This window comes from Helianthus annuus, chromosome 4, assembly GCF_002127325.2.
Source record: "Helianthus annuus cultivar XRQ/B chromosome 4, HanXRQr2.0-SUNRISE, whole genome shotgun sequence".
In the NCBI taxonomy this organism is placed as follows: Eukaryota; Viridiplantae; Streptophyta; class Magnoliopsida; order Asterales; family Asteraceae; genus Helianthus; species Helianthus annuus.
In genome coordinates, this window is record NC_035436.2 from 199,340,934 (window position 1) to 199,413,022 (window position 72,089).

General features: G+C 35.7%; 2 protein-coding genes and 2 long non-coding RNA genes across 9 annotated transcripts; 1 reads left to right on the forward strand and 3 right to left on the reverse strand.

The window, feature by feature from the left end:
• Window positions 1-3,440: 3,440 nt before the first annotated feature.
• On the reverse strand, window positions 3,441-5,807 carry LOC110934159. The gene is made up of 3 exons (XM_022177347.1): window positions 4,779-5,807; window positions 3,960-4,691; window positions 3,441-3,878 (listed from the first exon to the last, which is right to left on the reverse strand). The coding sequence occupies exons 1-3, from the start codon at window positions 5,805-5,807 to the stop codon at window positions 3,441-3,443; spliced, it is 2,199 nt and encodes a 732-aa protein (XP_022033039.1).
• Window positions 5,808-14,813: 9,006 nt separating this feature from the next.
• Window positions 14,814-16,281, reverse strand: LOC110935257. Its single transcript, XR_002588991.1, has 3 exons — window positions 16,256-16,281; window positions 15,674-15,740; window positions 14,814-14,867 (listed from the first exon to the last, which is right to left on the reverse strand). It is a non-coding gene; the product is annotated as an uncharacterized LOC110935257 (long non-coding RNA).
• A 16,212-nt stretch (window positions 16,282-32,493) lies between these two features.
• On the reverse strand, window positions 32,494-39,833 carry LOC110937865 (protein GID8 homolog). Of its 6 annotated transcripts, none has more exons than XM_035988768.1 (7): window positions 39,679-39,833; window positions 38,235-38,394; window positions 38,040-38,143; window positions 36,726-36,857; window positions 35,953-36,109; window positions 34,227-34,365; window positions 32,494-32,749 (listed from the first exon to the last, which is right to left on the reverse strand). In XM_035988768.1, the coding sequence occupies exons 1-6, from the start codon at window positions 39,727-39,729 to the stop codon at window positions 34,244-34,246; spliced, it is 726 nt and encodes a 241-aa protein (XP_035844661.1). In that variant the 5' UTR covers window positions 39,730-39,833; the 3' UTR covers window positions 32,494-32,749; window positions 34,227-34,243. The 6 variants fall into 6 exon arrangements, with proteins under 6 accessions (XP_035844661.1, XP_035844660.1, XP_022036007.1 ...); XM_035988767.1 differs by having other exon boundaries at window positions 32,494-32,745; window positions 34,203-34,365; XM_022180315.2 differs by having other exon boundaries at window positions 34,203-34,365.
• A 6,777-nt stretch (window positions 39,834-46,610) lies between these two features.
• On the forward strand, window positions 46,611-48,367 carry LOC110937864. Its single transcript, XR_002591093.2, has 3 exons — window positions 46,611-46,801; window positions 47,063-47,874; window positions 48,085-48,367. It is a non-coding gene; the product is annotated as an uncharacterized LOC110937864 (long non-coding RNA).
• The last annotated feature ends 23,722 nt before the right edge of the window (window positions 48,368-72,089 follow it).

Consider the following 72,089-nt stretch of genomic DNA (forward strand, 5'->3'; position numbering starts at 1 on the left):
CAATACATTTTATAAGCTGTTTAAAATTTTCAACTTATATATTTAAAAAAACTGTTTAAATTATATATTTATATACTAAAAAAAATCAAGTTATAAAATAAAGTAGACACTGTTTAAAGTTAACCGTTACAAACGGCATTAATTTATAAAAAATATAAATACATAGTTTAAAATTTTATATAAACTGTTTAAATTTTATATTTAAGAAATTACAATATTTAATACAATACATTTTATAAACTGTTTAAAATTTTCAACTTATATATTTAATACAATACATTTTGTAAAATATTTCTTTTTCAACATGTTAGATATCTGAATATAAACCCCTAATGGCTATACTACCAACTATGTTCGAGGCCGAGACTGAGTGGTATAGTTCAAGCTCGGATTATTTGGAACTTGAACGTCAAGTTTTCAATCCTGCTATGGCGACTGAATTACCGCCTCAAATTCATAATCCAATCGGCCTGAGTCAAAACTACGGCCAACCACATAAGGACTTCCTTGACAGCTTGTTCGGCGAGGATGAAGTTCAGGTGCCTGTAACGCACGGATTTTCACCGGAAATCCCGGCTCATACAGATCATGTTCCGTTAAAGACGGCTGAGTATGAACATGATGTTGGTCCCGGTCAGTTTTCATCGGGATTTTATTCTGAAGAGCAGCTTGTCTCTAGATTTCAGTCAATGATGTTATCAAACAACAGGGCATTGACTGACATGATCAACTCGGAGTGGTCGCAGAAGATGTACTCAAACAACCGCGCCTTAACTGACATGTTGAAGTCCGAGTTGTTGCAAAGTTTTCGTATGGCTCCGGTATCAACTCCAAGCCACATACGAACACCGATGGACCAATCGCCAAAAGTATATGATAATGTACACCCATTTATTTTTTATTTTCTTAAAAAAGTCTAAAAAATAAATTTTATTTATAAAATTTTCTAACTTTTTTTATTAATTTTTAGACGGAAGCTGATTCCTTTTTGAATGCCAATAATGACGTGTATCATGTGTCTGCAAATCCAGAAAATGTTACCGAAGAAGCCGTAAGTATTGCAAGAGTATATAATTTTTATAATCCATGTATGTTTTGTTAATTTAGTTATTAAATAATGTAATTGTAGGATGAGGAGGTGGAGATGATTAAACTGAGGCGGTCCGAAAGGCTTGTGAAGCCCGCCAAGGCTACGCTTTCACCATTTGTAGTTTACAAAAATCTCCGGCGGAAGCAAAATAATATTTCAAATAATGAAGATCAATTAATTGAAAAGATAAAAAAATGGGCACCAAGTAGCGGAGTTAGACAACTAACACTGACAGCAGGCGGCTATGTTGGTCCTGATTTCTGGGGGTCTTTGCTAGGCACTGAGGGGAATGGCTGGTTAAGCGATGAGGTACACTTGTTAATACTTAATTTACTATAGTTTGGTATAAACTTTCGCTAAAATTGTCCAAACTTGTAACAGCATATTTTTGCATGGATGCTACACATGTATAATTCAAGAGATCCAACCGCTCGTTGGTCCATTTTACCCCCATATGTTCAGATGCATTTGCAAACTCTGGATCAGGAATTCGCCTGTTATTTCAACGGGAAAGTAGACCCTTTTCCTCCGATATCTAGCGTTGACGAGGTTTATGTACCGTTATATATACCATCAATTCATTGGTTTTTAGGAGTTTTCAACCTCGTTAACGAGACCCTCACTATTTATGACAGGTAAAAATTTAATTTTAAAGAGTGTTTATTTTATACTTTTAATCTCAACAGTTATGACTTTTAAAATTAATGTTTGTTTTTTATTTTTTTTTAGCTTGATGGGTGTGCGAGATTTGGATAAAGGAAGAACCGAAGTGGTTTGCCACATCAATTTTGTTTTTGACCATTGGCTTCGTTTGCATGGTTACTATGACAACAAACCTTTACCGTTCAAATTTCCGTTTAAAACAGAATATGCAAATGATGTGCCACAACAGTCAGGACCATTAGGGGACTGTGGGGTTTGGGTTTGTATATTTCTAGACCGGTTGATTAACAAAAAACCCCTAAATGATGGTGAAAAAACAAGCATAACGGCTACAAGGATGAGGCGCCATATGTTGACACTTTTCTACGACTCGCTTATTCCTATAGAATTAGTCAGGGAGCTAGAACAGGACGACCTCCAATTTATTCAATGATTATTAACTTAAATTATAAACATAACTATTTGTATTAAACTTATATTTTATATTATTTATTTTTTTTTACTGTGAAAATGTGTATATATATATATGTGTGCCCTCACTATCTCAATAATGCCACACCAAATGTCTTACTCAAACATTCCACATTCTGTGCAACGCACCATTTGGATAAACCAAAACGATGGGTTTGAACATTGGTCGCCAAATATTCTAGAGTTTTATTATGACGGCGATAATCCAACTTGCTACTCAACCTACATGGGTAAAACACCTCTAGGAAAAGAATGGTGGGGCGGTTTACTTGGATTTTGTGGAAACGGATTTATTCAGGAAACGGTAACTTCGAAATAACTTTCATTAACATGATACGTTTATTATAGTATTTTTTTGTCAAACATTTACCATATTTTTCTTAGCATATCAATGCCTGGTGCAACAAGCTTATGTATCAACGGGCGATGTCGTCAAATGATGATCGGTGGACAGTTCTCCCGCCTACTTTTTTTAACATGATAGTAGAACAAAATAGAGAGGCCTACGGATATGGAGACGGTACAAAAGAATTTTTTCCTCCCATTTGGGAGGTTGATACGGTACATTGTCAAATATGATTATTCGGAATTTACACTTTTTTAAAAAAAAATTCCATTAAAATAATACCTTCTCCAATACTTATTTTTGTTTTAAATTTTTCCAGATTTACATGCCCGTACCGCACAACGAAAACCACTGGTTACTTCTAAAAATAAATATGCGTTCGTTTAAAATGTATGCTTATTTTCCCGTTAACTGTAACGTAAGTAACTGCGGAGAAGGATTTTGCATACACAGGAAAATACATCAAATTCTTTTAGAATTTCAAACTCCATTTGTATGGTTTCTGGGACGTATATCATACTGGCAACAATCAAGGAAAGATAGTGTACAGGACTTGGAGTATTGGGGGGATGTTGTGTGGCCAGACAACGAAGCTCATATTGGTCGAAACTCAGGGGCTATCATATGTATGCTATTGGAAAATCTAGTTAACAACCGTTCATTAACATGGAACGAAGTAAACATGCAGGATGCTTGTGTCAGATATAGACGGTACATGGCTGATGAACTATACGCCGGGCGCTACACACCAAGTAATTTTTGATGGCTTGACGTACGGATTGTAAAATTTAATTCTTGTATTAATTAAAAGTAGAATTTGTTACATGATTTTCATAAAATAAAAACATAAAAAAATATATATATATATTACTAAAATTCTGCTAAATTATAAGATGGAAAAATGTCATCCGTTGAACTCTGGGTTTCTGTCTCTTTCTCTTTTCCTTTTGCTGATGATTTTCGTGAACGAATCTGTGATTTCATTGGATCTAAACAAACGTCACGAACATGTCCGTATGTTCGGCAACGCGAACAATATACCGGAACAGGTTCTTCCCCACGAGACAAGATTCTGTTGTTTTCTTTTGGACGACCTGATTGACGTTTTGTAATATTCGGCGGTAAAACACTGCCAAGGCCTTCTGGTATTACCCATTCAGACCTATGAGGCAGAGGATTAATCGATTCTTCATACGTTTTTTTGTATACTTCGTTTGAGTAACACGAGAAAGCATAATGACTACAGTCAGGTTCACCCAAAAATCTTGAAACAGCAATCACATGCCCACAAGGTAAACCCGAAACTTGCTAGACACGACAGCTACACGAACGATTCGAAAGATCAACTACACCCCTTTTCCCACCATCATCAACAACAAAGCTGTTTACCCGGATGCCTGCAACAGTCCAGGTTCTAGACCCTTCAATTTTCTTTAAAATTTTCTTCTGTGCCCACTGAGTAAGTGAATGGCTCTCCTGCATGCCCTGCAATCGACGGTCATAAAACCATTTTTGTACAGACTCGCGGAAAAATTCGATAAGTTGCGTTATCGGCATCTTACGCGAGAATCTAGACAAAGAGTTTATAGACTCCGCACTATTAGATGTCATATAGTGGTATCGATTGCCGGGACAATGAGCTCTTGCCCATCTACCAAACCCAATATTTGTTAAAACCTGGCGTATTCGAGGAACAGCAAGACACAAGGCATTAAATGACTCGGTAAAGTCAGACATCCGATAAGATTTACACGTCTTCCACCATAGTGCCTCGTACTCTTTTTTTTTAGACGACGGCAAACGTAAATTCATCATTAAATGACGACAACACAGGCCGTGGTACACACGTGGAAACACATTCCTAACACCCACATGTATCGAATTCGCCCTATCCGAAATGATCGCCATATCTGCTATTTCACCAACACAATCTCTAAGCTTTGAGAGAAACCATGTCCAAGATTCACCATCCTCTGATTTTCCAATGCCATAAGCAAGCGGTAAAATCTGATTATTTCCATCCATGCCCACTGCTAAAAACAACGTCCCTTTAAATTCACCCTTTAGGTGTGCCGCGTCAATGATAACAACAGGTCTTAGATTTAACATAAAGCTACGAATCTGAAAATTAATGAAAATGAAATGAGACAAAAACCCATGTTACTTTAAAAAAATAAAAGAATCTATAGTATATAATGTATAATTTACCGCCGCCCCTAAAGCAACAAAAACCATTTCAAAACGACTCTGCTCATCAACCAAGATGTGTGTAACGCTTCCAGGATTTGCAAGTTTTAAATTGTAACAATATATTGGTAGTTCCGCAAAAGAGTCTCGTGTAGTTCCTTGTAGTAGTTCAAGTGCATAGCTTTTACCACGCCAAGCTTGAAGGTTTGTTATCTCAACCTCGAACCTTTGTCTAAAATCTTTGACAATCTCTTTCGCTCGATATATCCTACCACTGTCTTTTAGTTGTTCCTTCAAAAAGTGACCCAAAACCTTTGGGTTAGCCTGACGAAAATGTGGGTGTGTTTGCGTCTTCGAACAGGTGTGACTATCGTTCATATGTTTAACAAACCATAAATTGCCACAAGGAATAGCATGAGCCTTAAATCGCCATTCACAACCATCACCTAGGCATGAAACTTCATACCGCGTCTTAGATGATCTATCAACTTTAAACTCGAAATGCTCTAACAAAGATTTCTTTCCCAACTCGAGCTTCATCTCTTCTTTGTTATTGAATATATGACCGGCATCGAACACTATAGATGAAGAACCTGATTGGTTGTGAGACGTTAAAGATTTTTCATAATTTTTTTCTAAATTTGGACACTCATCGTTTAAAATATCAAAACTTTCTTTTAATGGAATATTTAGATCTGGAGCTTTTAAATTGTTTAAACAAGACAAACCAGATGAACCAACATCAGACTCTTGAATAACATATAATTTATATAATTCAAAAGGATTCTGCATCGCCTGATCAAAAAAAAATCTAACATCTCGATCATTAATAATATCGATGGGATCAGTAAACGTAGACATCCGGTATGACAACCGTGTAATGTTTGGAGTATCACACATCTTAGAAACATAGTTTAAAAAACTATTATATGAATGATCTGTTTCAATTTCTAAACCACGTCTCCTTGAATCGACACCGGTAACATACTCAATGTTTCCGTTAATCAAATCCCACTTCCCCCCAGTATAAACAACAAACTTGACCTTCATATTGTGAGATAATCAGCAAAAACAAATTTTCTCTTAAAGTTCGTTTTTAAAATTAAGTGATCTATATAAATTCAAAAACAAGGCGTCTTGAAATTCATATAAAACGTCTTGAAATGGTACAAGGCGTCTCAAAAAAATAAATGAAAAAAAACAAAAAATACACAAAAAAAATAGGGAAAAGAATGGCTCAAGCCGACTAAAGAGACAAAAATGGCTCAAGACGCCCAGACACGGCTCAAGCCGAGGGGAAACGTCTCGAGCCGTATTGATTAGCAGCTAGCCACTTTCAAACGTCTTAAGCCGTCTCAAACGTCTTAGCCAAGACGTCTAAGCCGTTCAGGTAAAATGGCATGTTTGTCGGACACGTGGCACGATGTGGTTGGACAGCCGTCAAGACGTCTAAGCTACTTCAGACGTCTCCACGAGACGGTTGACCAGGCTATTTTCGATGGTTTGACCAAAACCTTGACATTTTGGCGATTTCACTAAAAATACAATCTTTCTGAATAATAAAATAAATCGTGTTCGGTGTGCGGACAGGTTTAGGAAGTGACTAATCATCTTTTGTTCAACTTCCAAATGGCTAAGATCATCTGTAGTGAGGGGTTTTTAAGCGTTTTTTTCTTAAAAAAAACTCCTTACAACGCAGTGGCAGACCCATGAATTTTTTTATGTGGGTGCGAATTTTTTTTTTTAAATTTTAGGCGTCTAGATATATACATAAAAATACCGGTTCGGGTCGGGTCATGTAAAAAAAGAACATCAAACTTAAATTTATATAATCATCAAAAACACGTTAAACATTGTTACAAACATATTTAAAAAGTCGCCATACGGGTTTTCATTCTTTAAAATCTATCCAAAACATTATCTCGAGGTACTTTCTTAAAGATTTTATTTAATCAACAATCGGAAGATGATCCAAAATAAACATTTTATTATTAAATATTAAATTTAACATTTAATAATGAAATCAAGTTGAACATATAAATAAACAGCAACCTTTTTCTAATATTTAATCAACAATCCAGTAACTTCTTTATAATATTTAATAATAAAATGAACCCTATAAATCTATTTTCCTAATTTCCTATAATTGCCATTTGCCGTAACTTTACAACAGCAACCTATCAACATTCAACAACCCTATCAAAAACCTTATCAAAACTCTTGAAGAATAAAATCAAGGAGTGGTACCTGGTCGGCTAGTTGCACTCTGTCTACGGCGACTCGGCGAGATTTGTGGCTGATCGATCGAAGCCTGTCTGCACGTTGATCCTTCTTCTGTTTCTTGGTCGCTGCAGCAGAGAGGGGAGGGCGGGAAGATGAAAGGTCAATTGGCCGATTGGGTTTATTTGGGTAATTGGGTTATGTTTTGTTAATTGATTTTGTTATTTGGGTTGGGTTTTACCATAAACTTATTCAATTGGGCTTGATATTGGGTTATAGGAATACAAGTTTTATTTAAAGTGATTAGTGGGCTAACTTGTTTACATAATTGAGTTGGGTTTAAATCCGTGTTCACAATTTTTTTTATATAAATTCCTAACATTTTTTTCTAAGGGGTGCGGTCAGAATTTCCAAGGGGTGCGGTCGGGATTTTTCGCGAAAAATAACACTAATTTTTTTTTTTCAAGGGGTCCGGCCGCCCACCCACGGGCTAAGGTAGGTCCGCCCCTGCTACAACGCCATTTTAACCGTCCCCTGGGTGTTTTTCACAAAAAATGTAAGAGGCGTCCTTTTTTCCACGCTGAGGTTCCAATTCTTTGGCCAATTACCTGTATCCCTTTTTGGTTGGCCAATATAAATTTTTGATGGTTTTTTTTTTTTTTACTAAAATTCTTGGGTTAATGGATTTAAACACCCCCAACTATTGTTATTTGGCCGATGACACTCTCAACTTTGACTTTGGCTCAGACCACTCCCAATTTAACACATTGTTTGTCATGGCACCCCCTCGTTAAATAATCACTAACCAGGTTAGTAAAATTAGCCTATGTGTCAATTTTATCTGATGTGGCATGTCCTACGGATCAATTATACTCATTCATCTTCTTTAAAACCCCCAATCCCTAACAAGAACTCATTTGAAAAACCCTAATCCTAAATCATAACAAAATCAGACGCACCTTGGAGCAAATCCATCATCAACATACGATCCGGCCGATTTCCCTGAAGAACAAGCCCTAATCTTGAATCAAAATGAGCTCCTCTTCTACGTCTTCATCCACAGTTCGAGCCACAGATGACAACAAACTATCAGCAGCCGCAATATCAAAACATTCAAGGTGGTGTCGGGCAAGTTAAGTTGGAGCCACAGATGACAACAAACTATCAGCAGCCGCAATATCAAAACATTCAAGGTGGTGTCGGGCAAGTTAAGTTGGAGCCACAGATGACAACAAACTATCAGCAAGTACAAACGACTCAACAATTGCAAGCTTTACGAAATCTCGGGCCAGTGAAAATGGAACTGCAACATACTCAGTCGATGAGTAACTTATCACCGGTAAAACTGGAGCCCCAACACTCCGACCCGTCATTATTTCTGCAGCAGCAACAGCAGCAGCAATTCCTTAACGTATCCAGGCAGTCTCCACAGGCACAAATGAATCTTTTGCAGCAACAGAGATTGTTACAGCTACATTAGCAACAACAGCTATTGGAAAACATGCCTCAACAAAGGCCTCCGATGCAACCACAGTTTCAACATCAAAATCTGGCACTAAGATCTCCGGCAAAACCTGTGTATGAACCAGGAACGTGTGCAAGACGGCTAACACATTATATGTATCAGCAACAACATAGGCCTGAAGTAAGAATGTTACAGAATCGAGAGAGCAGAGGGGGTTTGGGGTTGTTGGAATCCGGATTGTGTGCATTTAAGAGTGTTGGATTTTGGTGATTTAAATCTGTAGATAAATGGGTTGCTGAATCTGTGTGTGGGTATGGTATTTTAAATACAGTGCCACATCAGCAAAAAGAACTAACCCAGTTAGTGTTTATTTAACGATGGGGTGACACAGCAACCCAAGTGTTAAGTTGGGAGTGGTGTGAGCCAAAGTCAAAGTTGAGAGTGCCAGCGGCCAAATGGTAATAGTTGGGGGTGTTAAAATCCATTAACCCTAAATTCTTTTACACCCCTTTTAACATAACGTCCCACAATGCTTATATCCCCACTACACCCATTTTAGAAAAACGCCCCATAATATCCCATTACTGACTAGAATAACACATATCATACAATGTCCATAGATAGGGACATTATTCATGCTCTCCACTATTCATGGTCTAAGGAGGTTTGGCTACAAGTCTCTTTATGATGTAATCTACCAAATACCGATACGGTAGTGAAAGAATGTCCAAAGGGTTTAACCATAGGGTTTTAAATAAGTCAAGATCAATGGAGGCAATAATGTTATTATGTCTTGACTATTATTAGTTAATTTATATTTTTTATTTCTATATAAAAGGTGAAGAATATGATTTAGCTTTATGACACCAAATTGATCCCCAATATCTTCTTAGAAAAGAAGCAAACACACTGTGACAAAATAATATGCAATATTATATCTAAGGAATTTTTTGCAAAAAGTGATAGAAGTTTGGGGTAAATGTTTCAGAGAATATTTGTACAGGTATGGAGGAAACATTTCAACTTTCAAGTGAAAGTAAAAGTAGAAAAAAATTAATTGCCAACAATGAACCTTTTTCTGCACTAGAAACAAGGGATAAAAACCCCACTTTAAGGCCATGTGTAGTCATAAAGCCCTTTGTGGGGCGTTATGCGACACGTGTCGTGCCACGTCAGCAAGGGGCTTTATGGGGCGTCATGCAATTTGAGGCCGTAGTCATAAAGCCCCTACCCATCATTACCTATTTAATAATTTTAAGTTTTATTAAGTAATATAAAAAACTCTTCTATTTTTTGATTGGCCAAATGATTAACCAAACAAAAAATAACGCCGCGAAAAATCTGGCGCCCTCCCCCAATTTTTGAAACATAGCGCCCAGGGGGGTGGTGTGCCCGGCGCCATAGCGGCGCTATGGTGGGCTATACCGCCCCACTACGTTCAACCTAATGCATACATGTATATAAAAACGTATCATAATTCATAACGATGGGGAACATGTTTCAGAGAATATTTGTACAAACATCCTAATAACTTTGCCTTCTCTAACAAGCGGGTCGTTACATCCAGAATCATAGTAGACGTAGAATATCATAACTTCCTTTGAATTAAGAATAGATCTTCTTTAAAAAAAAGTTATCTTGAATGGATTGATGTAATTTTATTTTTTTGTATTTGCCCCTTGTTTGTTTCTTTGCCTCTAGCAGGTTTTTTTCAATAAAGTTTATTGTTTGTAAAAATAAAAAATAAAATACAATTTACTGTTTTAAAAAAAAAAAAACTATGGATTTTGATTTTTAAGATGATCATAAAGTGTGTGTTATATTATTTGTCAGCAATGAAGTTTTTCATTAAAACCTTAAATAGTAAAAGAAAGCATAAGCTTGATCCGGACCACTCGGTGACTCGGATGACGAAATTTTAAATAAAAATAACTTCAATAAATAACAAATCTATTTTTATACATTAATAAAGAGGGATTGGGTGTAATTTATTGCCTACTTACCTATCATTTTGTTGTAACCGGTTATTTTTGTCACTAAATAAAAAATTGAAAAGAAAAAAAAACATATTTACAACTAATAAAACATGTGTCAACAGTAAAAAGCCAAATCATTACTAAGGTTTGGTTATATTTGTTTGTTGCATCCAAAATGATATTTTTTTACATTTGAGTTATTTTAGTTTGTGTTTTATTGTCATTTTCATCCAATTTGCTATCGGTTAACAAAATTTTGGCCTTTTTACTCTTTATTAATATCATATATAATTTAACTAAATACAATATTTTATTTTTAATTCTATAAAAAAGGGATGAAAAAAGTATAACTTAAGACCATGGGGTGTGGGAAGGGAAACACATGAGGAAAGCCTATGTGACAGCTTTCCTCAAGGGAACACCCCACCCAACCCCATCCAATCATATCAAGGGGAACACCCCACCCCTCTCCACCCAATCATAATTCAGGGATTTCGATGGAAATTCCCGATTCTCTTCGATGACTTTTTGTGTAAATGCTTGATGATGATTGGTTGGCGGGGAAGGGGGAGTGGTGTACCGCCCTAAGGATGGAGGGAAAGATAATGATGATATGGAGGTAAAGGTAGTGATGTGGATGTTGGGAGAAGCATTTCCCACACCCCATTTCCTATGACTGTAGGGTATGGGCTTGGTGAGCTGATCGGGGAGCCTACGTGGCTATCGTCCACGTCGGCAACCCCCCCCCCCCCCCGAAAGATCGGTGAGCTCAGGCCTCCATCCTCATCCTCCCCGAAATGCTTCTCTCTCTCTCTTAATATTATTGGAAGAGATAGACGGGGATGGATGGGAGACCATTTCTTCTTAATGGAGGAAGAGAAAGAGGAAAAAAAAGGTGATGAGGTGAAGGTGAAAGAAATATGATCATACCACGTAATCTAATAATGAAAGAAACTATTTATTTTGTACAATTTACTTTTCTTTTAATCATATATGTAATCAAATTCTAAAAGTACATAATATTTTTACTCGTTTGATAAAAGAAATACTTAGTTTACTAAAAACAAAACTTTCTCATTCGGGCCAATCAATCACCCTAAGATGAAAAGCAAGGAATCTCGCCTTTATCTGTTTGATAATCGATGGATAAAATTTTCACCAGGGACAGAACTTTCAATAGGTTGTTTTGTTGTTAATGAAAAATATGTCATTCACAAAAAAAAAATAATAATAATAATAAATAAATAAATAAAAAAGAAAACATATTTTACATCGGTCGACAACCATTACGTACCGGTTCTAGAATAACAATACAGCTAACGATGTTATTTGGCCGGAAACGGTTTGGTTCATCACAACATTGGTATGAACATCAAGAACACCATGAAATAAAATACTCGTATCAATGTTGTTCGGATGGTTTCGGTTCAATCATCAAGTTAAAGAACAAAAAACTCAACAATAGTTGACTCATTCGTTTTTGAATAAAAGTTCTATCGAGCGTAAACCCTTTCCTACCCATATGTATATATGTGTGTGTCATAAAAATTAATATTTATTGACATGCACAAAGTTGGATAGGCCATAAAGAGTTTGGTGTGTGAAATTGATCCATCTCTATCACGTTACATTACAACCATATTAATTTCCAACAAAAGAAAAAAAAAACCATTAATATAAAAAAAGTGCAGAAATGTAAAAAAAGAAAAAAAATGGACGGTGGGCCTACAATAAGAAAAGGGTGAAAGCGGCTTGAGAGTGGGACAAAATGGGATTTTATAGAATAATGAGGGGAATAATGAAAAAAAATGGAAGTATTTTGTATTAACAAATATTACGCAACCCCGTGTTGCAGCGGAGGCGAACACCAATGTCACACTACTACCAGCGACCACTAACATTAAAGTTGCAGCGTGTTAATACGAAGAAATTAAACCAAAACGTAAAACATATAAAAAATAACTAAATCGATATAGGACCCGAGCGTTACGACGAACCTGTCAAACGAGAAAAAATAGACGACGTAAAAAGGTTTAACAACACACGCATGTTGCGCCGTATTTAAGCAACATGGACAACTTATAAATGCACACACTTTGCAACCAGGGCCGGCTCAACCATTTTGGTGGCCTAAGGCGAAGTAAAATCTTGTGGCCTTTTTCCCAAAAAAATGTATGTAATTGAAAGTTAACCTTGAAGGGCCCAAGTGTAATTATTTGAAAGATTGTGTTAAAATTTAAAAACAAGAAAAAAAACGGTGAACCAGGGATTCGAACCCGGGTCTCACCAACATCCATACATACACAAAACAACTACACTACCAACCATCAATCTGTTGATAACCCACACCCTAAATCTTTTATAAATGGACTATGGTTTCATCAAATTATGGAGGCCCTATAGTTTTGGTGGTCCAATGCCCAAGCCTCATTTGGCTTATCCTTGGGCCGGCTCTGTTTGCAACTTGTACAACTTATAAATGCACACACTTGTCGCTAAATAATAGTATATAAATAAATAAATTAGCGTATAAAACCACTAAAGCAACATATACAACTTATAAATACACACATGTGTTGCAAAATAATAGTATATAAATATTATGCACCCATTTACTCATTAAGACTTTGCATATGCTTAAATTTGTCAAATTTTCTTGCTTTGTTATGTTTATCAGTTTCAACTTTAGCATGTATACATTTATTTTTGATAATGCAAAGGATTATATGATATGTGATAACGTATATGTTGGATCTGAGTTTGATTTTGATTGTATTTTGTGTTTGTAATTAAAGTGGAAATGGATGAGTGTGCAGCGGAATTAAGATGAAAACAAACTTTGCATACAATCAAACGAGAGTAATACTTTGATCAAACATCTTTACACAATGAATCGGAAGATTGAATTTATTTCAATAACGATTACAATGATTGATGAATGAATGCAAACTCCCCCTCAGCCAGAGCTCAGTTGTTTGTTCGTGCAAAGAAGACGATTGTGCAAAAGAGCTAATAGAACAGTACAAAGTACTGATCTATTTATAGGCACTTGCAAACTACTGAGCATCTTAGCTGACGTCACCATGAAAGTGACATCTAACCTCCTAACAAACTCTAACCTCTGATCTATACAAACACTGCTATGTTAACTACTGCTATTACATTACATTACAAGACAGACTATTGATCAGCTGTTGCAACCTTCTACTGCTGTGAACCCAGCAGCACTTGTCCGGATCAGCAGAGCTTGACTCAAGGCAGTAGATTGAATCAGCAGGGCTTTAGTCTTTCATCGGGTCTTTACTTGAGCAGCAGTTGTAGGTCAGCATTTAGCAAGATCAGCAGATAGGAGGTCAGCAGATGTTGAATTCACTTTCAAGGGGAGAGATTTGTATGTAAACATCTGCTTATTCAGGTTCCACTACTCTGATCCAGTTTTGGCTTTAATTATCTGTTCCTCTGATAGGGTTCAATCCCAACAATCTCCCCCTGGAACAGATAATGCCAAAACTCTTCATTATTGTGGACATTTATTGCCTCATCAACAGTTCCCTTATTTGACCTTTAAACTGTAGTTCAAAGTTAAGGGCATCTGTGTCTTCATCATCCCTGCTAAGTGGAAGATCAAGGAGATCCTGCAAATCTTCAAGACTCAGGCCAAGAGCTTGTTCCCTTGATATTTTCTCCACTTCTCCACTAGACCTGAGCAAGGTCAATACGCAGGTCTGTTTGTCAGTTTCCCACTTTTGTATTTTGAGCCTGGTGGGTTTCTTGGGAGATGTTTATTTGCAGAGGTATTTGGTGAGGCTGGCCTATTCAACACTTGCTGACCATCATTTGTAGATTGACCCAAGCCAAGAGTTTCTATGATCATTTTCTTTATGCCTTTTTTTACAAGGTCATCCCCTTTTATCAATTCTTGGATGGTTTCAGCTCCCAACTGTTTGTGTATCCTTCTTTTATAGATGGCAGTACCAGTTGGAGCAGTGGCTCTCCTGATTTGCAGCTTTGATGGTCTTTTTGAAACCTCTGCTTCAGGATAGTCAGGCTTTTGATGAATTTTTGGATCTTTCTTTCTTAATTCCTCCAACCTTTTGTAGGTTGTCCTGACCACATCTTCTTTCCATCTAGCAATTTGTCTTTTGTTTCCATATTCAGCAGCAACCAGTTCTTCTCTCATTCTCTTAATGTAAGACCCAGTTTATAATACCCATTTTTAATAGCAAATAAGCTTTACATAATACACTAAAAGTAGTCTTTACAAAAACCTTCAAGATTCGAAACCCATTTAATAAAACATTTACATGTTCAACCTACTAACAATATTCCAAAATAAACTACTAGAGTTTACATAATAACAAAACGAGGTTCAAGTGCGGAAGCGTAACGTTAGATGTTCGGTCCGAATCGATTGCTTGATCATCATCCTTCACTTGAGTACCTGAAAAACTAATGTTTTTAAACAGGCATTAGTGTTATTAACGATGGGAATTCACGTATTTGGATTAGGATCGATAACTCATTCAAATCAAGAAGTAAAATTTCAGCAAAACTGGGCTCCACCGTAATTTACGGTGTCACCGTAAATTACGGTGGGTTCTGGGCATTTGGGGTACCTACCGTAAATCAGTAGATCCCCACCGTAACATTTTAATAGCCACCGTAAATTACGGTGTCACCGTAATTTACGGTGGGCCCTGCACTTGTTTTCTTGCTTTTTGACCTTGAGCATTCAAGTTCCATTTTGCAGCAAAGTGACCTTGAACAGGTTTATTACCCACCCAAGGCTAGTTACCCAAATTTAGGACCATCACCCGTTATCACTTTTGCTATCCCAAAAGGGGAAACACTCCCACATCGATCTATATATGAATAAATCCAAACTTTCGTATTTGTCATCTACACAACTATTCACAATTATCAATCAAGATCACAACTCCTATATAAGGAATTTAAACTTTACAACTATCATGGCATGTCAAGGTTTCGACTTACACAAAGGTTATATCCAAGCATTAAGTGATAGTGTCTAGCTTCATGTTTAATACAAGACTTGTTTTGACCCGTTTGGGTGCTGAATTAAGCACCATTCAGGGCATGTAAGTATCCATGTTTGTCACTCGTTTTGACCCATTTCGCTTATTTAGGTCACTAATCATTTTCATGGCATTTTGGTAATCTTGATTGTCATGTTTCAGAATTTATTACATAAACTAACAATTAGGTATAATGTAACGAAACAATAAATTTCGTACCTTTAGAGCGCGCCTTTTCCTCGTGATTTCCCCTCGGCTTGTCCGCTAGATGAACCGGACTCTTTGCCTAGAAAATTCAGTTTTCACAACATGTTTAGAACTCTTTTCATGACCATAATCACATCATTATGGACCATTATCAAATCTGCGTTTTTATCCAAATTTTAACATTTAAGTCCTCACTTAGGCATTTCAACAAACACCTAGCGGGTCAGATTTTCCCATCTTCATAAACAAGTTCATGACTTTATAATTCGACATCAAATTTCACTATAATAGAAATTTTTGCATACATTTAGTATCAATATCACAGGAGTTACTTCCTATAATGAAATTTATACTAGGATTACACTCAAAATCCTAATGTTCATCATCAACATATAAAACCCATAACTTAACATCCATGGATTCATGGAATTTTCCTGAATTAGGGCATGATTTCATATATAGTTGTCTAGGTTTTAATCCTAGACACTATATCATCTTTAGTCTAACTAATTACTGTCATGCATCAACAAAATTTCAGATTTGCTTAGATTCATGAGGATTTCAAGTAGTGAATTCTCATAAAATTTTACATACCTCTTAATCCTCTTGCGATGAGGAACACATTTCTAAACTCGGATTTCGTTTTGGTTAGGATTTGAACCTCCAATTGCAAGAAATTGTGACTTTAGGGTTTTGGAACAATGGGGGTCGCCCCTTTTCTTGCTTCTGTCGACCAGACACACCAATTTGGTGTGTTTGGTTTAGTTTTGTTACAATTAAAATTAAACTTTTGATTCTTGGCAAGATTAGTCCCTTAACTACCATTTCTTTTTAAATACTAGAGTTTTAACCAAGTGTAGGTTATTTTCAAGACTTGTAAACTTTAACTAGGTTAAAGTTTCTACATGATTATTTCTTGTTTATGAAATCCTTAAATTCTTATATAAAGATTTATATTTTCGGGGTGTTACACTTAAGTTCTACCTGTTTGTCAGGTACATTCTTTCTAAACTTTGCCCAGTCAGGAGGAGTGTGAGTGACTTTCCTTTTTATCATGTCTTGAATTCTTGCTGCTTCAGTTTCAAGCTCAGGAACAGTCCACTCTTTGTACATGTATCTCTCTCCTTTATACTTCTTGTGGGCCATTATGCTTTCAATGTAGTCTTTCTTCAAAGTTTCAGCTGCTCTCTCTGAAATTTGTTGACTGACATTTTTTGCAAATCGTTCTAGGGAGCTGACTTGTGTGAGCAGATATTGATAGTATCTAGAAATTTCTTTGTCAGATTTCCCTTGTGTGTTTCTCTTTGAGATATCCTCTGCTTGCTTGGCCTTGATCTTCAGATATTCATCAACATTTTTAGGCCAGGGATATCCTTTTATTGATGGCAACCTCCTTTTGACAGGGTCATCCTCATAGTAAAAAGATTTTATTTCTTCTCTAACAGCTTCTAGTTCAAGAGGAAATTGAACACCTGCAGGAGGTAAGGGCTTGTGCACTTGAACTGCAGAGAGAGCAACTGGTTTTGGTATTTTGACAAGAGCTAAAGGTTTTGAAGATGTTTGAGGTGGTGAAGTGTCATCATCTTTGAGAATTAGCCTTCTCTTCTTTGTTTGAGGAGGGGCTGATGATGTTTTGGATGGAACAGTGGTGGTGGATGTAGTGGCAGTGATTTGTGATAGACTAACAGTTGTTGAAACAACTGGTGTTCCAACCACTGTTGTCTTTACAGCAGAAGTTGTAACAGCTGCTGTTTTCTGCCTTTTGGCAGGAGGTGATTTTGTTTTTCGTGGTGATGATGGTAAGGCAGTGGATGTAATGTGTGTTGAAGTGGTGTGTGTTGAAGTGGGAGCAGATGTTGAAACCACTGAAGTACCAACAGTAGTGGGCACAACAGGAGTTACAACAGCTGTTTTAGATGGTGGTTTTGAAACAGACTTTGAACGTCTGGTTGGAATGGATTTGGGTAGCCTTACTATTTTTGTAGGCTTCTTCTTTTCATCAACAAGATTTTCATCATCTTTTGACCCTGAAGTACCCTGATCCGGATAATCCACCCTGGCTTTCCTTTTGGCCTCTCTATCTCTTTTTACACTTGCAACTGCTTCTGCCAGTGCATTTGTGGTCACATCAATTTTCTTGCTTCCATCTGGCAGAGGGATCTGTTTGGTCCTATTTGCACTTTCTGGTGCAAGGTAGATACCATCCTCTATTCCCTTCTTTTTCCACTCCAGCAATTTCTCCCCCTTTTTGGCATTATCTGGGGGAAGTTGATCAATGAAGAGAACAGTTGGAGGAGCCGTTCCAGTGGTATGCAGGATCTGAGTTTTGAGAGCTTTTAGATCAGCCTGAGTGTTCTTGAACCTTGACTCCATTGCATTTCTCAGCTGTCGAACATGTTTTTCATGTTGCTGATCTGCTAGTTGTGCTTGATGATGGAGAAAAGGTTGAAATAGATTCCAGAGCTCATTTGTAGCAGATGCCTGTTGTGGAGCAGGTGCTTGAGGTGGAACAGCAGTGGATTGCACCGTTTGAGTTTTCAACACCTGCTGCAGCATGTTTTTGAGATCTGCAACAGATGTATCTAACTTTTCAATTCGGTCCGTCAAATCCTGATATTTTAAATCATCACCCAATTTAATGGGATCATCTGATTTCCCACTAACAGTGGTTTTATCAGTGCTAGAGGTAGGGAGTTTACTCCAAACATTAACCACTGATGCCCCTTTTTCTTGGTACTGGGGTCTTCTTCCTTCAACACTTGACAACCTTTTGATGTTGCCAGTAGGATAAATAAATCCACTGGTGGTTGGCAGAGGTGCTATAAAAGGAATTGCCTCCAAGGAAGTCTTATTGATGTAACCACTGTCCAACTGTAAACCAGTGGGTTCAACAGTTGTAGTGGCTGCTTCACTTGGATTACCACCAAGAGTTACTTGTAACTCAAGGGGTGTAACCTCCTCAGGTTGTGTTGGTGGGTTAGCAATGAATGATACATCAGGCTCAGTCAGTTTTTGAGGCATATTCTCATTGACAGGTGATTGAGAAGGACTGAGTAATGCCTGGTTCAAATCTATTGCATCCAACAAAAGTTGTGTTTTTGGTGGGATTGTGGATGTGAGGTGTGGTGTAGAAGAAGAGGTTGCCCCGGGCATTGGGCTGTGGATGATGGAAACGAGTGTTTCCAGAGCATCATAATGTGGGGGCCCTTTGTGTACAACCTGTTCTTTTTGTGAAGAAGCAGGAGGAGTTTTGGGTATGGGTTAAGATATTTGTACCAACTGCTGTGAGGAAGTAGCAGCAGTGGTTTCTTGTGATATATGTGTTGTCACAGGCAGTAGCTCTGGTATCTCATCCTCCAGAGTTGCCGTTTTGATTGGTTTGGGGGGTTTTTGAGTTTTCTTTTTGTTTGGCTTTTTGGGATTTGTAGGTGTGGGTTTCAAAACAGTTGGTCTGCTACTTTGATCACCTAGAGCAGTGGGCTCAGTAGCAGATACCTGAGGAGCAGTGTTAGCTGCTAAATTCTGCTCAGGCACCTCTGCTTGTGTTTTGCAAGGTGCTAACATTCTTGAAAAAGTTTCAGATGTTAGGCTGTTTATTTGAGTAATCTCACCTTGATTTATTACAACTAAATCATCCTTACTGAATTTCTTTTCAAAATAGTAACTTAAAAACCTTGGAAATAGTAAGAATGACTTTGTTTCAACATTATTAACCAAATCTTTAAAAATTTCCCGAGAGTAGTTAAAATTTTCTTCTTGAAGAATTGCATACCCCAGATTTTGAATCTTTAAAGGGATTTCACTGAAAGAAGTGGTTTTGTTTGAAACACATAGTAGGAGGGTATGAAAAAAAAATCTGGTTGCTGAAGGAAAATAACCTTTTTGTAAGGTAAGTCTCTTCAGCATTGTGGCTTCATACCCTCTTTCAATGAAGTCAGTTTGTAACTCGTTTTTAGTGAAAGAAGTTTTACCTTTCTGATCATCGAGTTGAAAGACCTCTGAAATGGATTGTGGCGTGATTTGGATAGCTTTTCCCTTTATGGAGGAGTGTATGGTAGTTGCAGTGTCTCCTTGTTTTTCAAGGGTTGCATTCTTCCAGAACTCCCTTTGGGTATCCAAATAGAATGGTGCATTGGCGGTGAACAAAGTTTTGTACTCTGATTTTGCCATGATGTTAATGGTGGAATCGAAAACATCGGTGGTTCCTGGTTTTGTGAGAAGACTCGGGAGATTGTGAGATTATTTATATGGGATTTCAGTGGAGATTGCCTTTTGAGAGGCTGTTTTCGATGATGATTTGGATGTGGGTTTTGCAGACTTCGATTTTGTCATTTTGAGTAGAATGATCGAAGAAATTTGTGAAAGATGAGATGAAAAATTGCTTTGAGAAGAGAATTTTTGAAGAATTCAATTCGACAGTAAAACCCTGTTTTGGTGGTGAGTGGGGGATTTTAAAGGGAAGAAAGTGAATGCTAACGTGGCAGCCGTTACAAAAGGTCTGAGCACTATGTACTGCCCATGTGACAACCCCTGGTGAAAGTGAAGGACAGTACTTTGATGAAAGTGAGAGATGAAAGCAGTGGTAAGGAAGCAGTGGATGATTTTCACTATCAGTGGATAGCATATCAGTGGATAAGACACTGCTTTTGAACAACAGAGTTTATCAAAGGAATGAGAGAGCAGGGGTTGACTTTCAGCAGTGGACAGACGTTTGAAGTAGGACAGACTTTTGAACAATCAGTGGTTATGGCAGACTTTTAAGGATTTTAATGAAAATTTCATTTTTAACTATTTTTAAGGATTGATTTTTGATTTTCTGAAAACATTTTGTTGCTTTTATTCAAAGAAAAACAAGATGTTGCTTGTTATTCCATGTTTAGCATCCCAATCCTAGAGACCAAGCTTTCAAAAGTGGCTGTATCAAGTGCTTTTGTGAGTACATCTGCCAGCTGGTCTTTAGTTTGGACATGATGCAGAGAAATCAAACCTTTTTCATAGCAATCCCTCACAAAGTGATGTCTGATGTCGATGTGTTTGGTGGTAGAATGGGAAACTAGATTTTTGATGATATTTTCTGTTGCCTGGCTGTCCAACATGAGTGGTGTTTTTAAGGCAGTGATACCAAAATCCAGTAACTGATTTTGAAGCCACAGGAGTTGGGCTGTACAGCTTGCAGCAGCAATGTATTCAGCCTCAGCAGTGGATGTTGAAACTGCTGCTTGCTTTTTGCTTTGCCAAGAAACTAAGCAATCACCTAGAAACTGGCACCCTCCTGAAGTGGACTTCCTTGTGGTGTGACATCAGCAAAGTCACTGTCTGAAAAACCTGAAAGCTTGATATTCCCATTAGCTGGATACCAGATACCAAGTGTGGGAGCACCTTTTATGTATCTGAAGATCCTTTTTACAGCAATGAGATTCGATTTTCTGGGAGCTGATTGACTTCTTGCACAGACACATGTTGCAAACATGATGTCTGGTCTAGATGCAGTTAGGTACAATAAAGACCCAATCATGCTTCTATAGAGTGTTTGGTCAATCAGCTCATCCTTTTCATCAGACATGACCAGCTTATTTGTTGCCATGGGTGTGCTGCATGGTTTACAATCATTCATATCAAATTTGGTTAAAAGTTCTTTAGCGTATTTGCTTTGAAGAATGAAAGTTCCATTTTGCATTTGCTGTACTTGGAGACCAAGAAAGCATTGCAGCTCACCCATTGCACTCATTTCAAACTCAGCTGTCATGAGTTCTCTAAACTCTTCACACAATTTGTTACATGTGCTTCCAAAAATAATGTCATCCACATAAATTTGGACAATCATTAAATCCTTCCCTCTCCATTTAAGAAACAGTGTTTTATCAATGGTACCTCTTTTGAAACCATTTGAGAGTAGGAAGTTGGAAAGAGTTTCATAGCAGGCCCTTGGTGCTTGTTTCAGGCCATACAAGGCTTTGTTCAGCCTGTAGACATGATCAGGATAAAATGGATCCTCAAAACCTGGAGGTTGACATACATACACCTCTTCTTGAATTGTACCATAGAGTAAAGCACTTTTGATATCCATTTGAAACACCTTCATGTTGTGGTTGACAGCAAAGGCCAGGAACAGTCTAATGGCTTCCAATCTTGCAACAGGGGCGAATGTTTCATCATAATCAATCCCCTCTTCCTGTCTGTAACCTTGAACCACAAGCCTGGCTTTATTCTTGACAACAATGCCCCTTTCATCAGTTTTGTTCTTGAAGACCCACTTTGTGCCAATGGGACTAACCTCTTTTGGCAGTGGTACAAGCTCCCATACTTGTTTTCTTTTAAACTGTTGGAGCTCTTCTTGCATGGCTTCTACCCAGCTGTTGTCTTTCAGTGCCTCTTGGTACTTGACTGGCTGATGGAGTGATAGAAAACCAGCAAAAAGACAGATGTTTTGGGTTTGGCTTCTTGTAAGCACCCCTTCATTGATGTTGCCAATGATTTGATCAGGTGGATGAGATCTCAAGAAGATTAAATCTCCTTGGTATGGTATCATGGCATTTGTTGGTGAAGGCTGCAAATGTGTATCATCTGAGCTAACCACTGCTGGTGACTTTGATGACCCGGCAGTGGCTTCAAAAGGTGGTGGAATAGGAGGTAATAAAGTGGACAACTGCTGACTTTTATCCACTGTTTGAGGACTTTTGTCAGCAGTGTTTGAGGATGTGGAAGCAGTGGTGGATGGGCTACTTTGCTCAACAACTGTTGAGGTGCAGTGGTTGAGCTTTGACAACTGTTTTGAACAGCTGGTGCTTTTCCCTTTGTGGCAGACCTTTGAGGGATGATGATTTCATACCCATAGTCTGGTGTTGTATCCTCTGATGGACCTGCACTATTAGTCTTGACAGCAGTATTTTCAAAAGTGAATCTTTCAAGATCAAACAGATCTGCAGGATTTGCTGGGATTTTCATTGATGAAAGTTCATTGAACTTTACATTCAAAGTCTCCTCCACTGCCTTGGTCCGTGTATTGAACACTTTGTATGCCTTGGCAGTGGTTGAGTATCCCAGATGATAACCACAATCAATTTTGGCTGCAAATTCTGAAATAGAATCTTTTAAGTTCAAAATAAAGCATGGGCAGCCAAACACCTTGAAATAGGAGATCAGTGGTTTGATTTTATACAGAATTTCATAAGCAGTCTTTTTGTGCCTGGGGTTTATTAAAACTCTGTTCTGGACATAGCAAGCAGTGTTTACTGCCTCTGCCCAGAAAGTTAGTGGCAAACCTGAATCTGCAAGCATGGTTCTGGCAGCCTCAATCAAAGTTCTGTTCTTTCTTTCAACAACCCCATTTTGCTCTGGTGTTCTAGGGATGTTGTACTGCCTTACAATCCCTTTCTTCACACAGAAGGCATCCAACTCCGTATTTTTAAATTCTGTGCCATTGTCACTCCTGAAGCTTTTCACTGGAAGGTCAAATTGCTTTTCAACCTGTGTCACAAAGTCTTGCAAAATGCCTGCAGTTTCATCTTTGGAGTGCAAAAAGAAAGTCCATGTAAACCTAGAAAAGTCATCAACAATAACCAAACAATATCTTTTCTTTTTGAGGCTCATGACTTGAACTGGGCCAAACAAATCCATGTGTAGCATTTGCAAACACTGGGTTGTTTTGGACTCTTCAATGGACTTGTAAGAACTTTTATGTTGTTTTCCTTTTAAACAGGAAATGCAATGTTCAGGACATGAAAACAATTTTTGTGGTAGGCCTCTCACCAAACCATTTTTTGAAATTTCACTGATTGTCTTAAGATTTGTGTGCCCCAGCCTTCTGTGCCAAAGTTCTGTCTCTTTGTTAGAGGCAGCTGAGAACAGACAGGCATCAGCTCTGGGACACTCTTTTGACATATCAACAACATAAACATTGCCACTTCTTTGAGCAACAAGTTTAGTGTGACCAGTTTTGATTATTGCTTCAATCTTTTTGACCATTTCTGGTTCAACAATCCTACAACAATCTTTTGTGAAGAATGACCCAAACCCTTTGTCACTCATTTGTGATACACTCAGAAGGTTGAATTTTAGATTGTCTATTAGATTGACATTTTCAAATTTTACATTTCCAGATTGCACTGTACCAGACCCTAGAACTTTCCCTTTACTATTATTACCAAAGGATATATCACCCCCTCCATGGATTTTAAAGTCTTTGAGGAGGGCTTTACATCCTGTCATGTGCCTGGAGCCTCCACTATCTACATACCAAAGACTATCAAAGCATGCAGAAGCTCCCTGCACATGAAGTAAAAGGATTAGTTCATTAAGGGCTCCAAAGCCAACAGGGCTTTGGATGGGGATTCAGTAGTGTCTGGTATGGGTGCAGAGTGATGGACAGTGGTTAGGTCAGGGGTTTGGACAGTTTTAGTACTGTGTCTTGCTAACCACTGTTGAGGGTCTTGACCAATCACCTGCTGATAGCCAAAAGGATGCCTATTCACTTTAGGTTTAGAGGGCCTTTTGTAGGCCTCATAAACGTGTGGATCCTTTGGTAAGACTGTTTTTCCTTGCCTTTTCTGAACTGATTGGCAGGGGGTGCATCAGTAACCTGAACATCTCTTTTGACAGATGTTTGGTTCAGCTGTTTTGTGACAGCTGTTTGAACTGGTACAAACAGTGGTTGTGTCTTGGCGAATTTGACAGATGTTGATGATGATGTTGGACTCAAGGATGTTTTAGCAATGTACTCATTCTTTTTCACATCAAAGTTTTTGAGGTACACACATGCTTGAGTTTTGTGGTTTGTTTTACCACAAACTATGCAACTTTCAGCTGGAACTATGACACTTGTTCTGTTTATATCATAAGCTTTTAAGTGGAAACAATCTTTTGTTAGATGGTTCCTTTTCTCATAGAATTCACAAAACAAGTTATCAATTTTTTCTTTCTTCTTTCTCTTTTCTTCCTTGTTCTCTTCTGACCATGGGTCTGTTAGTGGTTCAATCAGGGTACCTGAACTTTCTCCCAACAGTACTTCATTAGCCACAGCAGTAACCACTGCTTCAGTCACCTCATCCACTATTTCAGAACCCAGCTGTTCCTCTTCAGATTCAACACCCTCCTGTATTGACTCTAATGCCATCAAACAAAATTTATCATGAGAAGAAACATTGGAAGCATAGAGTGCAAAATTTTCATCACTGAGGTCTTCAGGCATACTGCTCCAGTCAACAAACCCTTGAGTGAAAAAGCTTTGTTGATCTGGTTGTACTGCTGTTGGAGCAGTGGTTTGAGGTGCAGGTTGCACTTGTGCCTGAGGGACAGGGGTTTGAACATATTGGATCTGTGGAACAGTGGTTTGGACATAGTGCACTGGCACAGGGGCAGCAGCATAGTGAGTAGTGTTCACTTGAGCTGCTGTGGCATATTGGGCATAGTGCACAGTGCCTTGATTTTGAGGTCTAGGATTTGAGCTAGGATGAGGGATTATGGGACCAGTAGTTTGACTCCTACACTCCCTAGCGAAGTGTCCCAACCTATTACACTTGTAGCACTTGATTTTCGATTTATCCAACCCAACCCTTAGATTCCCATGCAAGCCTGGGAACTTTCGCCTTGTTCTTTTATAAAATTTGCTAGTTCTAACACTTAGCAAGGCCAGTTGATGCAGGATGTCCATTTCCTCTAAATCAGCGGGGTCAAAATGCTGTAGATCATTGAGTTCAAAGCTTAGATTGTCTGACATCTGGTTTTCATTTGCAGTGAATGCATAACTTGTAGAGTGAGGATCAGGGTTGTTAAAATTTTCACCAGCAGTTATGTCAATGAAGTGATCATAACCCTGATCCTTACCACTACTTCCAGATTCTTCTTGACCCAAAAGAGCAGTGTTACCGAATGTATAATCATCAACGGTTTTTCCTGACTCTTGTAACTTCCTTTTCTGGTTCAACTCCCTTTCGTAGGTCAGGAGTCGACCATGGAGTTGGGTCAAGGTCAGATCCTTGAACTCAGGTGAATTTCGGGTGACAAAAGCTATGGTGTCCCATTTTTCTGGCAGTGACCTGAGGAACCTGCTATTTTGAGTTGAGTTTGTAAAAGTGGTTTTAACAAGCCTCAGTTCACTGATGAGACAACTGAAACGCTCAAATTGTTGCGTCAGTGATTCACCTTTAACATGACAAAATGTTTCATACTGTTGGTTCAGGATTTCCCTATTGTTTTCTATGACTTCTTCGGTACCCCCAAACTGTTCCTTAAGCGCGTCCCACAATTCTTTGGCACTGTTACAGTGTAACAGTCCAGCATATATTTCATTGGGCAACGCTGAAGCTATGATGCTAAACGCTTTAGCATCTAGTTCGATCTTTTGAAAGTCGGTTTCGGTATAGTTTTCAACTGGTTTTGGAACGAACTTTTTAGTATCTTCAGCGCTTGGCACTGTAGGAACATGGGGACCAAAGACGACAGACCTCCAACAACCTGTGCTTTGTTGAGCGAGGATGTGACCCATCCTCCTCTGCCAGATGTTGTACTCATTTCTTTTTAGCATAGGTGGTTTAAAAAGAGAGCCGATGTTTTTATCATCCTGAGATTGTGACGTCATTCTTGTTGTTTTACAGACATTGAGAAATCAACTTTAATGGTGATTAATCCTTGCTCTGTTTTTCAACAAACGAACAAACGATCAGTATCATCTGTTATGAGCTGAACTATTTACGTCAAAATGATTGTTAAATCAAATTTGACTGTCCAAGCTCTGATACCAATTGTTGGATCTGAGTTTGATTTTGATTGTATTTTGTGTTTGTAATTAAAGTGGAAATGTATGAGTGTGCAGCGGAATTAAGATGAAAACAAACTTTGCATACAATCAAACGAGAGTAATACTTTGATCAAACATCTTTACACAATGAATCGGAAGATTGAATTTATTTCAATAACGATTACATTGATTGATGAATGAATGCAAACTCCCCCTCAGCCAGAGCTCAGTTGTTTGTTCGTGCAAAGAAGACGATTGTGCAAAAGAGCTAATAGAACAGTACAAAGTACTGATCTATTTATAGGCACTTGCAAACTACTGAGCATCTTAGCTGACGTCACCATGAAAGTGACATCTAACCTCCTAACAAACTCTAACCTCTGATCTATACAAACATTGCTATGTTAACTACTGCTATTACATTACATTACAAGACAGACTATTGATCAGCTGCTGCAACCTTCTACTGCTGTGAACCCAGCAGCACTTGTCCGGATCAGCAGAGCTTGACTCAAGGCAGTAGATTGAATCAGCAGGGCTTTAGTCTTTCATCAGGTCTTTACTTGAGCAGCAGTTGTAGGTCAGCATTTAGCAAGATCAGCAGATAGGAGGTCAGCAGATGTTGAATTCACTTTCAAGAGGAGAGATTTGTATGTAAACATATGCTTATTCAGGTTCTACTACTCTGATCCAATTTTGGCTTTAATTATCTGTTCCTCTGATAGGGTTCAATCCCAACAGTATAAATTATTATGAAATGGGTAATTAATAAATTAGTGATATAAATTGTAGTGTTATTCTCAACTTTATGAATCTTAAATTGTAAAATTACGAATCAAAGTTATAAATTTAGTAAATTACATTTTCATATTAATGATAAATATTTAGATTCACATGGGATTTATATGTTGACGGTTTGTTAAAAAAACAAGTACCGTTGAAGTAAATAAAGTATAATAAATAGGTTGACACATAACTTTTGTAACTTCAATATAAAATTAATTAGATGTTGGTACATATGATCTATTAATTTTTTTTTTTTTTTTGAAAATCAACTTTCATTCAATCAAATACGACTAACTATTCCAAGGTGGAATAGTAAGCCGAAAAACGAACAGTATATTTACATGAAATCGAAATTACACCATCTCTTCCAATCCACCGATTCCCTCTCGCCCTTTACTATACCATAAAAACCCCAAAGCCTTTACATCCGACACTATATCGACTACTTTTGGAACTTTATTGGAAAAAATCATCTCGTTTCTAGCTTTCCATAGCCTCCAACACGTTATAATAATTACACATTGTAACGCTTTCTTCTTGATCTCCAGCTGAGTATACTGAGTATACTGATCGAAGATGTGAACCAAATCTCTAGTTGAGAATGCAAACACCTGCGGAATGCGGCGCCACATTGAAATACCATTCCAAACACCCGAAGCAATACCACATTCTGTGAGAATATGATCCGTCGAATCCAAACCTTCTCCACACATAACACACTCCTCATCTTGAACTTGTATGTTCCTCCGTCTCAGCGCCGTCTTCGTAGGAATGCGATCAAGAAACTATGATCGATTAATATTATGGATTTGATACATATTTATTGGAAACTATATTGTTAGTGTAACATTTTGCAAGTAACAAATTTCCATCAACAAATGGGGTTATGTTCTTCTGTTAACTTTTAGTATAAATTATCATCAGTTAATGATTTTATAGTTTACGTTATTAAAATTATTCTTTTTCATATCGACTCTCTCCTTATCCTAATACAATGTTAGCTCAAACCCTTTTGATCCGATGCCCGAACGAAGTTTGACAGACTGACTTGCGGGTAGTAAGCCTCGAATCGGAATCCATTAAAAATACAAGTGATAAAAAAGGGTTTGATGTTCTGAAGCATAGGCCCACAGGATACCACAGGTAGACAGAAACACTACAACATATAGGCTCATTTCTATAATAATTACATTGATTTATATAATTCCAACAAAATTATACTCCAACAATAAAATTATAAGGAGTAAACTACCATTTTGATCCCTGTGGTTTGGTCAATTTTGCCACTTTGGTCCAAAACTCAAACTTTTTGCATCTGGGTCCCTGTGGTTTCAGTTTTATTGCCATTTTGATCTAAAAATGAAATCAGTTCATACTTGTCTTATAAAATCCTGCAATTTTGTTATTTTCCGCAGGGGCAAATCAGGTTATATTTATCTTATAAAATATGGTATTTATTTATAAAAAAGAAATGATCATTTTGCCTCTGCGGAAAATGACAAAATAACAGGATTTTATAAGACAAATATGACCTGATTTCATTTTTGGACCAAAATGGCAATAAAATTGAAACCACAGGGACCTAGATGCAAAAAGTTTGAGTTTTGGACTAAAGTTGTAAAATTGACCAAACCACAGGGACCAAAATGACAGTTTAGTCAAATTATAAGTTTTATCAAAGCTAAACTTTCATACCAAGGTAATGACAGTTTACTCTATACACACCATTCTTTCACAAAAAAAAGGCCGGCTTAAAAAAATTGTATAGGCTGAAGGTTCGTGCTAGCTAAGACAAACCGAATAAATTTTGTTTACTATACAAACCGATCGTTGACCCGTTAACTTTTAGGTTGTTTTTTTATCTTACAGGTTTTTTATTTTATATATTAAATAAATATTGTTTAATTAATTTGGTTGTATATTTAAATTTAAATTTGAATTAAGAAAAATTGGGTTCAATTGGTGATTGTGATAAATAGGTGGAAATGTGATCAAGTGACGGAATCATGTGGCAAACTTTGATGGGTTGGTATCAAGGGAGGTACCGACTAACTGGATTAGGATTTTATATACAATTTTCAGTTTTATATTTATATACACACATTTTTATATGTATTTTTTTTAAGTAGACATGTTTTAACACATACTTCAACTCATATTTTCAAGTAGATAGGATTGATTGTCAGAATTTACAGGTTTTGATCAAGAATCTGGTCGGGATTTGACTGGAATCACTAAACTGCCACCGATTTTTGGTCAATTAGGACTAGATTAGATCACTGTTGACCGCCTGTTGATTAAGTGGCTGAGTAGATAAACATTACCCAGTGAACATCCTACTAACGATTAATCAATGACCAATCTAAGGTAAGTCAGAATTTTTACAGCTATGCTTTTCAAAGTTTCAACTATGTATCATATCGAATGATAGATGATAATAAAACTAAAGTTTTATTTAATATTAAATCTACAATATAAAATAACATTTTTAGTAGAGTAAATTACGTTTTTGGCACCTGTGGTTATATCACTTTTACTATATTAGCCTAAAATAAGAATTTTTAACATATCTGCCCCCATGGTCTCTATAACTAACCATTTTGGCCCTCAAGTCTAACCATTCCCCCATGGTCTCTATAACTAACCATTTTGGCCCCCATGATCTCTAGAATTAGGGGACAAAATGGTTAGTTATAGAAACCATGGGGGCAGATATGTTAAAAATTCTTATTTTGGGCTAATATAGTAAAAGTGATATAACCATAGGAGCCAAAAACGTAATTTACTCTTTTTATTATTAGTTTGTCTAAATTTAATACTTTACAACTATGTATTATATCGAAATTTTGTTCTTATTCAGGGAGCAAAGTACAGCAGAAATTCAGAAAAAAAGAAAAAAAAATCTTAGCTTTAAGAGAGAGTGTTTGTGAGATACTGAAATACACTGTAGCTCAACGTGGGATCTCTTCCTCTATAAAACACCTACACAACTTTCTGAAAAATAAGAAAGCATTGATTTCTTGTTACTTTATACCATTGTACTCATCAACTACAATCTAACACAAGTACAAACGATCTTTACACCCCCCCCCCCCCCCAACTTTCCCTATCTTAAAGTTTCAAACTTTATCAAGTGGGAATTATTGAATCTTGAATCTCTATGCAACCTTCATTTTCTTTCTTTCTTTTTTTGCATGTTTTTGTGGAGTTATGAATTGGGTATTCAGGCACAGTAATTTTCTTTCTTTGTGCAAAATTTGAAGTGGGAAAGATAGAATCTTGAATCTTTATTCAGCTTTTAAAGATTCTGTATTGATCTTTTGAAGTTGAAGTGGGTATCCAAGCATATAGTGATTTTTCTTTTGTGTGAGCAAATCTTGAAGTGGGAATTATAGAATCTTGAATATTTATACAACTTTCAAAGATTCTTGAAATGGGTATTCTACCACACTAACCCCCCCCCCCCCTTTGACCATTTTCTCTCATTTGTCAAATCTTGAAGTAGGTAATCTACTTAAACTCTCTCTCTCTAGATTTGGAGTTTCTTGAAGTGGGTAGTGATCAAGATTCATAAAAAACAAAAAAAAAAGAAGTTTTTTTTTTTTTTTTTTTTTTTTTTTTGTAATTTGATTGAAGAAATGGGGGTTATTGGGAGATTGATGTGGGTGAACACAAGCTCAAAGAAACAATGTAAAAGCTTGTTTTGGAGAATGAGAGCAGCCATGAAAAAGGCAATAAAAAAACAGACAATTCTTGTTGCTCTTTATGGAGGTTCTAAGAAGGCATTTAATTTTCATTATGATCCATCAAGCTATGCTCTCAACTTTGATGATGGTACCTTTCATCATCATGAGTATCATCATCATCATGTGGTGGAGCAGCACAAATTTACCAAACTGCCATTGTCAAAGCAACAAGGATCACATCCGGCGGATACTACAAGGGTCTATGTTATATGGGTCGGATCTTTCTAGTGTCTTTTTTGGTAGTAGGACTATATTTTCCAAGTAGGTTATTCGGGTCGGATCTTTTTAGAGTGTTTTATTGGTAATGGGTCCATATTGTTCAAAGACCAAGGTTAGGTAGGTTATCCGGGTCGGATCTTTGTAGTACTATTCGGATGTTTCTAGTTTAGTTTGGATCTTTTAATGGGTTTGAGCCTTGATTAGCTAATGGAAAAGTTTTACTAGAAAATCATGTGTGCATATGATGTGGATTGAGTTATTATAATCATCATTAATGCATGAGACACAAGATTCTCAATAAATGCAACCCATGCTTGTTTATTTGAGTTCATTGATTAGTGACACAAGATCTTTTGGTCTCTATGCTATTTCTTTACAAAATAAATGATCTTTGGGTTATGATCTTTGATTTGGTACCATGATTCTTTTTTTAGACTTAAAATAATGGCATGCACCTAATAGATCTTTTAACAACCTGACAAGTATATAAGTCGTATCGGTATATTTTTTTTATATAAACTATACAGCTCGTATACAAATATATGAGTTGTGTATAGACACCTCACCTAACAAAGCATGTACAACTCGTGTATACGACTCGTATACGCATATATGAGTCGTACATTTAGTGTCAAAAGATCCAATTGGGTGTACCATAGTTATCAATAGCGTCCATAGCGGACGCTATAGCGAATAGCGTGGCGTGGCGGCCAACCTCCGCTACAAGGTGCATATCGACCATATAGCGACTCCGGCGGCGCTTTCCGACGAAAAATTCCGATTCCGGTGATGCTTTCTGCTGGAAAGCAGGAAGAAGAAGAAGATGAAAAAGAGAGCGATTGAGTTTTTAGCGTGTTTTAGGCTTTAGGGTTTTATAAACTATGAATTCCGGCCAGAAGCCTGCAATTTCTGCCGGAAACTTGCTGGAAACTTTGGAAGAAGAAGAGCGGCTGCGTTTTTATTAAGTTGGAGCCTTTTTAGGGTTAAATAAGTTTATGGATTTTAACTTTTAACCCTTCTATCTTTAAAATTAGTTTGTGTATCTTAACATTTAACCTCTCTATTTTCACTAGCTTACATTTGGCCCTTAAACTTATATTTTTATACATATAAAATGGTATAAAATAAACATTATATATATAAAATAGTATATAGATAGCTATTTTTATTTCTTTAATTTTTAACTACCTTATTGCTAAACACGAAATAGCGAGCACTATTTCATCGCTATCACGACGTAGCATATAGGTATGTTGTCACTATTCACTATCGATAACTATGAGGTGTACGTTTAGTAGGAACTCCATTTTTGAATTAAATTTCTATAACAAGGAGGGACTAGCTTACACTAAAATACAAAGAAGCATAGATCATACCAAATTTAGTAATCCTGTAATTTACAAGTGATCACCAAGGGACAATGCAAATCAAAATGTCTGCTTACAAAGTCCAAATTCATTCACCAATATAATTACCAACTTAAAGGTTTGAAGCTTAACGAAATAAAAGAAAATGAAGTTTGATGATAGCTTCCGGCTCCTAGTAGATTTCGTCACACAGCCCTAGTCAAACCCGATTACTTGTGATTGAGCTACCGACTACCTGCCACCAAATACAAGAAATGTGGCTGAGCTAATTGCTCAAATGCGTGAATATATATTACGGTATAAAATATAAGATCTCGAACAATAATGAGTCAAATACCATAAATACCATAGTAATAGAAACAAAGAAATGAGGTTGAAACAACAAAGGTTGGGATTACCCTAATAACAAAATTGGCTGAAAAGTCATCTGGAAATAACAGACCAGGGGAGACAAGTATGAAGTGACGAAAGGACAGTGACGGTTTCAAAACCGATTTACATTTTATAATGGCTTGGATACGCGTTGTATTCCTGTTGTCATGGTTCTTTCGCAAAACTTCCGAGAAAGTTTGACACCGTGGTATGTGATGAGATAAATAAATCTGGGATCGGCCTGGTACTCGTAAAGTTGTAATTGAACCGTATACTTTATTATTAATATTAGAGTAAATTGCCAAAATCGTCCCTGAGGTTTGGGCATGTTTGCCATTTTCATCCAAAACAACTTTTTTGTACAATATAGTCCTTCACTTTTGGGATTTTTTGCGATTTTCATCCAAACATCTAATTTGCTTAATTTTTTCTATCAAATATTTGGATGAAAATGGCAAAAACTCCCAAAAAATGAAGGACTATATGGTACAAAAAAGGTCCTTTGGATGAAAATGGCAAACATGCCCAAACCTCAGGGACGATTTTGGCAATTTACTCTTAATATTATTATTCATATTTCCAGGTTATTTCAATATCAACTCACTAATAAATGTATTTATTGCATGTTTACATAAGTTAAAGAGTAAATGTCATTTTTGTCCCTGAGGTTTGGCCAGTTTTGCGACTTTCGTCCAAAGGTTTATTTTTCCGCTTCAGGATCCAAAAGGTTTTAAATCTTGCATTTTCATCCGATTCGGTAACTCCATCCATTAGTCTCCGTTAAGTCAGGGGTATTTTCGTCTTTTTTATTTAGTAAGGGTATATTGAATACCTATACATTATGCTAAATGCTTGTACATAAAGTGAAAAAAAAAACGAATTGCCCTTAAGTTAACAAGAAACGAAAATACCCCCGACTTAACGAAGAAAAATGGATGGAGTTAACGAGCCAGATAAAATGGCAAGAATTCAAACTTTTGGATCCAGATGCGAAAAAACAAACCTTTGAACGAAAATCGCAAAACTATCCAAACCTCAGGGACGAAAATGACATTTTACTCGCAAAACATAACATGTCAAACATAAATGTGCATTTAATCTCCGGATAGGGTAATGGTATGGTTATGTGAAAAAAAAAAAAAAAAGACCACGAATTTTTGTAAAAGCAAATATAATCTATGGTTTATTTCACAAGATAAAAGCGTATCCTTGCAATTTCTATTCTAAAACACAAACCACATAGAATTGTAATTACAACTAAAACATTTTCAAGGTTGGATTGCAAGACATGATGAAAACATGACGGCTATACGTACCCGGGTTGGTTTCTGTTTCCTTACTTGGTGTGTAATGGAAGTCAAACAGACGGGTCTTCAAGAGTAGCAGTGAAAAGATCAGTGATACGTGGATAAGCTGCCTTCTCATCAAGTTGATTTTGAGCCCATAAAAGCATTCTTAACAGACTTGGGAGCTTCGGGTCTGTTAATCATACCATCATCCCAATGTTAATACTAATCACATAACTTGGTTTTAAAATGCGCGCATCAGAAGCGCATAATGCGCGCATCATATGATGCAGTGATGAGATCGCATCACATGTTGCGATTCCATGATGCGCGCATCACATGATATAGTTGACCGGTATTTGAACAAATCAGATCTTTAATTGAACAAATCTGACTATAGATGATGGGAATATATTACAATTAAAGGTTCACAAGTTAAAATATTAGCTATAAATAATTTTTTAGTATTTTTAAATAAAGAACACTCTGCATACGTGATGCGTGCGCTTCGCGCATTGTGCAATACGCATCGAGTTTTGGGATCAAAACGCATCGGATCGCTACACGCATTTTAAAACCAAAATCACAAGTATCAGAATTCATATACATTAAAAACCATATTAAGCCAAATTCAACTCGTTCACTTATAAATTAGTCAATTTGGGTTATATTTACAAGTTATGATTACTGTTTAGCATTATGCTGGTTTTTAAAAATATTTTTTTTAGTATTTAGATTCAACCCATTTGTCGCAATGGGGAATTATTGAATATTGATAAATGGGCAAATTAAGGTTTAAAATTTCTGATAAGGGGGCGAAAGAGTGACACAAAGATTTAGTTAACAAGAAACTGATTGACGGGTCGACAATCATTTTATCCCACACCAAGACGAAAAGAGTGACACAAAGATGCAGTTAACAAGAAATTGACTGACGGGTCAACAATCATTTTATCCCACACCAAGACTTTACATGTTTTATCGATAGCGACAAATAGCGACAAGGTACCTATATGCTACGTAGCGATAGCGATGAAATAGCGCTCGCTATTTTGTGTATAGCGATAAGGTAGTAGAAAATTTTAAAAATAAAAAATATAGATATTTATAATTTATATATGTATATAATGTTAATTTTATATTTTTATGCATAAATTCAGAAGTTTAAGGACCAAATGTAAACTAGTGAAGATAGAGGGGGTTAAATGTTTAAATACACAAACTAATTTTACACTTTTTTATGTAAAAGTTATAAGTTTTAGGGGCTAAATATAAACTGGTGAAAGATAGAGGGGTTAAATGTTAAAATACCTAAAGTTATTTAACCCTAGGAATGTTAAACACGCCGCTACTCTGCATCTTCTTCCTGGTCGCATCTTCTTCTCACACGTTTCCGGCCGAAAAGCAGCGCCGGCGCCGGAATTCATCGGCGGAGGTCGCTATTTTCACGCTTTTCAGTCACGAGATCCAAATAGCACAGGTCCATCGATTCGCAACGCTATTCGCGATAGCGGTCGCTATGGCCGCTATCGATAACTATGGATCTTGGTACGATCAACGTGTCCTTCTGGTGGCATTCCGTTAGTTTTTCTATAACGAGTGACGTCAACTACGTGAGTTTTGAACTTCGAGTGTTAAAACTTAAAACTCTAGCTTCTAGCAACTTTTGCATGCCGTAGGAAACATTGTGTCAGATCAAACGAGCCAAAAAAAAAAAGCAAATGCTGGATTTATGTCAACTGCCAAAAGTCAATTTACTCGAAAACGGATAAGAACAAACCTTTTTCATGGCTTTGACTTGTAAGGATCGCTGCATTGACCTCACTTGCGGTTTTTAGACGTTGCGATATGTCTAAAAGATCTCCAACGGGACTATTCTTTACATCTTCAAAAGCCAGCAGCGCAACTGTTCTCTCCAACTCCTCTAGAAAGCTTTGCTGCAATGACAAGATCTTTTATTAGAAAATATTACCTAACATTTCTATTTTGTGATTCCATTTATATAGTGTGAAAAATAAACGAATAAGAATTTCAATGAAAATTCTTTTTTGAGTAAACTGCCATTTTGGTCCCTGAGGTTTGGTCACTTTTGTCACTTTAGTCCAAAACTCAAACCTTTTGCATCTGGGTCCCTGTGGTTTCAGTTTTATTGCCTTTTTGGTCTAAAATTGAAATCAGGTCATACTTGTCTTATAAAATCCTGCTATTTTGTCCTTTTCCCCAGGAGCAAAATGGTCATTTTAAATAAAATTCGATCTTTGACTTATATAAAACCAAATCAACAGTCAACTTTTATTTAAAATGACCATTTTGCCCCTGAGGAAAAGGACAAAATAGCAGGATTTTATAAGACAAATATGACCTGATTTCACTTTTGGACCAAAATGGCAATAAAACTGAAACCACAGGGACCCAGATTCAAAATGTTTGAGTTTTGGACTAAAGTGGCAAAAATGACCAAGCCTCAGGGATCAAAATGGCAGTTTACTCTTCTTTTTTTAATAAAGTTATGATTTCAATAAAAAATCTTTTTTTAATGAAGTTAGAAGTTACATTTTCCTCTCCCCTTGGGGCGAGCTCCTCCTGAGCAAATTCTAAAGCCTCTTCAACCTTTCCATTCCTAATCAATTCTATCAACCTTTGCTGCTGCAGATGAAAAAACAGCTGGGGGTTCGTATCTAAAATCTGCATAGAAATACTTGTCACATCAACATTTATAAATTAAAAAAAAAAAAAAGAAGCCGACAACAGTTATAAATCACTATTATCAATATAAGTAACTGATTTTAATTTAATAAAGCAATTTAGACGGTTGTAAACACTTGACCGCACATTGGGGAGCTTTTTATGATTTTATCCCTTCGATTTGTTTTACCCGTTTCTTTTTGGATGACCATTTGGTACCAGGTATCGGTGCCGTACGGAGCAATTTTCGGTAGGGCTGCAAACGAACCGAACTTGTTCGTTTGTTAAGAAATATACAAGTTTACGAACTGTTCATGAACACTTACCGAACGAGATTTTATGTTCGTGTTCATTTGTTAAGGAAATGAACTTGTTCGTGTTCGTTTGTGTTTGTTTGTTAATTTTAGGCAACGAACGAAAACGAACATTGATAAACACAAATGAGCAAAAACTAATGTTCATGAACACAAATGGAAACAAACGAACACAAACAAGCATTTATGAATAAAATATATAAACTTATTAAATATTTTATTTGTCGTAATTTTGAAGTATTTAAATAAAATGTAAAAACTAAAAACACTAATGAAATATCGAACACAAACGAACACGTTATCGAACGTTCACGAACATAAATGAACGAACGCAGACTCTGGTCATGTTCGTTCATTTAACTAAACGAACGGAATTTCTTATTCGTGTTCGTTTGTTTAATAAACGAACGAACACAAACGAACTTCCCGCCAAACGGTTCACGAACTGTTTGCCGAACATTTGGTTCGTTCGCAGCCCTAATTTTCGGTAACAATTCGGTAGTCGATACCCACTTTTTGCGCTTTTTGGGATCGGTACAGGTTCAGTACGGTACGGTACTTTGGGTTGATTTACCTTCCAATACCGGTACCGTACCGACCACTTTCGGTACCGATACCCATTATTTGTATTTTCGGGTACGGTACCGAGCTCATCCCTAACCCAAATGGATCCATTTTTACTTATATGGGCTCAAACTGCACCCTCTGAAATCAGAAAGAGAACGGTATAATGCCTTAAAAACCGTTCAATAATAATGATAAAAAGTAAGGAAATCTTTTGAACCAACACCAGCCCCATCAAAAAATTGTAATAATGATAAAAAGAAAACAAACAAATACAGCATAATAATACTAAATTGCGTCTAACCTCAGGGTTCAAATCATTAACTTTTTCAATTGCGTCTTCAACGTTCCCCGACTGTACAGCTTTCTTAACAGCCATACGATCTGTAATGGTTGCAAGGTCTATATCTGCTAATTATCTATAAGGAACTTCAAAGAACGGGGAAAATGTACATAAATCAACGTTATAAACAAGTTATTTAAAAGATAAAAAGGATACGCTCGGTGCCAGATTCCATTCGGAACTTTTCTGCTGCATCAACATATCCTTCAGTGACAAGAAAATTCATAACCAACTTGTTCATGTCTTCTTTTTGAATTTTAACATCATTAAGCTTTTTCTCCCACTCTTCCCTTGTTATCACCTTCTTTGAAGTAGCCTACATAAAAAATTTAATTTTTTTTTTTTAAAAACATCCTTGTTAAACTACACATGTAGCCAAGTATATAATGCAAGTACCAAGTTTTTTTTTTTTTTTTTTTTTTTTTCATTTTCACTTTAACAACAATCATGAAATTCCAAGTGACCCTTAAAAACACAAGATCAAATATGTTGAATTATAACATTTTCAACAAGATTTGATCTCTTCGAGTCGGTATCTCGCATTCTTATAACCCACAACAGTATTACATAACCGGCTTAGGGGCTGTTTGGCAACATCTGAATGTTTAAGTGCTGAACCAGTAAGAGGTCTAGTGTTGAACCAGTAAGAGGTCTGAACCATTAAGAGTCTGTATAATGCTTAACCGTTCAGAGGCAAATGTCTGACAAATTCAGATCAGAGGTCTTAACCATTCAGACTCTGTATAATGCTTAACCATTTAGAGGCAAATGTCTGAACCATTCAGACATCTGCTCGTGAAACAAACAGTCTAGTCTGAACCATTAAGTGCTGAACCAGTAAGATGTCTGAACCATTAAGAGCATCATTAAGTGGCTGTTTGGCAATATCTGAATGGTTAAGTGCTGAACCAGTAAGAGGTCTGAACCATTAAGTGCTGAACCAGTAAGATGTCTGAACCATTAAGAGCCTGTATAATTCTTAACCGTTCAGAGGCAAATGTCTGACCAATTCAGATTAGAGGTCTTAACCATTCAGACTTTGTATAAATCTTAACCATTCAGAGGCAAATGTCTGAACCATTCAGACATCTGCTTGTGAAACAAACAGTCTGAACCATTAAGTGCTGAACCAGTAAAAATTCTGAACCATTAAGAGGTAAACAAACAGCCCCTTAATCTCAATATGAACGATTTTCTTCCAATAAACTTCAAAAATTTATTAGTCTAATAATTAGATGTTCATAATAACCTTTCAAAATGAAAGATAATGTAGCATTAGTGCCCATATTCAATATGTTAATCCAACCACCACATACATACAAGCATGAAAAGACATAAAGCATCTTAATTTTCTTAAATTTGACTAATAAACTACATTAATCACATAATTATTAAACATCAATCAATTTCGAAACTAAAAAAACCCTAAACTCAAAAAACACGATACTCACAACAAAACCTGTAGAAATCAAACACCGAAATCCATAAATAGAAACGATTGTATGTTGTATGGAGTTAATTGATCAGGGGTTTGATTTTCTTGAAGAACAAGTGAGAAAAAGGGGGATAAATAATAATAAAATAATAATAATATTACTACCATGGCTTCAATCGCTGTTAGTTGACGGATGACACTCCAAAATAATGACATCAGTTTGCTGCTCCGCCCTTCAAACCCATCTAAAGATTCCAAAGACTTCGATCAGTTTCTTGATTTTTTCGATTTTAAATTTTGTAGATCGAAGATGAACGTACAGTGGTTTTACATTTCAAGAATCAAAATGATTGTTTGAATATGCCCCTTGAGGTTGTAGTTATTTACACTTTAGAACTTGATCTTTGTAACTTGTTACTTTTCATCTTTTTTTTTTCCGTGTGTCTTTAAAGCATCTCTGACATGAGAGTGTTGTGCTAAACGGGCCGTGTTCGCGGGTTGGTGGGTTTAACCCGACCTGAACTTGAAAATTGTGTCATACATATAAACCTGAACACGACCTGAATATTTGTGGCTTGACCGAGAACACGACCGTTCAATCCATTTTTTTTTTTTGTTTTTTGCGCAAATTAATATAGTAAAATAAAGATTTATTAAAAAAACACAGATGTGTATAATACAATTACATTTAAATTATAAAATTTTGTGTCAATTTCTCTTTTGAAGTTATAAATTTGGTATAAAATACACACCTAATATAACTTACGACATAAAACATATCGTAAAAATATATAGTATAGCATAAATGGGTTAAATGGGTCACCCCCCCCCCAACACGACAATTGACCCGAACCCGACCTGTTTAGCTAAACGAGTTCGCAGGTTCAACCTGAAACTGACCCAACCTGTTTAGACTAAACCTAAACCTGTAAATTTCGTGTTAGGTTCGTGTCGTGTTAGAAAGTCACACCCCTATCCGTGAAGGGTGTTTTTGTCTTTTTGATGTGTAGGAGAGAGTAAGGAGATACGAGCAGGATGCCATTTTCTGAAGGATAGTAAGAGATATAAGAGAAAAGGCGAGACAGGCATTTCTCAATGGTTGTATACTTGTATGGTCGTGTGGGTTGGGAGAAAAATTGCCAACATGAAGAAAAGAGGGGGTGTTTGTGAGCTCTGTAGATATCTACAGTGGCGGATCTAGAAATTTTTTTATGTGGGTTCATTTTTTTCGATACTCTATAATCATAGGACCGGATGTAAAAAAAAATTCGGGTCGGTCCAACGATTCGGGTCGGGTATAATATTAAAACCCTAGGATTATTTTAGATTTTTAAAAAAAATCGCAAAAAACGGACTCTAACAGGAGTCGAACCGAAGACCTCTAAGAGGATAGACAGCGACTTAACCACCCAGCCATCACTCAATTTCTGTAATGGGTTCATCTGAGATTTCTTTTATGGGTTCATTCATATTTTTCTATTAAAACTAACACTAACATTTTGAAACCGAGTGGGTTCGTACGAACCCGTAACTTGTAATGTAGATCCGCCCCTAGATATCTACTCATATTCTCAAAGGAACATCAAATTTGTAGACCAAAAACACGACCGCATTTTTAAGTGTGCGTGTTATAACAAAAAGTATGCATGTCTCGTGTTTGAGTTTTTAAGTATGCCCACCCAACACCATCTTGTCTAGACAATGTGTATTGAGAGGGGAAGATAATGCCGTGATTTTTGGGCGTTTTGTGTCATGTGATTGGACGGTCCAGTAAGGGCGTTTTTTTTTAAATGGGTGTAGTGGTATAATACCCAATAATATCTCATCCAATGATTACCCAATTATTATTTTCTTGTTTTTTTTTTAATTTAAAGCTAATGATATTTGATTTGGAACTATCTGATTGGCCCAACATATCTTGACCGGCGTTAAAAAAAGGACGGTCCTCAACTGTTTTTTGAAAAAAAACGCCTCTGAGGCGGTCTTTGGGCGTTGATGGCCGTTTTTTTTTAGAAAAACGCCAAAAAACCCAACTACGGGTGTTCTTAATATATAATTTATTTTAATTGTTTTTAATTATAGGGTGAAATCCACTTTTCATGACTAGAAAGTGTGATATTTATATTGATTGCAAGAAGTGGGAGTCGAACAACCACCATTTGGAGTTCAAAAAAGCACACCTACCACTACGCCAATTGCCACTTTTGTAAATGGTTGTAACACAAGGACTTTTCAGGGAGTCATCCATCCTAGTGCTACTTGCACCCAAGCACGCTTAGTATACTGGTGGGTCAATAATAAAAGAAGAGCTATGAATCTGAATATGGAGTGTTGGGATAATTTTGGTGGAATATGGATTATCTATTGTCCACCAACAAAAATTTTCTAACTAGTGTCTAACCAAGTTAGTTTTTTGGTGACATTTACGTCGATGTGGCATAAAACTTTGTTATCTGTTGAGGTGGTTGATTATGTGGCACCACCTCGCTTCCACCTTCACCTCCACCACCACTACCACCCACCGCCATCAGCCGCCACCACCTACCTCCTCCCGCGTCTCTTTTCTGGCCAAACGAAGCAACAAGACCCCGATCTGAGTGTCATCATTGATGAGCTGCAAATATTTAGATGAAGGGTGGGGTACAGGTCTGCAAATATACAGATTGGGGTCTTGGGTGGCGATGGCTTATGGCGCTAGAGGTGGGTGGTGGCGGTCGGTGGTTATGGTAGTAGTAGTGATGGTGGTGGGGAAGATGTGGTGCCACATAACCAACCATTTCATCACATAACAAAGGTATATGTCACGCCAGCGTTCACGTCATCAAAAAACTAACTGAGTTAGTTAGAAAATGTCCGTTGATGGAATATATTAAAAAGTGGAACCATCAGTGATATTTTTATAGTTTGGACTGTTGTCGACAAATAACAAATAATTAAGATAACTCATTATTATTATTATTTTTTTTTTGTAGGTGCCCCTTAGCAGCTTGCTAAGTTTGGGCTTTTTGGTTGAATAAACTTTCTCTTCGGCTGGCAAAAAAAAAAATAAAAAATAAATAAATAAATGGTGTGATATTTTAAACAAAATTTTTACTCCTAACAACTTTATTTAATACAACGTATATACATTATAACCAACATCCTTTTAATAAACAACTAGGTTATAACCCCGTGTATTACACGGGTTGATTAAATAAATTTTATATACTAAATAATAAAATAATATATCTTTAAAAACCTTTTTTATTGCACAAGTTGAATAAATATAATTTTATATACTAAATAATAAAAAGTTATATCTATAAGAACAATATTGTATAGGTTGAATAAATGTAATTTTATATAGAAAATAAAAAAGTTATATCTTTAAAACCACGTGTATTACACGAGTTGAATAAATGTAATGTAATATTGTTTACCAAATAATAAAATAATACATCTTTAAAAAACCTCATTTATTACACGGGTTGAATAAATGTAATTTTATATACCAAATAATAAAAAAATTACATCTTTAAAAAATATGCGTATTACACGGTTTGAATAAATGTAATTTTCTGTACTAAATAATAAAAAATATATATCCTTAAAAAACCTCGTGTATTGTACGGATTTTTTTCTAACCTTTTTGGCCCCTAACGTCTTTTTTAACCATTTTTGCCCCTAACATTTAATGGATAAGGTTAGTGTTAGGGGCCAAAAGGGTTAGAAAAGAAGACGTTGGGAGCTTAGATGTTAAAAAAAAAATTTGGGCTAAAAGGGTAAAAGTGATATAATTACAGTGGCCAAAATCATAATTTTCTCTAAAGAATTTTTTAACATCTAAGCCCCCAACGTCTTTTTTTCTAACCTTTTTGGCCCATAACGTCTTTTTTTAACCATGTTGGCCCCTAACATTTAATGGATGGGGTTAGTGTTAGGGGCCAAAAGGGTTAGGAAAGAAGACGTTGGGGGCTCAGATGTTAAAAAATTATTTTTTGGGCTAAAAGGGTAAAAGTGATATAACTACAGGGCAAAATCGTAATTTTCTCTAAAAAAATTTTTAACATCTAAGCTCCCAACGGTTTTTTTTCTAACCTTTTTGGCCCCTAACGTCTTTTTTTAACCCTTTTGGCCATTAATATTTAATGGATGGGGTTAGTGTTAGGGGCCAAAAGGGTTAGAAAAGAAGACGTTGGGGGCTCAGATGTTAAATTTTTTTTTTTGGCTAAAAGGGTAAAAGTGATATAACTACAGGGGCCAAAATCGTAATTTTCTCTAAATAATATTATAAATGAGAAGAAGATTAAACTAAATAATAATTATCTATAAAATATTAAATTACATAATATTTAATAGGAGGGTTAGTTATAATTAATTAAAAAAGATTAAATTAAAATAATAATTATCTATAAGAGATGCTCTAATATAATGACAAGTGTCCCAAAAGTGGTTTCTTTTATTATATAGTATAGATTATTTTGCTCAAGTAATATTCAAAATCTGAACCTTTAGTAACTTACTTACTCAACTTCACGTTAAAACTCTCTTCATACCTAAAATCAGGAGGATCTGAGGAAGCTATTAGAGAATACAACACTATAATTTGCAAGTTCGAGTCTAGTTTAAATAGGGTCATGTCAGTTTTAGGTCAACGTGATAAGTTGATAGTTGATACTTTTAACTGAATGGATCGTGTTCGGGTGAACGTGATAAATTGACATGTTTACTCAATATGTTGTTTTTTTTATAAATATTGTGATGTTATACCTTCAAACTAAAATTGAAACAGGCCCCCTCGTTTCATAATAGGTGGAGCCGTGTAAAATTGTTGGTGATGTGACAATTGAAACCAAACCACCTCCCCCCCCCCCCCCCCCCCCCCCTAGATAGGTGAGTCATGTTTCATTAGTTCAAGGAACGATTTGTTAAATTTTACTTTTCATGCTTTCTTGTCTTTAACAAACAAAATCTCTTTTAAAAACACTTGTAATCTTAGATCCACACATGTCATGGATGCAAGTATTCGAGAAGCAAAGAATATAATGGCATGTGCACGCTTGAAATGTCATTTTTTCAAACAATGTTATTGTAATTATGGTTTTAATGATGTAGAATATGTTATTTTTTGTTATCTTGATTTAGAATTAATATATTTTCATTTCTTTGAATGGTCTATGTTAATCTCACCAATATTTTGATGTTACTTCTCAACTAACGTCTTCAAAGTCATAATATATAGTTTTATTTTCCATAACTGAAGATAGCTTTTTAGAGGAAAAATTAATAATATTTCAAGTTTACAGATTATATTTCTTTTTAGTAACAAGCAAAACAAAAAAAAAGTAATGGAAATTGGATATTAATCATTGTTAATCCTTTTCAAAATATTATTAAAGCATCTGAGAGTAAATCTATATCTATACTATATAATAAAAGAAACCTGATTTTGGACACATGTCATTCATTGAAGATGTCTACATTTATAATTTCCTACCTTTTCATACTTAATATTATTATTTACCAAATTGACACTTTTTATTTAGTTTACCCTTATCTCTTATTTTATAAAAAAAAATATCGATTATAAGCATGGTAATTTCCTAGATAAAACAAAATAATATATATTATCTATCTATATCTATACTATATATATATATATATATAGGGTTAGGATCATGAGTGAACAACATCCTTGTTTGTGAACAGAGTGAACTAATCTCAGCCATCCATTTGTTTTTAATTAAAAGGATAGGATTGTAAATTTACCTTTAATTTTCATAAATTAGATTTAAATCATTTTGTTTTAATTCTTGATTTCAGTTACACGTTTCCTATTTAAATCATTTTGTTTAAATTCTTGATTTCAGTTACATGTTTCCTATTTTGTAGAGATTATACATTTTCTCATGACATATTTACATATATGTACTTTTTAATTTACATGTGTATGTATGTGTATAAAAAAGATATACATATGTGTATAAAACAGTTTGGTTGAATAGAAACTGTGTATAAAATATACATAAACAGAACTAATAAATGGTTTATACACATATGTAATTGTATTGGATACTCAAAGTACACATATGTATTATTCAAATTACATATGTATGCATGTGTATAAAATGGATATACATATGTGTATAAAACATGTTGGCCGAATATTAATTGTGTTTATTTTTAAATTAATAAATTAGTTAATTGGTGAGAGAAATGAAGAGAGAGAATGTAATTAAATATTTAATTGGAGAGAGAACTAGTTAATAATTTACACTTATACCCTTTTCATTTATTTTCTACATATAAATAATTAGGAAATTGTCATTATTATAAATCTCAAGATCTCCTAAATAAATGGACAAGATTTGTTCATTTTGTTCACAAAAACAATATGGTTCACTCTTGAACCCTACCCTATATATATATATATATATATATATATATATATATATATTATAATAAAGCATTTCCCTAGGGACTTCTTAAAAATTAAAAGGTACAAGTAGAAATGCTTAGTATACAACACACAATGCCAATGCGTATATTAAATTATGTTTGAGGGGTATAATTGTCTTTTTTGCACCCTATTTGATCTAAAGAAACTCAAGAATTAAGAGTTTTGTATGAAAACTAAACATTTAATTCTACAATTACTTTCAAGACATTAAATAGAAAACTTATAAAAAACAATTCATAATGCTACGGATTTTGATATAATGTTTTAGCTAATTTATTTTAAACCTAAAATAGTGGCTGTGGTGATAGTATGGTAATATTGACTGGGTTTTCTATCCTAAAATTTCCCTTCTCTCCTAAAATTTCTTCCATCTCTACACTTAGGGTATGTTTGGCTAAGCTTTTTGAAACAACTTATTGACTTATTGGCTTTTTAAAAAGTCATAAGCTCTAAAATGGTGTTTGGCAATGAGGGTGTATGTGAGTGGGAAAAGTGACTTTTCCAAAAAGTCACTCCATACTGAATTTTCAAAAAGCCAATTAGTCAATAAGTACTTTTCAAAAAGCTTAGCCAAACATGCCCTTAAAACCCTAAAACGTTGAATTAAGACGCAAGAGGGATTACAAGGTACATTAATTTCTATTATAATAATCTTCGTCCTTATCACTCGCAATTAAATGCACTCTTCATCATGGGCAAGTGAATGGTTCACCGGTTCAATTTACCATCAACAAATGGCAACTCAATCATCAAGTCAATCATTGCAGTCAGTTTCACTCTCATCTCCCTTATAACTTGTCGATCCATGTTGCTCTTCAAAAGGGATTGCGGGTGCTCTGACCGTGGTCGGTATGGTTCCACCTTTTGGTTTCGATTATAGTTGTTGTTGTTGTTGATCGATGTTTTTGAATTAATACTGCTTAGGTTTTACGTAATTTGATTTAATCGGTTTTGTTTTGATTATCCGTTAAACGATCTGATTACATCCCGGTAGTGGTCAGTTGGTTTTTTAACCGAAAATTGAAATTCAACCAGAAGTACATTATCTGAGTATACTGTTTTTTCTAGGGTTTATCTGTTTATTTATTGTTTGATGGATGTTCTTATCAGCTAGAAGATGGAAAGAAAGATTATAGTAGGAGCAAGGAGTACAATTGATACCGGAACAACTTTGACATTCCTTCTTGCAGAAGCATTTGAACCTTTTCTCAATGCTGTAAGTTTTCGTTTTTTTTCGGGGTCATATCTAGGGGTGTTTAGTATGCGATTCAGATTTGAAAAATTTGAAATTTGAGTCTATTTGAATTCGATTATTAAGCTTCGAAATCAGTTTTCAAAACTTAAAATTCGATTCGATTGATGGGAGTGGGTTGGTGGAGGTTGAGAAGAAGAATGTGAAGAAGGCTCAGGTTTTGTATGATGCGATTGATGGGAGTGGCGGGTTTTATCGGTCGCTGGTTGAGAAGTCGGTTAGGTCGTTGATGAATGTGCCGTTTACGCTTGAGAGGGCCGAGTGACTTCATCACCCAATAGGTATGGATAATTATTGTTTATTAGTTATTACTCAGTTTTGTTTGATTTTGTTATTTGGTGTTAAATTTTTATGCTTGAAAAAGTTTATAGATTATATGCTAAATTGGTTGTTGTAAGCCTTGTTAAATTTTGACATAAAACATCACAGACAAATATTATTTGATATTTTAACTTGAGAAACCATAGAACTATAGATGTATTTCTAGCAGGTAATATAGGTTCATGGAATCTGCATCTTTCCTTGGTGATGTCATCTATTAGTTTAGGATTTTTGTTTTTTTCCTTGGTAACATCTTAAAGTTATTGGAGTGGATGATGATGACCCAAAAACAAATCTGCGAAAGGATCGTAGTGAAAAAAGCTATCAAGCCTACATGGCCCCAAGGAAGGTATGTCTTTTTGCACAAATTGAGTTTACATTTTATTATCATGTTATTTAAGTACAAATTAGATGGTCTTTTATTCATTTGTTACCAGATGCGCTTGATTAATTGCTATACATTTAACTATTCACCACTTTGTTTTATTTAGGAGCAAAATTATATATGCGCAACTGTTTTTCTGATGACTTGTGTTATGATTGATATTGCTATTGTTAGACGGATTCTTATGGGGGCAGAAAAAAATGAGAAACCTTATGCACCAGCAGCCATGGAAAAGAAAGAAGCCTCACTTTGGCATAAGGCCCAGTGCCTTCTTTATTTTATGTTGATTGTGTTTTTTTACGGACGACATGGGTACACATTTCATTAAACTACTCTATAAACCTTCACTTAAGTTAGTTTCAATATGTCATTCATGTATGTGGACTACTATACTTCATGAACTGTATCAAATGTCTTAGATCATATGTCCTAAAAATAATACGCCTTGTTTTCCAAACATTTTTTTGTGCTAGAATGTATATACAACGTAGCATGCTATTATTTAACCGCCCCGTGTATCCATTAAAAACACTTATCATTTAAGGTTCTGAGTTTTTTCCCAGACCTCGTATTATCGACCCCGCTGCAACGCGCGAGTTTCCCACTAGTTTGACAAAAATAAAACAAAAAATATCTTAGATTGGTTGTTTTGAATTCCAATTTGCTAGGGTTAAAGACATATACTAACCAGTTTGTCACCGTATCCTTTTTTTCTTTGATTCGTAAGATTCACACATAATAAATCATTTGTATTTCATTCAATCAAACTTTTGTGTTTCTTTTCATTTTTTTATGTTATTGATTTTTGCATAAAAATTAAAAATAATAGTAATAAATAAAATTAAAGCCTATATGTAGCTTGCGAGCTATATATATATAGTTACAAGTAAAAAAAAGGGATCTTCACCTAAAAAATGTGGATCCAAGGCCACCATGTAATTGGCTATTTCATTGAAAACCAATTCTTTTGGATATTTATATAATTTATATGAATCTATACTATATAATAAAAGAAATCTGATTTTGGACATGTATCATTCATTGAAGATGTCTACATTTGTAATTTCCTACCTTTTTATACTTAATATTATTATTTACCAAATTGACACTTTTTTTATTTAGTTTACCCTTGTCTCTTATTTTATGAAAAAAAAAATATCGATTATTCTATCTATTATTTTCATATTGCATTTTTTTTAAATTTAGTTTGTAATTATCCTTTTCGTTCAAATGGGACAGAACTAAAATTATTGGGTTTCACATTTGTAATTAGTTATTTTTTTACTAAGATGCTATCGTTCTATTTGCTCATGTTCAAAATGATCAGAAAAAAAACTCAGTTATTTTTGTTTCTAGGAAATCATAATCCTTTTATTTGATTCAATCATTCTAGAAGTTTTAAAACTAAAATATAATCTATCATCATCAAATTCACATTTCAAAACCCTCAAAATTCAACCATTCAATAATCACAATTACTCACACGTATAAGCCCATATATAATCTAACCTACTTTTAATAAAGGATTCCAATTAATTCTACGTGAAATTCATAAAGACTTTTTGTTATACACTTAATTTCATATATAATCTAATCTAACTTTTAATAATGTATATATGTGTGGACGCTCGGTGGGCAAAAGTGAAATTGCACTAATTTTAACGTTATTTTACTAAATTTGTGAAAATAACGTTAAAAACGGCGGACGGTTAATCATGCATCATCATCATGTGGTGGCGTTGATAGCAGAAAGACAAAAGGGAACATGCACTAATCGGTCTTTGTCCCGATTGCTGAGTGTTATGTGCCTTATGTCCAAATCTTGATGCAAAACTACTATTGAGTCGGGGGTCTTACTGAAAGGAGCCTCTACATCTTACTCTCCTCAGACCCTACCTTAGCTTTGCTATTTGTGGGATTTACTGAGTATGATGATGATGATGATGATGATGATGATGATGATGATTTAGTATATATAATTAGATTTATTCAACCCGTATAATACACGGGGTTTATAAAGATATAATTTTTTTTTATTATTTAGTTTATAAAATTACATTTATCCAACCCGTGTAATATACAAGGTTACAAAATTACATTTATTTAACCTGTGTAATACACAGTGTTTTTAAAAATATAACTTTTTTTTATTATTTAGTATATATAATTAGATTTATTCAACCCGTACAATACACGAGTTTTTATTATTTGGTATATAAAATTACATTTAGTCAGTACAATATATGAGGTTCTTAGAGATATAATTTTTTTATTATTTAATATATAAAGTTACATTTGTTCAACCCGTGTAATAAACGAGATTTTTAAAGAATAATTGTTTTAATTTAGTATATAAAATTACATTTATTCAACCCGTGTAATACACGGGGTTCTAACCTAGTATTTTATAAAAGAAAATATTTTTGAGATGGTTAATCCTTTTCAAAATATTATTAAAAGGATCTAAAGCATCCGAGAGTAAATATTTTATTAAAAAGAAAATATTTTTGAACGCATCCGAAGTACATATTTTGTAAAATAAAATATTTTTGAGTCCAAACTCAAGCCCAAATTAGGTGTCCAATGGGCCTTAGACAGGTTGTAATATTAAAATCACATCAAATTATATTGGCAACAAAAATTAATTTGTTTAAGTTATCGAGTAAAATAACGTAATGGTAAGTTAACTACAACTATACTCTAGGCTCATTTATGTGGAGAGCAATTATTGAAAGAATCCCTACTATGGTGGTGCTCGATAAACAAAATATTCCGGTGGAGTCGTTTCTTTGTTCATTATGAGAGTTTGGTATGAAAATTGTTTAACATCTCTTCTCGATTTGCCTCGTGTGCTCAATGGTGTGGCCGACCATAAGCGTCTGGTGTTTGGTTCCCTCTATCACCTCGTTCTCTATAAAAGACACCATCGGATGGTATAGTGAAAGGGCTCGGGGAGTCGGGAAAAATAGGCATTGCAGGGCATTGTTATTATCGTGTGAAGATGAATATAGAAGACTATAAATGAGAAGGTTCATGCTGAAAAGGATATCAAGTTCGAAGACATCATCGGTGATGTGAAGTCGCTTAATTTTTTGTGGCATTCGAATAGATCCAAATACAAGTTCATAGAGTGGGCGATATGGTGTAGTTTAGCTTTTGCATAGTTGTTGCTCCCTCTCTCATATCGTTGTTGTGTTGGTTGTTTTGTTCTAATTAAATTAATCTTTTAAAAAAGAAAAATAAAACATTTAACTAGTAGCTTTTTTTTTCATTTGAGGTTTTTCTGAATTCTTGATGAGGATTAAATTAAGTTTACATGGTTGTCCACTGTAAAAAGTATCCACAAGATTTCTCATATTTTAGTATACATATCATTTAGTGTAAACATTTGATTAAATTTATATCTAATAAAATATAAATTATTATAAAAAACAAGTATTTAGAATTGAAGTGATAATGTATGCATATGTCACATAAGTAACAATTTAATTATATTATAGTCTCCAATTATTAAAATAAATTTTAAAATTAAGTGGTAAAAGTTGTAATTCGGTTTCATTTATTTCGATTCCGACAAATTTGCTAGAAGATTATCAGAAAACGATACAAATTTGCTAGAAGATTATCAAAAGACGATTGTGACAAATTTGCTATAAGCCTATTATGTTTAAATTCATCTCTAATGGTTAATTCCTCTAAGAGTAAGGGGTATGGGGGGCATGGGATAGGTAATGAATTGCCACCTAGGATGGTGGATGATGTACTAGTACTACGCCACCCTCTTAGTGAATCACCATAGTTTGTATGGATTAAACCATGACACCCATGCACCTCGCTTTACTTAATTAGTTAAATACATTTTACACAAAATAAATTTAAAAAATGGGGATGGCGGTTTGAGTCATGACCACACTATATAGGAAGGTGGATTTGGATGGTGGCATGGAGGGTAATGGTGGTCTTAAGGGTCATGACTAAACCCTATAGCCTAAGTGATATTTTTCGTCACATCAGTATCATAACGGCTATTTAAAAAATATATAATGGTTAATACCCTTTAAAGCATGAGATCTAGCATGGCAAGTGAAAGATATATGCATTGTAAAACAAAATATATATCTCTCAAAAAGCAAACAATAATGATTCTTAAAGGCTATTAATGTATCAATTAATTGTATCCTTAGGCTTTGAAAACTACTGACTATGATATTCAATAGTTGGACGAACAAGTATCAAAGACGGGTCGATCTGTCATTAATCCAATGGTTAAGTGGTTATTGATTGAAATAAGATAGTGTCACACATAGAGGCTGTTTGGCAACTTCTGAATGATTAAGTACTAAACCAATAAGATGTCTGAATCATTAAGTGCTGAACCAGTAAGAGGTCTGAATCATTAAGAGCCGGTATAATGTTTAACCATTCATAGACAAATGTCTGACCAATTCAGATTAAATGTCTTAACCATTCAGATTCTGTATAATAATTAACCATTCGGAGGTAAATGTCTGTACCATTCAGATATCTGCTCGCGACACAAACAGTCTGAATCATTAAGTGCTGAACCAATAAGAGATCTGAACCATTAAGAACATCATTAAGAGGTAAACAAATAGACTTCTATTATGATAGATTAGTGATCATTAGCGACGTATTACCGACACATCATGTATCGACAAATTATTTATAGGTTCCTTTAAGTTTTATCAGCAGGAGTTAATTCGGCAATGCGTCGATAATTATAATTTTATTTAAAATTAATGAAAATAAATTATAACTTATGTAAATTAAAAATCATAGAAATAAGAAAGATAATACGTATTCTGGTGATGAATCGGGTCTTGGTTGGTTTTAGCATATTACAAAGCAGGGTTATTGGATTTTATCACCCCTAACTATTTACTATTGGCCGCTGTCACCCCAAACTATCCCCGCCACCCCAAACATAACACTTAGTGTGTTCTGTCATCATGTCATTAACTGATTACTAACTTTTGATCCTGTTACTATACATTTGGAGTGTCCTAAGATCCCTAAAACCTTCCTAAGATCCCTATGACACCCCCAAAAGTATAGTAAAGTTAGTGATCAGTTAACGATGTGGTGATAGAACACACTAAGTGTTAAGTTGGGGTGACAGGCGTCAAAGTGATAATTGGGGGTGCCAGCGACCAATAGCCAATAGTTGGAGGTGATAAAATCTAATAACCCTACAAAGTAATACAAACCCAATATGCTTAATGAAGACCTAAGTCACATTTACAAATCTTTTAAAATATACTCATAACTAAGGAATAATTTAATCAGTAAAAAGATTTATGCAAGTTATTTTATATTTAAACTAAAACTGGGAAAACTTATAAAATATAAGAGTTAAATGTTTAGTTGGTCCCTGTGGTTTGCAAAAATTGCAGACTTGGTTTTAGTGGTTTACTAATTACACGCGTGGTCCCAAAACTTGTCAAAAATGAACTCGGTTGGTCCCCAACTCTAACATCAGTTAAATTTCTCAGTTAACTATATGTGAAATGATTATATTACCCTTGAATAATTAAAAGAAATAAAAACCCATCCCTTTTCTTCTCCCTCTCTTTAAAACCCACCAGATCTGTTCTCTCCCTTCAATCCATCACCACCACCTCCACCTCCACCTCCACCTCCATCTCCACCGTCACCTTCAACCCAGCCAACCCCCACCCTTCAATTAACAATCGCACTCCAACCCCACCCAGCCCACCCTAGGCCACCATCTCCACCTTCAATCCATCACCACCACCACCACCTCCACCTCCACTGTCACTTTCAAAAAGTGGTCGGCGGATGCGATTCAATAACAATAAGCTTCTTCAAAGGTTCCAGATCCACTCAATTTCACATTCTCATTCTCATTCGTGAAATCCGAGGTTTGTTCACGTGATACGATGGTTTCTCCGTCTTTGAGGGTTTGGTTTGGTGTGATGGTGTTTGTTGATGATGTACAAGTTGTTGATGCGTAGAGTACAAGAAGGATGAGTGCGAATTGGAGTGGTTCCAGCGTCGTTTCGGTGGTCATCCGACACCAGACTACCAGGGCCGGCCCTATGGGCTATTCAAACTAGGCTTGGGCCTAGGGCCTCCAAAATATAGGGCCTCTAATATTTAAAAAATTATAATTATTGTTTATCTAATATTTACATGCCATTCAATGTTAACAAAATAGCAGCACAACATGGTAAATTCCTTTACTTCTAAAGTTGAGGTCAAACTGCTATATGTGCAAACTTGGATATACAGCTAAAAGAAAAAAACCTTTACATAGTTTCTATAACAGTTTAGAATATGGTTACTATACTTATGCAATATAACAACTTTAGTAAATTAAAAGAAATTAATTTTATATATGGATTTTAAATTCCTATTATATATCTTAGTAAACCCGTAGGTCGTCACAGCTTCGCTATTTACGTCGTCACATGAATATTTGCATACTATAAACAACATACACCTTTCACTCGTTTAATTTTAACGTATTTGATTTTTTCAAATAAAATGTAGGTTTGGCCTAAAATTGGACCGTCGATGACGCCTACCTTCATTTACCTCGTGAACTGTAATGTCAGTCAGGGCCCCGATGTTTTCTTTATACCAATTAGGGGCTAAATTATATGAGTACAACTCACATAAAACCTAGGTAACAACTCTCAGAATCAATGTTTTCTTTATACCAATTCAAAGGGCATCGACTTTGTTGTTCGCTTAGGGCCTCCAAAAACGTAGGAACGGCCCTGCAGACTACCACGATTGTTTGTCTGTTTTTAATGTGGTTAATTTATTGGTTAATAATTTATTTATGGTTGAGTTGGAATCTTGAAATTGAATTGGACAGAATGGAATGGAAGGAAGGGGAGATTGTCAATGATTAATGACCCTCGTCAAATCATCTGTGTTGGAATCTTGAAATTGAAATTGAATTTGACAGAATGGAATGGAATGGAATGGAATGGAAGGAGGTGGTGGTGATGGATTGAAGGGAGAGAACAGATCTGGTGGGTTTTAAAGAGATGGGGAAGAACAGAGGATGGGAGGTTGAAGAAGATAAGTACTTTTTATTGGTTTTTTATTTTTTTTAATTGTTCAAGGGTAATATAGTCATTTCACATATAGTTAACTGAGAAATTTAACTGATGTTAGGGCTGGAGACCAACCGAGTTCATTTTTGACAAGTTTTAGGACCACGCATGTAATTAGTAAACCACTAGTATCAAGTCTGCAATTTTTGCAAACCACATGGACCAACCAAGCATTTAACTCAAAATATAATGACTTCTTACAAATACAAAAAAAATCGATTAGGATGTGGGAAGCATTTTTTAGAAACTTAAAAAATAAAGAATATAACTAAGGGGCTGTTTGGCAACATCTGAATGGCCAAGTGCTGAACAAGTAAGAGATCTGAACCATTAAGTGCTGAACTAGTAAGAGATCTGAACCATTAAGAGCCTATATAATGTTTAGTCGTTCAGAGACAAATGTCTGACCAATTCAGATTAGAGGTCTTAACCATTCAGACTCTGTATAAATCTTAACCATTCAGAGTCAAATGTCTGAATCATTCAGACATATGCTCGTGAAACAAACAGTCTGAACCATTAAGTGCTGAACCGGTAAGAAGTCTGAACCATTAAGAGGCTACCAAATAGCCACTAATGCATGCATGGAAAAGCTTCAATTTTTTTCTTCTTATATACTTTGAATTTTCTTTATTTCAAATTTGACTATGCCATAATCATATATTATTGTTTTTTTTTTTTTCGTTATATAAAAATTAATTACAAAACACTTGGTTTGACATGGGGCTTTTTAGTGTGAAGAATGTGACCAAATTGTAATATCTTAACAACCCCAAAGTTTGTAATCATGCTGGCAAACTTTAGGGGTGTGAGTTCATAATAATATCTTTGTGAAAAGAAGATCTTGATACAAAATGACAAATGTGTAGCTATCAACGTTACAGTAAGCACCTTAGATCATATTTTAATATCAGAAATGACTAATAAAATGTTGGTGGGAGGTCTATTCTATTCTCCAGCTAAGACTGAAAACTAGCTGGATCACGGTTGTATTCAACATTCTTCACCATCTAATTATGATAAAAGAAATCTGCGTTATCTTTTTGTGAGTAATTATGGTCTTTTGAGTTTTAATTTTTAAACTAATATTTTACCGGTGCGTTCACTCGGGTTACTCTCGGAGTACTCCATTTGTCCAGTGGGTGCCCTAAAAGTGCTCGAGATTGATTTATTGGCCGTTAAAAAAAAATTACCGGTGAGTAGTGACGGTATCAGTACTGGCATCCAATGCATTCATCAAAGAAGGGTAAAAAGTGATTTTTTTGAAGTTTAGGGATTGTATGATAACTTTATTATTTTACCCCGCACGTTGTGGCGGTATTAGACAGTACTGGTATGCGGTGTAGTTGTCAAAGAAGGGAAAAAAGTTCCTAACTGAAGTTTAGGGACTGAATGATAACAATTTAATATTTTACCTCGCACGTTGCGGCGGTATCAGTAAAATAGTGGTACGCGGTGTAGTTGTCAGAAAGGGAAAAAATAACTTTATTGAAGTTTAGAATTTGTATAATAATTTTTATTAAGAGTAAAGTGCAATCTGGTGGCGGGAGCAGGTCCCCACTACCGACCCACCCAAAGAAAGTTTTTATTTTTTGCACTCTGTCTCATCCTCTTGTTAGTCACACTATGCACCCTTGTCGTCACTTGAGCGATGTATTTCATTTAAAAAGGCTAAGGCTTTGGTTATTCACACATCCCCCTTGGTTATTCACACATTCCTTGAACCCTATAGGAAGTGTATAGGGCAACACGGTTCCTCTGAGTCCAAGCGTATTGAGCAATACACTTCCTATATGTGTACTTGAAGTACAAACTTTCTCAGAAGATGTCAGCTAATGATTAGGGGACCAGAGGAAGCGTATAGGGCAATACGGTTCCACTGGGTCCAAACGTATTAAGCAATACACTTCCTATATGTGTACCAAACTTTTCAAAAGATGGTCAACTAAAAGGAGGTGTATAGGGCCATACGCTCCCTTAATGATTTTTTTTTTCAAAAGACAAGAGGATTCACATAGGGCTATACGTTGAGGAATTTTTTTTTTGCAAGAACATATTGTTCTTAGTATCTTTTTGAACTTTATTTTTTTAAACATTAATTAAGTTGTTTTTTTTTTTGTTATAAAATGATGTTAGTTTTTTTTGTTATAAATTTTATAAAAGACGTAGTGAAATTAAGCAATCCAAACAAATTAAACATATCTAAATTAAACAAATATTACAAATACTTAAAATTAAATTCATTTGTTCGTACAATACTACATAATATGATAATAAAAACCACTATCATCATCAATACTCGTCAGACTCCTCGTCAGACTCAGCGAGCTCCTCCTCTGTAAAGTTCGGGACACGCCTAGTGGGTGACGGCCTGTGCCGTGTATAGGACGTGCCTGGAGCCTATAAAAATTCAAACAAAATACTCATTACATAACATTAAAATTGTTCGTAGAAAATGAAATAAAACAAAATAACATACCTGCATGGAAAGGTCGGACAGAGGAAAGAGCGGCATGGTCTGGCCGGACCGAGGAAAATGTGGCAAGGAAAGGTCGGGCTGAGTATAGGACGGATGGTAAAGCTATAAGAATTTAAACAAAATACCCATTACATAACATTAAATTGCTCGTAGATAAATGAAATAAAAATAAGATAATATACCTGCATGGACGGGAGGGGCTCGGTAAAGGATGGCATGGACGGGTCGGGCTGCTGCGTAAAGAATGGGCCCTGGTCCGGATAAACTCGTGGTGGTGGACGGGGTGGAACCGATATACCCATGTACTTATACATTTCACCCATGCCAGTCATCAGCCACCTTATGTCATCATGCATCTGATCCATCTGGCGACCGTGGGATGTTATCTCCTGACCATGCATCTGATCCAAATGTGTGACCCTCGAGATGCTGTGAAGCTTCATGGTTATGTTCCGGTGCCTTTACCTTTAACCTCCAAGCACCACTCTTTGAGTTTAGTCTTCCTACTATAGTAAAAGGACAACCAACCTTTTTGCTACCAGAACGTCGTTTTGTGGCTGTACTATTGTATTCGCCAGCACGGTCGTAACACAACCATATCTTCACTGTCCTTTCATTTTTTTGAAATAGTTCGTTTGGTTACAATGACAAAATTACGCATAAGTGCCCTTTAGTAAGCCCAAGTCTTCAACTCTTCAACAGATCCAAATTCCTAAAACAAAATCAACTTTCTCTCTTTAAAATGTATCGAATTTATTTATAAACATTATATATAATGATTTATATAAAAATATAAACAATATAAACACACTATATATTGAATAAAATGTAACAAAATAAAAAATGCAATAAACATGTGTAACAAAACACATAATGTAATAAACATTATTGAACCCCGACACTATTCCCTCCATGATGATGAATGTAGTTATAAGGAATTACAATAGTATACTCACGAAATAATATATATTGTTAGTGCTAAAAAAACATGATAAATTTCTATATTTTACTTTTAATATAATAAGTAAGTTTCAATATTGTTTCAAAAAAGTTACTTACATTTTTCTTAATTATGAAAAAACAATAAAAGTTTCACTACTGAAAAATTATACTTGTAGATGTAAATCTTTATAAAAGTAAATGACCTAAATGAAATATATACGAGACTTAGAAAACTATTTAGTGAATTTTCTTATAATAACATTCATCATCATGTTGGAAGATTAGTCTTTATTTTTATTTTGAGATATAATATTTTTTTTAGTATTACACGTGTAAACTAGTTTTTACATACATGTAAACTAACCCAGTACATATAAACACATTATAGATCGAAAAAATGTAACAAAACACATAATGCAATAAACATTATACATCAAATAACACAAATAACACGTATATTTCCCAATCTAAAGTGTGATAGTGAAACCTTAATGGTAAAAATATCTCTAAAAGAATATAAACACAAAATATATTAAATAATACGTAAGTAATCGGAATGTCAAACCTGATCCGTTTCAAAAGAGACATCTAGGTTAGGTTCTTCGTGGTCGTTACCAACCTCCTCCTCGTCATCAACTTCCTCGAAATCATTATCCTCTTCCTCGATATGATTAATACCTTCCTCGTACTCATTCTCGCGTTTTACTTCCGCATGCGGATGGTAAGACGGGTATTGGTACTGCGGATAGTATTGTGGATAGTTTTCAGGATCATCTACGTACTCTTGGTTCAAATCGGGCAGCTGAAACCCGTCATTACAACGAACCACGGATGCAACCTCTTCCTGCCCTCGTTCAATAACGGGTTCGATTATACTTTCGGAGACGTATGATTCGTTTGGATATGACTGGTTTGAATAATCGCCAAAAACATAATTGATGTCCCAAAATGACATCGTGATACGAACGATATGATCGGATTTTTTAGTTTGTGAATTTTCGTCTGAATAAACTCGTCCCCGAAAGCTTGGATATATAACAAATTTATGGTCCGATGGGGATCGTATTGCACAATACGCTTCGTATTAAATTAATTCTTTCACCTACCGAAACCCTATGGGAATCGTATTGCCCTATACGCTTCCTATTGATTTAATACGTTCACCAACCCAAGCCCTATGGGAAGTGTATTGCCCTATGCGCTTCCTATTAAACTTAAGGGAATCGTATTGGGCAATACGCTTCCTATTGATTTAATGCGTTCACCAATACAAGCCCGATGGGAAGTGTATTGCCCTATACTCTTCCTATTAAACTTATGGGAATCGTATTGGGCAATACGCTTCCTATTGGGTCACTTTTCAGACCTTTACAGTGCGTGTTAGAGAATATTGTACCAATAGGAACCATATTGCCCAATACGCTTCCTATTGGTGTCGCATTTAATGCTTCAAACCCTATGGGAAGCGTATTGGCCTATATGGTTTCTATTGAGGGGATGTACAAAAATTTTAGGGGTTGTGTAGATACCATCACCCTTTAAAAATGTTGTGAAAAGACTAACCTACCCTTTTCCCTTGCAGTATACACCCTTGTGATTTTAATATTTACACTCATTAAACCTGGAACCAGCAAAGTCAAACACTATAAATACATGCATTATGTTCAAGTTATAGAAGCCTCATGTATTTTGTTACAAGCAACAATTTTGATACAGTAGTCTTGTTCCATGTATTCTGTTCCATGAACCAACTGTATGCACAAACAAACTAAACCATAACCTACATAATTATCTTACATACTTAGGCATAATCATTCTGTTGTTTTTACAAAAGCATACAAAAACAAACCAAACCATAACCGAAGAACCACCCTCACATGGAGTACGTCATGGTAACTACATGAACCAAAATCAAGTCAAGTCTAAGTGAAATCAAGTAAAATTGGTACCTGAGGTTTGGTCACTTTTGCCACTTTAGTCCAAAACTCAAACCTTTTGAATCTCGATCCCTGTGGTTTCAATTTTGTTGTCATTTTCATCCAAAAGCAAAAGAGTAAACTGCCATCTGCATACTGCTCCAGCCACTCGCTATAATAGCTTGCTTCTCGGGTGGCTTGCACCCTGGGTGGTGCGGCTGAGCCAGAGAATCTGCTCTAAACACCTGAAAGCAATGAGGTGCTGGTTCTGCGTGGGTTGGATAGCTCACCGGTCATGGGAGAGACTCCCTGGACATTTAGCATTGGTTTTGGTCCCTGAGGTTTGATCACTTTTGTCACTTTAGTCCAAATTAGAAACTTTTTGCATCTGGGTCCCTGTGGTTTCGCTTTTATTGCCATTTTGGTCCAAAAATAAATCAAGTCATATTTCTCAAATTAAATCATGGTATTTTGTCCTTTTCCTCAGGGGCAAAATGGTCATTTATTTTTTATTTTATTTAAAGCTTTTATTAAAGCAATAATCTTTTACGGGTCCCACCACACCCCCACTTATTCTTCTACCCCCTTCTTCTACCCCACTCCTCTGTATCTCAGATGAAAACCGCACATCCTGCAAATCAAATTACATTCCATTTCATTTGTTGATATATAGTCCCCAGATGTATATCTCCTTCCTTTGTCTTCGATAATGGTATAAACCCAGGATGCCCCCACACAATTTGATTATGTTTCTTCACTCTTTAGCCATTTCCATCATGTATTTATACCTTCAAGGTACCCCATTCCTCTCTCAAATTCACCCTTCCGTTCAATTTTTGAATATTTTTGTTTAACAACAGGAATCATGGGCCGGAGAACAGAGGAATAAGCAAAAGAAGCCCATCCAAAATCTGTAACAATTCCGCTGTTGTTGACCCCACTTGTGTTTCATGTACAACGTTCAATATTCTTGCCCCGATATACAAGTGGCTTATGTATGGGGTAAACGTAAACCCCTGCCCTGATTCATCATTTGGTGTTTTTGTTTGTGGGTTTTGGTTTTGGTTCTGATTTTGAAGAGATATAATAAATGGTTTGGAAGAATAGGGTCGGGCTTGCAGAGAGAGTACTGTTCGGGCCTATTGGTTGTGTAAAAATGAGAAGATCTTGTACTTGTTGTTGCGAGAACGTTCCTCGATTATATGTTTGCAAGTTTTCATCTGAGATACAGAGAAGTGGGGGGGGGTAGAAGAATGAGGTAGAAGAAGAAGTGGGGGTGTGGTGTGTCACACCCCAACCGATGGCGGAAACATCGGGATGAGACGAAAACTAGATTGCAAGAGACTTCATAACGCTATGTGACAATATAATTTAAATTCAAATTTCATTTCAATACTAAATGTCATACAAGATTCAATAAAAAGATAACAATTGTTTCATAACATAACATCGAAATAACAAAATTAATCTAGGTGTGTATCTAAGTCCACCTAAATTGCATTTCTTCTCATCATCAACTCAACAATCAACCTGCAATATGTATTAAAATATCAACAAAAGTTGGCGAGTATACAAGTTTTGTTACATAGCATAATATAGAATAAAAGTTGCTCATATCCAACATGATTCATAATATGCGAGTACTAGTATGCAAAAATGGCGTAGAATATGTTCAAACCCAAGTATACAACGCGTTAAAATAGCATATCCCAATAGAGTAGCGGGAGGTAACATGTTTAACTTAACAATACCCCAAGACTAATGAGCGGTGCGTTAATCCAATAGCACTATAATTGTTAAGGTAGGCTGGCAAAGTTAATGAGTATATAACCACCAAATAGTTTACATAGCATACGAGATTAACAAGCATCACATATAGTCTCTTGTTAAGCATGGATAGAGTATGTTTAAAATAGTTTAAGTGTCATGTGATTTTGTATAGTATACATGTTGCATCCCAAAGTGTTAAAGAGTAAAAGGGGTCGAGCATACTGACGGTTTTGCAAGCTTTCCTACTTGATATCCCGCGAGTGTTGGTTGGTTAGTTTGGAGCACCTTGTCCTTCTACACAAAGGAACATAGGTGTGTGAGTTTGGGGAATAACGGAAGATTATAGATTCGGAGTCTAAAATGTATGGAAAATAACATAAGTGAAAATAATCATCTTGTACACATAACACTTATTCTTGACACTATTGAAACTCAAAAGAGTTTGTATGATTTCATGGATTCAAATGTCCATTAGAGTCGTAACAAGTGTATGGTCATAGATGATGTAACATATTCTTGACAAGTAACTACTAAGTTATCATCAAATTTAGTTACTTAGATATATATATGGAATACAAAGATAATATAAAGATTACAAAGTCCTATAGGTCAAGCATGAGGTAGGAGATTACAGTCTCCATTTAGGCACCTCTTTGTGTCATATAATTCATACATGAGGTAGAAAGAACAAAGCTTCCATTTAGGTACCTCTATTGTTCACCACTACACTTGTTATAAACAACAAGGAGGGTCATGAACTTTCAAGTAATAATAAAACAACAACAACTAATCTATAGAAAAACATCAAGTAGTGAGTGGATTTCTATGAAGGATAACCCAAGCTAGTCCAACTATCACACATTCATCAAGCTTCATGCTTGAACACTACTTGTGGGTAAAACCCTAACTAAAACAGAATGTTTATGAGGTTTTAACCTCTGATTTAAAATTTCTCAGCCCTGTTTTTAAGCCCAACTAACCATTCAATTGGTTATGAGCATTGGGACATAGGTTTGAGATGGGATAGACTCAAGTTCGACTAAGATTAACAAAGTTTAAATGAAAACAGAAACTAACAGTCCACTTTGGAGCCTTTTTGGTGACATTCCAGAGCGTGGTTTTCCATGGAAAACCTCTGGAAATGTTCATAAGGTTGTTCCAAGAAAGTGGGAAAATGAATGGATGAAAATGTTAAGTATTGAGTGAGTTATGCTCACTTTAGTGAAGGTTGATGATTCTGCTCGAACTTCTGATTAACAGCTGATTATGGACTGATTTGAGAGAGTTGTAGATGATTTACAAAGTGTAAAATGATTGGAAAGCACTTGGGTTTTATAGAGGAGGATTAGGGTTGTGTTAGTTGGGTATTAAATGCATAAATTCGAGTTTAAAAATAAAACAAACACAAAAGACCCGCCTAAACAGCGAGCTGAATGGTTCTGGTCACGGTTGCACGCCGTCGCGGGCCGCGAAGAAGGGCAAGGCGGTCCGTCGCCGGCCGCCAGGGACCCCAGCCGCACAATTCTTTGTTGTTTTATCACTTTTCACCCCTAAACTTTCCTTTTTGCATGTTTTAAGCCATTTTCAAGGTGTTTTAAGCACAACAATCATAATTAAAGGTGTTTTATGTAGATGAATCATAAACCACACATGAAATAAGTATAAACATGAATATGTGATGTAAATAAGTGTCGAAATTGTCTAAATGTAGCATATAGTTTACAAGTTTGCAAGTTTGACAGTTTTTGCAAAAAGTATGAATGAAGTGTCGTATGAATGATGTTTTTGAACGTGTGAACATGTATGAAGTGTATATAACATAAATGTAACGAAAACGGGAATTTCATTATGATTCAAGTCTCGGATTTTTCATCGATTACAACGAACAAACGATTACAAGAATACAACGTTACCAAAAATAGAATTACAAACGAGGGTTTTCAAATATAGAAAATACGAAATAGCAGGGCGTTACATGGTGGGACCTACAAAACATTATTGTTTTAATAAAAGCTTTAAAATAAATAAAAAAATGATCATTTTGCCCCTGAGGAAAAATGACAAAATATCATGATTTAATTTGAGAAATATGACCTGATTTCATTTTTGGACCAAAATGGCAATAAAAGTGAAACCATAGGGACCCAGATACAAAAGATTTCAAATTTGGACTAAAGTGGCAAAAGTGACCAAAATGGCAATTTACTCAAAAGCAAAATCTGCTTAGATTTTTCAGTTAACATCTATTTTTTTGTCTTTTTCCTCTCTTTTAATGAAGGGCAAAATGGTTAGATTTTTTTAATTTGTTATAATAAAACGTTAAAAACCATTTTGCCCTTCGTTAAAAGGGAGAAAAAAGACAAAAAAAAAAAAAACCTGGATGTTAACTTCAAAATCTGACCAGATTTTAATTTTGGATAAAAATGACAAAAAAAAATTGAAACCACGAGGACCAAGATTCAAAAAGTTTGAGTTTTGGACTAAAGTGGCAAAAATAAACAAACCTTAGGGACCATTTTAGCAGTTTACTCTTTTTATTATGAGCATGTTTTGTTTGTACTCTTTGACAAGAGTAACGAGTAGAATAATTGAGAAAATAATACATTAATTGGAAAAATATATAATTGATTGATCAATGATGACATTAGAAAGGGTAAATATGTATATATTTATTTAACAGTTCATTAATGAGTAAAATAGTCATTCTAAGAGTAATTTTAATGAAAATGAGAAATATATAATATATATGGGTTAGTAAGGAGAAATATGTAATTGTTTTTTTTTTTTTTTTTTTTAGAAATACATAATAAGCCAGTTTAGTAGATGGAAATATGTAAAAAAAACCTTGCTTTTTCTCAACATAAATATTGATATGGGGCCGGTAAAAAAATATATGTGGTTTGACATAGAAATGTATAAAAGGTAAATTGAAATACAAATATAATAACTATTAAGAGACACATTCAACAACTATAATAATAATATAAAATATTTATTTATTTTTGTAATTATCTACACTAAATTAGAAGCATGATTTAAAATTATTAGGTTGAGTATAGATAGTTGATGTTATGATTTCTCACTCAACTTCACAAAAGTTTTGTAAGGATTTAGACCCTTTTTTTTTAAATTATGTTTTAAGGATTGAATACTCCTTTTGTATAGTATGAATTACGAAGTTGTTTTTGCACACTTTGTTGTACTCAATACTTTCGACTTTCGTTTTAGTAGCTTTTAAGGTTCGTTGCTCTTCATTTAGATGTGAATCCTGATTTCAATAGATATACAGATTATCGGAGATTCAGGCGACTAATGATTGCTTGATGTTGTAAACTCATCTGAGACAACGTTATTAACTATCGAGTTTTCTACTTAGCAAATGCTCACTTGAGACATAATCAGCTGTTGCTAAGGTTGACTTTTTTTGCTCACTATACGCTTGGCACATGACTAAGCCATAAATCCCCTTTCGATAGGGTCTTGATTTGATTAGGTGGCTTTACGGCTAATCCATGATCGTGTTGTCGATCATCAGCCATTAGGTTTCTAATTGATTTGTGCAATTTGGATTTGTCTCATTAGTCGATGTAAGTGTTTAATCGTTCATCTCTAATTATAAACACACGAGTATTCTTAAGTAGCACTTAACTCACATGCTCATATATGTATCATTTTGAAATATGTGATTATGATTCTTCACATGTGCACTAATATATATTGTACTATTAAAAATTAATGTTATCTTAGCAATCGTATAAACAATATTGTCACTAAACATATTTATTATCAGTTGTATTTATTAATATTTGTTAACTTAAATTATGTTTATGGTTGTTACATTTTCAGCCGATCAAAAAAAGTTATTACATTTTCAATATTAATGTTAATATCATATGCAAAGTGCTTAAATTATAAAACCATGTTATATGTAATGAACATTTAAACTTACATTTCAATGTTGCAAACGTTTATGTGCATATTATTATTAAGCGTAGAGGGTAACCTTTTATAGAATGTCCCTCTACTAGAAAACTGACTTTGTACAATAGAAAATCTGTCAGTAATTACCGTGCAGATAAAAGAAAGAAACATACATTGTAGTTGTTGAAATCCATCAGTATTTACAATAATTTCATGAAATCCTGTAAAAATAATAATTTTTTAAACTGGGAAATCTGCCGACAAATTATGATGAAAACCGACCGAGGCCACAAAATCCTATAGAAAAAAAGAGAATCACTCACACATGCAAAAGTTTAATAAAAACGACATTTATACTCTATAATATAATATAATATAATATAATATAATATAATATAATATAATATAATATAATATAATATAATATAATATAATATAATATAATATAATATATAATATAATATAATATAATATAATATAATATAATATAATATAATATAATATAATATAATATAATATAATATAATATAATATAATATAATATAATATAATATAATATAATATAATATAATATAATATAATATAATATAATATAATATAATATAATATAATATAATATAATATAATATAATATAATATAATATAATATAATATAATATAATATAATATAATATAATATAATATAATATAATATAATATAATATAATATAATATAATATAATATAAATGACCACTATGTTGTCAAATATATTTTAAAAACCAAATGTTATAATAGTTAAATAAATAACTTACATGTTAATAATTGTACCCTTACGATGATACCACCCATGCCCTGCTTGTTGTGCTCGATCTCTATGCGAACATTGATTATGCACAAGTATTAATATATGATTCAAGTCGACAAAACTAATGGGTTACGTTTCTTATATGTTGTCAAGGCCTTTAGATGGAGCGTCCTTGATGGTCAACCGGTTACATACAACCCTCAAGTAATTATGAATTATGATAGTTGTTGGTAACATGTTACACAACTGTTGAATGAACATAATGATGTGGATACTCAAGCCACCCCACTCATACCACACATGAATCTATTATAAAACATGTTTGGAAGTCACAACCTATACATGTAACCGAGTTTAACTATGATGTTGCACGACTACCTTGTAATGGTATATCAAGCATTTGAATGACTAGTCACAATTCAGAAGGGGGTAATTATCATGTCTAATACGACACTGATGGAATGTTCATCATCACACCGGTGATATTCCTTTAATGTTTGCGCACTAGTTTTAAAGTTTTCAATTTTACCAGGCGGAACATAATTATATTACTGATGCAGGCCCAAGTGTAGAGGATCGGGCCATGACATTTCTAGAGGCCCATGATCGAGCTTCCAAGTGTGTGTTGTGAACAGATCTAATCACAACCAATTACTAATCAATTTAGGCACTAAACGGCTTGATTATGTACGGATTACAATGGATAGAAGACAATAGAGTAATAAGAACAATTCAGAAGGAGATGGGAATCAGAATAGAATTTGAGATGAGAGAAGAATAACCAATTTGCTTAAACAATCTTCATGCCCCATTCTTCCAGTCTCTCTTGCTTTATATTCGGCAATAGCTTTTCCTTCACGACAAAACAGGCCTGCTCTCTTGATGGGCTCCTTGAACGGGCTGTCAAGTTGGGCCTGTGATGAACTAATGTAGTTCATAACATTACTTCCCCCTTTCAAATTCACCTTGTCCTCAAGGTGAAAGAGATTTTCTAACATGTAGATTTCAATCAGATGTAAGCCAAGAGAACCGTTAACCCAACAAAGTCTTGCCATTGGTGTCACCAACTGGCATGAAAATGGTAAGCACATGGTAACTGAAATGAGCCGAAATCCTTGGGCGGGTGTTTGCAGGTTGATTGAATGGAGAGTTGGTGGTTTATGCCCATTCAGAGCTGCAAATGAAGTTATTATTGGATCCCATTGCACGAGCACATGTGTTTCGTATGGTGGGTAATGAAAGGGTCGGATTGAAATCTCAACATGAGTGGGAGAAGAATGAAGATAGTAGATGCAGATAGCCATAATGTTATGCAACAATTGTTTGGATAAGAGAGCTTTGTGTAGGCTGGAAATAGGCGTTGGCAAGTTGGCAAAGATGACGGGTGGTGGTGAAAACAAGTCTGCCATATCCAAGTTTGATGCACCCATAGGAAGAATTATAATTTCATGCATGGCAAGCTGATTTCCAGCAAGGAAAATACCATAAACACCATCAAAAAACACATGGATCCCAAATTTGAAAAACAACCTTTCTTTAGGACCAAGGGCAATATGGTCAATTTGACTGGAAGAACAGAGAACCGGTGCACGTCCATCCAAAATCAGTGCAAAAATGTTTCCACGTTCCAGTGCCTCAATTAAACCAAGTGTGGTATCCGTATGTCCCAAATGAATATAACCACCTGGTAAGGCATAGACTCCCATAACATCAAGCACAACATCAAGTGTATTCAAAATAATAATTATGGGTAAAGACTCCCCTTTATCATAAGTGCAAAGATTTCTCGCTTGAAACTCAAAGACCAGGTCAGCAGTAATAGGTTGTTGTACCAACTTAACAATTTTTGCACAAGGTTTTAGTTCCAGAAGTGGAACATAAGTAAGTGAAAATGGCCCACCAATAATCAATGAAAAAGCACGAATAGGATTAATAACAGATACCTCAAGTGGTTGTGCCTCATTAACCTGGACTAGGGTTGTAGTACTCTCTAGGTGTACTGATCGAACCATTTGGATAGTAAATTCATGTATTATTCGGAAAGAAACCTCTGAAGATGAAGTTGCATGCATTGCAGGTAACGGTGTCGGAACTTCAACAATAATCTCCTCTGTTTTTAAGCCCTTCTTTGTAGCCTGGTAACCATGTTCAGTTAACTTTTCCTTGGTATGTCTTAATACATCTGCAATAGTTGCACCATCAGGAGAAATAACAAGTGTGCTTATTGTGACAACTCGAACTTTAGACATGCTTTGATGTAACGTTACGTGCTCATGAGAACTGAATTATATGATTTTAAATGAATAATTGTTTACGTGTGTTGTGTATGTATGAATGTTATGTGTTGCACGAGCCCAAACTACACAAACCGGCCACACAAAGCCCTTGGGGCCACTCCTTGTTCTCGGGTCCATTAGACAACCGAGTGGGCTCGGCCCACTCCCCATTCGCAACACAAAACCGGAACAAGGGGCTTGTTTCACCACTTTTGCAAATCACAAACACACACACACAAACCCTAGAAGCTTTGCTCTCTCTCGGCTTGCTTGGAACCCGACGGCACACACACACACACTTTGAAGCTTGTGAAACGAATCGATCCTCTACCTTCAATCCAACCGGTTAGTGCTTGATAATTAGATTGCTTGTTAAATGGTTATCGTATGGTTTTGTATGTTGGTGTTGCTTAACCGAGAATTCTTGTTGATGTATTGATTGGGGTGATAATTGATTTAGTTTTGTTAATCGACTCATGTATGCTAAACATGATCACAATAATTGACGTTTTGGATATAAGCACCGAGTAGTTAGTAATCGGCTGTTGGACATTGTTTGATCGGGTAGAGTTGGTAATCGGGATCCATGTTAGAATGTATGTATTGTTATGAATGTTACTATTGTTCATATGCATGATTACTAATTAAATTGCCGGTTTGATGTTCTTGAATTGTTATGAATATGCATGAAATCTGAATTAACTGATGATAAATTTCTGTGATTGATCTGATTTCGAAACTGCCGTAGATGTTTGCTAGAATCACGGAATAGTCAATGCAGGAATTATGGAAATCAGTTACATACGCGATTTCGACACCTGGTTGCGAGTCGGGACCATAGTTGCGAGTCAGAATCCCACTCGTAACCAAGCCAGCACAAGTCGAGACTACGGTTGCGAGTCCCGTTGCGACTCGTAACCAGCACATGATCAGTCGTAACCAGACCATGATGAACCGAGATCTCCATTGCGACTCGCAACCAGCTGTTGCGACTCGTAATCTCCGGTTGCGACTCGAGATCTCCGTTGCGACTCGAGACCATCGTTTACACGCACACTGTTGGGCCTTCACTGTCACGGGCCCAATCTATTGAGCCCAACGATTTGAACTGTGGACTGTTTATTATTGGACTTGTTTGTGTTTGCTATTTGGGCCGATTGAGAATCTGGATTGTTTTGTTATTGGGCTGCTTATGTCATTGGGCCGGGTATGAATGGACTTAGAACAATTGGATCCTCACAGGCTATGTCTTATCTGTTTACGTGCGTACATGTTTGCCATGACTATACGTGATTACTATATACGTGCTATATACGAACCTGACTCGTATAATAACCATGATAGGACGTGAGTGATCATTTACTTGCTACTTGTACTTTCTGTGTATCTGCCGAGCAAACCAAGGTGAGTTCACACAGCCAAGGCATGGGATTCCCGGGTTGGGAATTGGGTTGGATTTGTTACTGTAAAATGAGTTACTCGTACTTACGCATATACCAGACTATAGACCATCGTCCTCAGGTTAGTCAGGACACGTTACGTAAAGCCTACGTAACCCAGTATGCTTGCCATATGTCTCCCGGGTCGGGAAGGACACGTTACGTAAAGCCTACGTAACCCAATACCATTCACTGGCTTCCAGGTCGGAAGGCCACGCTGCGTAAAGCCTACGTAGCCCCCACGCGTACCACTGTCCTCGGGGAAGGGCACGTCACGTAAAGCCTACGTGACCCTGTACGTATTCCTGTTCTCGGTAAAGAAGAACACATGGTCGGATGTTAGTCTAGTAAGTACCGTTAATGAGAAGCCCTCATTAACCAGGATGAACATGGGAAGCCCCCACCTTTATTACACACTAGTATGGGAAGCCCCCACTAGCTATACTTATGCATTACACAATGAACTTACTTTCTGTGAACTCGCTCAACTAGTTTGTTGATTATTTGCTGCATGCCTTGCAGGACCTTAGGTATACTTGGAGCTTGCACAGGGAAGAGCAGGTCGTTGTGGGCAGATGGATCGTGATGATGTTGAACTCATAACTCGTAAAACTATTTGGATTTACTTTACTATGCTTCCGCTACTTAAAACAGTGTTTGGTTTTTGAAACATCAATCATGTCATGGTGACTTATATTAACTACTTCTATTATTAATTGCTATGGTTTGATATGATTGATGGCTTGATCCTGGTCAGTCACGCTCCCGAGCGGTGGTATTCCGCGGGTGGATTTTGGGGGTGTGACAGATTGGTATCAGAGCCATTGGTTATAGAGAACTAGGTTTTAATATGGGAAAACGTTTTTATTAAAACCGGACTATAACCAGAACAGTGCTCTCAACGATCCACAACGACGCTTCGCTCCACGTGCAAGACTCGACATCCTAGGTAATAAGGGTTATGTTATGTTTATTGCCTGTTTGCTAGAACTGCTTAGAACTTTGCTCGCATTACGCTTAGATACACATGCTTTGATTTCATGAGAACACCTATATGCCTACGCTTTTCTGTCATCGCCCTACTCGCGAACCATTCTTATGTATGCTACTTGTTACTATGAAGATCAATGGCCGCACGAATTAACATGACTCAAGCCCAGCTAGAGGCTCTCATTGCTGCGGCAGTTGCAGCCGCCCAAGCAGGTCAACCCGCTCAGCAGCAGCCTGGGTGCACCTTCAAGAACTTCATGGAATGTCGTCCTAGCTCGTTTAGTGGCACAGAGGGAGCAGTTGGACTCCTCCACTGGTTTGAAAAGCTCGAGTCGGTTTTCGAAATGTGCGAATGCCCTGAGGCTCGCAGGGTGAAGTTCGCCACTGGCACACTTGAAGGGATTGCGCTCACTTGGTGGAACGCACAAGTGCAGATTTTAGGGTTGGCAGCTGCTAACGCCACCCCATGGAACGACTTTAAGGAACTCATCAAGCGTGAGTATTGCACGCGGGAAGACATACACAAGCTGGAAGATGAGCTTTATAACTTGA

Excerpts from the sequence above, each read along its gene's own strand:
- LOC110937865 (XM_022180314.2), bottom strand. The coding sequence starts at position 39,729 with ATGTCATTATTTTGGAGTGTCATCCGTCAACTAACAGCGATTGAAGCC. Across the intron at positions 38,147-38,234 it reads AATGGAATCTGGCACCGAGC|CAGATATAGACCTTGCAACC; the intron begins GTATCCTTTTTA and ends ATAGATAATTAG. Across the intron at positions 34,366-35,952 it reads AAGTCAAAGCCATGAAAAAG|ACCCGAAGCTCCCAAGTCTG; the intron begins GTTTGTTCTTAT and ends TATGATTAACAG.
- LOC110934159 (XM_022177347.1), bottom strand. The coding sequence starts at position 5,807 with ATGAAGGTCAAGTTTGTTGTTTATACTGGGGGGAAGTGGGATTTGATT. Across the intron at positions 4,692-4,778 it reads TTGTTGCTTTAGGGGCGGCG|ATTCGTAGCTTTATGTTAAA; the intron begins GTAAATTATACA and ends ATTAATTTTCAG. Across the intron at positions 3,879-3,959 it reads GGACTGTTGCAGGCATCCGG|CAAGTTTCGGGTTTACCTTG; the intron begins GTAAACAGCTTT and ends TGTCGTGTCTAG.